Genomic DNA, 72,089 nt, shown 5'->3' on the forward strand with positions numbered 1-72,089 from the left:
GACTACTGGCTACTTACTGACATATTTGCTTCCCATGGACTCAGCCCTCTAAATTCTTACCTTGCTTTCACTGGCAAGTTCCAAGAAACCAGGTAAATCCATGCATCCATTGTTAAAGTGAAAAACCCACATTAATTTCATTCCAATGGAGTGATCTACATGTTGAAATTGTCAGTCCATCTCTCACAGGAGGATTCCACCTAGACAGCCTGTTGTGCTGGAGTGAAAAGTGAACACCAAAAGGGCTTTTTAAAATCCATTCTTGGGATGTGGGCGTCGTTAGCAAGGCGAGCATTTATTGTCCATCCCTAATGACGCTTCAGAAGGTGGTGGGTTGGAGCTGACCTCTCAACACAAATGAATTTTTCTTGGATTTAACCCCCGCATCTGCACACAAATCCATACACTCACCCCTGTTTAAAACTAACCCCCATCCCACCACCCCCCAATCTTTCAGGTCAATGGACATTCAACAGAACTGAAAGGTTTTAACTTTCAGGAAAGATTAACGGGGCTGGGATTCTTTTATCTCAAAAAGAGAAAGCTGAGGGGTGACCAAATAGATGTTTTTTTTTAAATTATGAAGGAATTCGATAGGGTGGATAGAGGATAGTTTCCACTTATGGGGGAGTCCAAAACTGAAGCCCTAAATGTTGAACAGAGAGTGTGGGAACTTGGAGCCACAAGCCAAATACCTGACAGTGTGGGTGGAAAGTGAGGCTGAACGTATATGGTGATCCGGGGAGAGGAACATCAGAAGGAGAGAATGAATCCTTGAAGGTAGCTCCTGGTTGAAGACGTCCAAGTAAAACCATTGTTTGGGAGAAGACTCCAAGGTGAGTTCTTCGAGAGTGGAGATTGGAAACCCTCGTGTGAATGACGGAGTTTCTGTTGGACCAGTTGGCTCACAGTGTGACGAGTGTCTGGGGGGAGTTGATGAGAGATCCATAGCATCTGCTTTGGGTGGTTCTGTCACTTGGTCTTCGAGTGTGGCGTGTCCAACCACAGGTTGCCTATTGGTTCACATGTATTGCATGCTTACCATACATCAACAGACTCTATGGCTCTATTCAGAAGACACCCTCCACGTTTCTAAACAAAAAACAAAAGCTAGGATCTAGGTTCCAACCAAGAATCTGACTTGTCCAGTAGCCACATCAGCTGGGATCATAAGAACACCCATGGGGCCTACCCACCTTTTTCTGCCACGTTCCTAGGCCATGGGAGTCTTCTCCTCTGTGGTCTATTCAGAATGTGAAAAGGGAGGGAAAGATATGTTTGGTAGTGGGATGATGCTGGTGGTGAAGGAAATGGCAAGAATGATCTGTTCAATGTCGGGTGGATGGTGAGGACAAGGGAAACTGTATAATCGTCTGGGTCAGGAAAGGGGTGAGGACAGAAGTGTGGGTAAAAGGATGGACACATGGAAGGTCCTGGCTACCACAGGAGAGTAGGGGTGAGGGAAGGGGGAATCATGGCTGAGGGCAAAGGAGGACATCTGAGAAGCCCTGGTGTGAAAAGCTCCATTGATGATGGCGCGATGGAGAAACTGCAAAAAGGAAGTGGGGTCTTTACAGGAAGCAGGATGTAAGGATGCATAAGGGCAGTAGCTGTGGGAGTGGGTGAGCTTGTAATAGTGGCTAGCTTACTCCCCAGATGTCCCAATGACTCTTACTGGGATTCAGTTGCACAGGCGGTAACAGTCTCTCCAGAATAGTAGCTGTTTCTCAAGCATGGCCTGAAGAGAGATCATCGTCAAGATGTCCCACTGAGGACAGTGACAGCAGAAAAGACTCTTTGGACTCAGAGTAAATGATCTGGCATCCTCTGAGAGCAGTGTGCATTGAGGGAAGCCAACACTGATATCAGCAGCCGTGTGCTGCCTTCCGAGTTACAGATTAGCAGCCTTCTGCTCTGCTTCTGGCAGTAACAGACACAGTCATCAATTCATTTACTGAGTGTTGAACCTTTGCAGACACCTTGGAGAGGTGGGGGAGGCTGAGATTAAAATCTGATCGCTCGAGCTGCTGTTCCCATCTGCTCCTGCAAGCTGACAGCTGCCCTGTTCTCTGAAGAGCTTGCCGGTCCACTTATTTTCTTCAAAGCAGTTAGGAAAACACTGCTTGACAAACACCTCTCACACCACTCCCAACCAATCAATGGGACCTGTCAGTCAATCCAACAACACACAGCAGCCAGACTGGAAACCAGGAGTGAAAATCCTGGGAATGCTGCAGCTCTGCAGCAGAGGCAGTCAGAATCTGTAAAGAGGATAGATGGGCAGATGAGCAGATGCACAGATGGATAGATGGGTGGATATAGATCAAGATAGAGATAGGTAGACCTATCTTCCCTCTCCCCATCTACCCATAAACCTACCCTTTCCTGCAGCCACCAATTCCCTGCCCTTCAGCAACATACTATTTCCTCACTCAGCAATATACCCCCTCACCACCGCCCTTCCTTCCCCACATTGTTGATGAACTCCAATCTTCAGTCTACCATCAGCTTGCCCCCACTAGGGAATGCACTGTGGAGTGAATGAAATGGTGAAGGTGACTTGCTTAGGCATTCAAGGAAGAGTCCAACATGTTTGTATTTTCTCAACTTCAGAAGGAGAGATAACATTACTCCTTCTGACTGACATATTCCACAGATTCTTGATCCCTATGCTTGTTATAGATGATTGTTTAGCTTTGACAGTGGCTAGAGGAGCAATTTCAGTGAGTGGGCAAAGGCTTTTATGCCCAACAACTTGTTCAATTCTATCCATCAATCTATCCCTTCCTAGCAGAACTGCGGGTATATCTACACCACATGGGCTGCATCGGTTCAAGAAGGTAGCTCACCACCACCTTCTCAAGGATAGCGAGGCCAACGAACACTGGCCTTGCCAGCGAAGCCCATATTCCAGGAACAAATTTTTTAAAACTCCAGCCCACCTCCTCGCCACTTCCCCGAACACTTCCTTGCATGGAAATGAATTGCATTGCTTCTTGAATCAAACAATGCTGTCCACTCCAACAGCCTTTGCTGTAACTTATTCCAAAAACTTATTACCTTTTAGGTCAAAATATATCACCTGACCTCCTGCCTTATTTTTCACTTCAAGATTTTCAAACTGTGTTGCCCCATACTTCTGTTATCTCAGTGGAAAATGTGGCCAGTTCAATCACAATGGTTCCCTTTATCTTCTGAAAAGCTTCAATTAGACCACCTCCTGTTGTCCATAGAAAGAAGCCAAAGATTCTTAACTTCTGCTGTTGGCTTATTCTTTGCAGTACACAGTATCTAGGCTGCATGATTACCTTCCCATTATAATACGTATTACATAACCCAGCTCTGCAGAATGCCACGTAACTTGACATCAGGTAAAAGTGGAGCTGGTTTTGAACGAGCAGCAATGATAACAGCCTGCAGCAAGAACAACACTCGCTGTGACAGGAGAGATTAGAGGCAACCTTATCGAAATGCATTACATCAAAAGGCTCCTCTTTCAGTTTGAAATGCTCCACCTATCTGCATGACAGGTGCCCATGTATATCATGTCACCTCAAGGCTTCATCGTACCAATCAGTCATAAAGTCAAAAAAGATAGCTATTAATGTATCAGACGATGGAACCAATTTTAAATATTTCTACATAACCACAAATGCTTCACCCAAAGTATAGGTATTGTAGCATTTTTATCTATTTCACATATAGATGATAAACTAAACATCAAGAAAAGGGCGAAAACTGAATTAGTTGGGCTTGAATTATCGCTGTGAGTTTATGGTGAATAAATGCATAATACATTCCTATAAATTCCTTCCAGTGCTATTATCTCATTGACTTGAAATGGGGCAAAACTGCTGTTAAGATGAGGGAAGGAGGAATTTCTCGTAAGGAAGTCAAGGTTGTTTTTCATTCCTGCTTCTCAGGGTGTTATGCTTCAGTTATAGAGGGCATTGGTGAGACCGCACCTCGAATACTGTGTGCAGTTTTCGTCTCCTTATTTAAGAAGGATGTAAATGCATTGGGGGTGGTTCAAAGGAGGTTTACGAAATTGATACATGGAATGAGTGGGTTGTCTTATGAGGAAAGGTTGGACAGACTGGGTTTGTTTCCACTGGAGTTCAGAAGATTGAGGGGTGATTTGATTGAAGTATGCAAGATCCTGAATGGCCTTGACCAGGTAGATATCAAATGGATGTTTTCCCCTGTGGATGACTGCAGAACTAGGGGGCACTGTTTTAAAATTAGGGGTCGCCCTTTTAGGACAGATGAGGAGAATTTTTTTCTCCAGGCGGGCTGTGCGACTTTGGAATCCTCTGCCTCAGAAGGTGGTGGAGGCAGGGTCATTGAATATTTTTAAGGCAGAGGTAGATAGAATCTTGTTATTCCAGGTAATCAAAAGTTATCGGGGTTAGATGGGAAGGTGGAATTTGAAAAAGAAGATCGGCCATGATCTTATTGAATGGCAGGGCAGGTTCAAGGGGACCGAATGGTCTACTCCTGTTCCTATTTCTTATGTTCTTATGTTCCCAGCATCTGCAGTTTCTTCTTGCAATCTCAGTCATTATTACTCAGTCACTCATTACAGTGAGCATTATCTCTGCCTTAGCTGTGTCAATGTTCTTTGAGCGTGACTATTACTCTTAATCTGCAAGATAAAGACGCTCTTGTTTATATTTTATATCCTAACTTTTTTCTGTTCCTATTGAGTGGAGGGTTGTCAGTGCTGAGAATGGAGAACTTAGATTGATTCAATAACGCAGTTCAAGCAGTTGCATCTAAGTCATGTCTTGAACATACCCACACCCCCAGCCCCGTCACATTTCTGAATTTCACAGGACTTCCCTCCACTCTATTAGCCTTTCCTGGCATGGGTCATTTCCACTTCCCACACTGACATCCTTGGATAAAACCACAAGTAGAGTTACAACTTGTACACAACAATACCTGCTTATTTTTTAACTAAATCCTTAGTTGAGACTTCACCATACTCAGAAGAACATTAAAAAGCAAGTATGGAACTGAAGGGCTTGAATTTCATGCTCCACCACTGCTGGGTTTTTAGGTGGGTGGGATGGGGAAGGGGGGAGCAGTGTGAAATTGCAGGGACAGGATTCCCTCCGGGTTCCCACTGGCAGCGATTTTATGTTGGGGCAGGAAAGGCCTTGGACGGGAAGCCTGCCCTTGCCCCAATTAATGGCCACTTAAGGGCCATTACATGCCCAGCCTCAATTTTTAGACTTGCAGGACCATTGCACCTCCATAGGAGAAAATAAAGCTAATTCTCAGGTGGGAAGGTGGAATGGGGGTGTGGGGTGGTGGGGGTGTTGGTGTGGCTTCTCCATTAGAAGCCTCCTTCTGACTGGGGGTGCCCTCCCCCTAAGGCCCGGTGACCTCCGGACCTCCTTCCCCACCATTGCCTCCGCCCTGAGATCTTGGTCACCTCCCTCACAAGCCCCCATGCCTTCCCTACCCTCCCCACCCTGGGACCTCTTACACTAACCTTCTCCTTTGGTTCCTGGGACTTAGCCTCAGGCTGGTTGGTGCAATTCCTCTTCTATCCACTGCAGCACTGTTGCTGCAGGGACTGGAGAGCTGGCAGCCAAACCTGTTCTCTTCACACACCATGCCCAATTGATCATAGATACTGCTGACCACATTCAATCCCCTGAGGAGAGTAAATGGTTAAGATCACTTTCAGTGAACTTTCTCTCCACTGCCCCCACCCACGCATTCAACCAACCTTCCCCACCATCTACCCCCCAGTGCCCCAACTCCAGAAGATCAATGTTTAGCATATTAATCCACGAAGGGTAGGCAGAGGGTTGATGTAGGTATGATGCCTTTTCCTAAGTTCAAATCTGGCTGGGACCAGGGGTGGGAACACAGTTTGAGTGATTTGAGGGTGAACATTCATTGGAAGCTGGAATAACATTCATAGATTAAGTCTTTACATCAGCTACAGTCTTTCTGCAATTGCATAGGGCTTTGGCGAGATCATCTTTGGAGTACTGTGTACAGTTTTGGCCTCCTTGACTAAGGAAGGATATTTTTATCTTTGGTGGGAGTTGCAACAAAGGTTCCCTAGTGTTTTGTGGTTTAGAGAGCTGTAGTATGAGCAATGTATCTATATTCTCTGGGGTTTAGAAGAATGAGAGGTGATCACATTAAAGCAAATAAAATTCTTAAAGGGCTTGACAGGTTAGCTGCTGAAAGGCTGTTTCCCTGGCTGGAGAGTTTAGAACTCAGGGCCAGGGTAAGAGGTCAGCTGTTTAGACCTGAGATGAGAAGAAATTTCTTCACTCAGAGGATTGTGAATCTTTGAAATCCTTGAACCCAAGGGAGCTGTGGGTGCTCCGTCATTGAGTATATTCAAGACTGCAATCGATAGATTTTTGTAAACCATGGAAATCAAGGGGTTTGTGGATAGGGAAGGAAGATGGAGTTGAGGTGAAAGATCAGATTAGTGAATAGTGCAGCAGGTTCAAGAGGTTGCATGGCCTACTCCTGTTCCTATTTGTTATGTTCTTCTTACCGCACTTCAATCACATTTCAAGGAGAATAATAAATAATTCCATTTGTATGGTGCCTTTGCTAGGAAATAGCTAAATGCACTATGCAGAGCAGTGACAGAAAATAAAGAAATAGATAAGGAAGCGGGGTAATGAACCAGAGAGAGAGCGATTAGGAGGGATAACCAAAATCTTACTGATAAGGCAGATTCTGAGATCCTTAAAGAAAAATGATGAGAGGCAGTAAGGATAGGGGTTCAGTAGAGTAGAGTTGAGGCTTCAAAAGCTGTCATCAATAATGAGGCAAAGGGAAGTGATGCACAAAGATTAAAGTTGGAGGACTAATGAATGCATGAGAGGGTATAAGAGGAGGTTGCAAAGATGGGAGAAACAAGACAATGGAAGAAGCCTGTGTCTGTAAAACAAGCATATGGCAATTGAATTTCTAGGCCAATGAATTGCTTTGAAGTGTAATGATCATTGTTGTGGTGGCCATTTTGTACATCGCAAGCCATGCACAGTTGACAATACAATGAATTTCTTTGAGGCATAATAAAATTGTAAGCATGGTCAAAGTGGTTCCTTATTCAATGCTCATTCATGGCTTAATGAAGATTTAGTCCCCTCTTGTTCTTTGTAGCAATAAAAACATTGTCGTTTCTTAAGTGTTTTGTTTTACTCGCACATGGTTCATGAGCTCAGAGCAAGTCAGGTTTAAGAAAGTCACTTTTACCTGATTTAATTAGTCATTCTGCCACAATCATTTTTTTTTTCATTGGTTTTTCATTTAGATAGAGCAAAATATAAAAATTCATTCCTGGATTCTCCCATTAGTGTAATTAAGTTATGAAATGTTTTTTTCTTCCTAAACAATTAATAAGGTTAAATACAATGAAATAAACACATACTCATGAAAATAATCTTAGTTTTCAGATTTCATTCCCGTCAGTTGCCACGTTTGCTTTTGAATTGTTTTCGGGCTGATGGAGATGAGGGATGCCAGCGCAGGGGGATGGAATATTTTCCTCTACGAGCACCCGATGTCAGTAACAAACAGGCAAGGGCCAGTTACATCATGGGTAGATGCAGAGTAAAACTCCTTCTACACTGTCCTAGTCAGGTGTCTGACTTCTACCCTCAGAAAAGCAATTGGGAGAATTTTTCCCACACTTCCTACACCAGCCAGTCTGAATGAGATTTCCAATTAAGTGCCAGTTTTGTGTCATGGCTTACCTACAAGAAACCTGATAAAGAATGGCCAATAGGATCCTTGAAAACAATCTAGACTGAATATTCCTGGCCTGTGGTGGTGAGTTTGGAGGCAGGGAATCTGGGAAAATATGGGGCAGTGTGTTAGGACATCTCTCCGATTCATTCCCACGGCTAGGCAAGTTTCCATGGATGGGACAGCAGGCAGATTGGCCGCCCGCACCATGGAGGCAGTCAAACAATTATGTTGGTTGTTAACCCAATTAGGCTTGATTTTATGGACACACCAGCATTTTGCTGCCATGGGAGATACCTCCCCCCACGACTGCCATGTATGAGATCAGATCCCTGTGATAGGCCAGAGGTTCCATCAGAGCCAGGAGGCTCCATGCCCCAATGAGGGGGCCATGACCAGGAATGGCCACACCCACGACACAAACAATCCACCCAGAGGGGTTTCCCATCTGCTCCGAGGGACCCAATTACATCATCCCTCCCCACATTCTAGATTATCCTATTTTTGCATCCCAGTTAATTGTTCCACTAGCTCCAGAAGCTGCCACCATGTTTGTTGCTTCGCCACCAGATATTCATTGTGTGACAAAACCCAATAGCTGGAATCAAAGTTCATCATAAGTCTGTCGCGTACTTATGGATCTGAGCCATCCTTTTCATTTTACTATCATCTATATTTAGCCTTTACAGTCATCCCTGTACTACTGTTTTGCAGTCACCCCTAATATCTCCAACTGCTAAATCTGTAATTATTCTTGTACCATCCCCATGCATTCACCCCCCCTACCACCTGCAATTAGCGATTTCTGTTCATTCTTGAATTCCTGTCAGTTTGGCTCCCTATTCACCGCTGTATCTTCTGTGCCTTCTCAATGGCAGACAACCCACTGAGAACTAAATATCGTTTGACAAGCCAGAGAAGTTTCCACTCATTGAATGATCAGCACGTTCTGAGCAGATTAATAATTCATTTGAAGCAAGATCAGATTTCATAATTGCAGTGGAAATTTCTGAAATAATTGTGCAATCAAAGCATTAATTATAATTGACTGAAACCTAGAATGGGCACCGTGAGGCGAGTCCCGCTTGACTGATCAACTAGCAAGTCAGAGACAGTCCATGATAGACCATTAACCCAACCTGGTACATTCAGTAAATCAGTGGCATTATCAAAGCAATTACTCAGCCCACCGATCTATCAGGCAACATATCAAATAAGCAACCTATCAGCTAGTGTATTGACCATTGGCTAATTGACTCGCCAATCAATTAACCTGTTTTCAACCAATCAGCTGTTGGTTGGATCCAATAATCCAGTATTGTGAATGTGGTTTAACCAAGAAACAAAGTTATTTTGTTCCTCTGTGTGTGTGGGGGGGGGGAAGGAATCCTCAGAGAAAGGAAATGCATTTTAAATCTTTGATAAGGATGGGAATCATATAGCTTTGGATTTCTCCTGATAGAGATTAGATTGATTTACTGTGGGATGAGGGAAAAATTTTGGGAGCAGACTTTCGGTAGGCAAGGGGGCAGAATGAGGGTCAAATCCCCACCCCTGGCCCCCCATAAATGCCCCCTTTCCCCACCACCGCACCCTTATCGTAAACGTATCGCTGAGAAAAGGGACAGAAAAGCTTCGTCTTGCACTCATCAGGCCACTCGCAAGAATACCAATATAAAGGGGAAAACAGCAATTTATACTGTATGTGAAGAGAGTGCTGATTGGTTGGCAAGTGGCGTTGCCATGAAGAATGCATGCAGTAGCAGCACAAGTGGTATTTGCAGCTAACAGGATTCTGCCATCAAGCCAAAAAGACGTTCTGTCTATCACACAAATGAGTAATATGGGGCAGAATCATCCTAGATTTGCACTAAGTGCAGCAGTGGGCGAGTAAAACGACGCCAGCCACGATGGTGGGCCTTTCACGCTGCATCGTCCCAAACCCGCCACGTTATTTATGCATTCCTGGGAAGCATGCCATTTCCATGGCGGGCAGACTCCCATTCATCTGCCACTCCATCACCTCGTCACTTCATCACGCCAGGCACCACATTTAAAGTGCAGCCGCACTCACTGCTTCCAGCCCAGGACTGCAGCAAGGAAGACATGGCCCCAAAAGGCAAGAAGACTGCAGCCCTCAAGTGTCTTTTTCAACATCGTGGAGGCCTGCTGTGATGTCTACCCCCCGCTCTGGCCACAGGAGAGGCAGCTACATTACCACTCCGGCTTGGTAGGCGATGGCAGTGGTGGTCAGTGCCAATGCTGCACAGAAGAGGTTGGCCATCCAATGCAGATAAAGGATGAATGATCTCATCTGTGCCACCAGGATATGGCAACAACCTCAGCACTCTGAACTCATACACTCAAGCCCATTACACATTCACTGGCATCTCACTCACTGCCAGCTCAAGGGACATCACCACCCATTCTCACACACATGTCTCCTCACACGACCATCTGGCCTCATCTCCTCTAGAGACTGCCTCCTCAGCTCTCACCATCTTGAGGCCACTTGCACAGATCAACATGGGCCCCCCCACACACACCCTGGGATACTCTCCTTCCCCAGTACAGCCCTCATCCTGCAGCCTCTTCCCTTGCCTAAGGCCACTTCTCCCCCCTCACCAAGCAAGCCTTAGCCCTGCAGCCTTTGAAAAGCCACTCACATATGGCTGGTCTGGTAGGTAGAGACCTGCCGTGAGCCCCCCACTAAAATTGATGTGGTGCTGCCTGTGAAGCCTGGCACTGATGACCGCGAGTGCTGACCGAAGCAAGGTAGGCAAACAAACCTTGAAGTCACAAGCGAAGTGCAGCCCACCAGGTGGATCTCTCTAATGCACACTCTATGAGTGTGGCTGCACTTTAAATGTGGTGCCTGGCGTGATGAAGTGGCGAGGGCAAACACGTCGGCGTGTTTTCCCGCCCACGTGGACAGATGATCCGGCGGTGCGGGGACAATTCCGGCAGTCAGGCCTAATAATGATATTACAATGAGGTTCCTGACGTCCAATGGTGGAGAACGCAGCACCCCATCGACGGGCTGAGCGGATAATCACGAACTGGTTTCACGCCATCGTGAAACCGATCGTGCCATATCGTCCGCTCACACCTCTGAACAGGCCCGATGCCGGAGGGCATGGAAAATCTCGGCCATGGCGTATGAATTTCAATGTTAGTGTGATGCTGGGTATATAGGCCGTATGTCCCAAAGACTGATAGATCATATCAAACAGCGTATCCCAGCTGCTGTTCGCAACAGGCAGGGTACAGACCGTACCCAACCAGCCCCATGCTCGCAAAACCAAACAGTGTCCAACACTAAATGTGATTCTGCGATTGGACAACATTTGCTAAATAATCATCCGTGTGCTAAGAATTGCGCTGACAACCAATTTAAGATTGTCAGTTGGGCTCGCAGTGTGGCCCATCTGCGTGCACTGGAAGCTACTTATATTAATACACGGGGCCCTGAACTTTGCGGACAGAAAGAACATGTCCATACATTGCACCTGCTTCAACTAAACAAAATAAGAAACAAGCATTCTCTGTCTCATTCTTCAGGGCAATGCCTTGACCAATGGGAGTCAAGCTGCCTGGTTTAAATTCCAAACAATGCTTGGTAGTTAACTGTCAGTCACCATCAGTGGTGTATTCTCCACGGCAACACCACTTGCCAACCAATCAGCACTCTCTTCACATACAGTACAAATAGTTGTCTCCCCACCCACCCCCCCCCCCCACCCTTACATTGGTATTCATGCAAGTGTCCTGATGAATGCAAGATGAAAAGCTTAGACGTGTCTTTGGTTTCAGCAATACTCCAATTCTGTACTGCTAAACGACAACAGAGTTATCATAAATTTAAGGCCCTGGGCCTCATTTAGACCCCAGAAACCAGATGCCAACAGCCAAAGATAGTGGATTCGGCCAGTTGTCAGGAGCCTAGGGTAGCAGAGACCCAGACTTCTTTTGTTAGTCCCAGAGGAACGCTCTTGGTCCTTACAAAGATCCTTTCAGGGTCTCTTCTTTCTGCTAACTGCATTCTACATGAGCAAAGCAGCTAGCACCAGCTCACCCTGGGGGTCATTGGGGTCCTAATAACATCATAGTCTTCCAAACCACATGGTTTAAGACAGCTCCCACGTGAGGCAGGCAGGCACTCCAGTCGCCTAAAAGTATAAAAAGACCCAGATAAGATGGCAGTGAGCAGGAATTGAGCAGGAACAGGATGGTAAGTTTTCAGAGGTAATTTTAATTGCCTGGCCACCCAACCCACGTTAATATCTCTAATTATAAGAGGAAATTGGTCAGTTATACGGTGTGAAAATTAATTGAGGAATATTAACTGTGAACTTTGAATCCCAAAATTTTACTACAAGGTGCACTCCAGCAACTCACCAAAACACCTTCGCCAGAGCACGTTCCAAACCTGTGGCCTCCACCACTTAAACGGACAAGGGCAGCGGATGCTTGGGACCGTCATCTGCAAGTTCCCCTCCAAGCTGCACACCATCCTGACTTGGAACTATATCGCCATTACTTCGCTGGATCATACACTTGTTGACATCTCCCCAGGCCTGGCCACCTCCTCAACCACTCAGAAACTGGGTGTGGGGTCAAATTCATAAGCAATCATCCAACGAAGTATCTTGTCACTATTTGTTCTGCAAACGGAGGATATGTATTCCGGAAACGCAGGAATGCGATGGGCTGAACCTGGACCCAGAATCTGCTGGAGGGCTATTGGTTGTCCCGGTTATGCAGCCTGCCAGATAAAGGCTGCATCACTGCACAGTCTCCATTGCAAAAGGCGCATTGTGTAGGCTGTAGCATGCAAGCCCCATCACATTCCAATGAATGTCAATAGAGAGCAGAAAAGCTGCGAGCTAATTACATAATTAGAATGATATGACTCAGAAGGAAACCATTTGGCCCATTGTGCCCATGCTGACTTTTTGAGACTGGTATCCAATTAGTCTCAATCCCCATGGCCCTGCAATTTTTTTCCCTTCAAGCATTTATCCAGTTCCCTTTTGAAATTACTCTTGAATCTGCTTTGCCCCCTCTTGCAGGCAGCATTTTCAACATCATAACAACTCATTGCACAAGAAAAATTAACATCCCCTCTGGTTCTTTTATATAATCCTTAAAACTGTGTTCTCTGGTTATCAACACTTCTGCCACTGGAAACAGTTTACCTTGATTTGGTCTCTCAATATCTTTCATGATCTTGAACAACCCCATCAAACCTTTATTTAGCCTTCTCTGCTAAAGCTGAATAAACTCAGCTATCAGTAGCTCTATGTCTCTGAAGCCCCACTTGCATGATGTTTTGATAGGGTATTTCCCCGGAACCTTCTTAAGGTCTTGAAATCCTTCCTAAAGTGTCCAGGATTGGACACAATACTGCTGGGGGCTAGCCAGTGAATTATAAAGTGAAACATAAAGTTAATTTTCCATTTTCTGCTTATTTCCCTGGATCATGATCAGGAACACAGCAGCCAATTCTAATATTTCCATTGCAACCCTGGCTGGGATCAGTTTACTAAGGCCAGGAATTAAACATCTGATTCCCCTTTCTTTCTTTGTCACTACACTAGTACACTTTACCTCTTGTTCAGGTCAGCACAAAATAGTTTTAGTGTTGGGTTGTACATGGGCGACACATACGAACATACTAACATATGAATTAGGAGCAGGCGTAGGCATTCGGGCCCTCAAGCCTGCTCTGCTATTCCATTAGATCATGGCTGATCTGATTGTAACCTCAACACCACATTCCTGCCTATCCCCAATAACCTTTCACCCCCTTGCCTATCAAGAATCTATCTACCTCTGTCTTAAAAATATTCAAAGACTCTGCTTCCACTGCTTATTTTGAGGAAGAGCGTTCCAAAGACTCACGACCTCTGAGAGAAAACATTTCTCCTCATCTGTGTTTTAAATAGGTGACTGCTTATTTTTAAACAGTGACCCCTAGTTCGAGATTCTCCCTCAAGAGGAAACATCCTCTACACATCCATCCTGTCAAGACTCCTCATGTTCTTATATGTTTCAATAAAGCTGCCTCTTACTCTTCTAAACTCCGGCGGATACAAGACTGGCCTGTCCAACCTTTCCTCATAAGACAACCCTCCATATCCAGGGGCAGAATTTTTAGGTCAGCAGGCGGGTACAATCAGTGGGTCCAGGATTGGCCGAGGAGCGGACCACCGACCGCGATCGGCCCCCTACCGCAACCTCATTCTGGCTGGCCAATTAACAGCCAGCCAGCGTGAAGCACACACTGAAACGTTCAGCGCTGCCGGGCTGGGGGGTGAGAGGAGGGCGAGCACGGGCACAGGCGAGCGCTGAATGAAAGCTCCCTGAAGGCGGAGAGCTACTTCAGGGAGCTGAAAACCTGAAAAATCAAAAATAAAGCTGAGGGATGAAGCTGAAATAAATTGTCACGCATCATAATAAAACACCTGAAAATTTAGCTGCAGAAAGTGCTGTGCACCGAAATTTATTTATATTTTATTTCATCACGGAAACCTCATCCCGCCCATGGATGAGGTTTTACGAAAATGCAAAGGCCGCCCGGCTGATTCACCCATCAGCCAACCCGTAAAGTTGGATGGGCAACGTAAAATTAAAGACAATTGCAACTTTAATTACCTTCATTGTCCTCTTCTGACTTTTGCGGGCGCCCACCGACTGAAATATCGCGTGAGCGCGGGATGACATCAGGGCGCTCGCCCTACATCATCTCACGCGACTACACCTCCAATTGGGTCGAGCACGGACCTGCCTGCCAACCTAAACATTCTACCCCAGGTATTAGTCTAATAAACCATCTCTGAACTGCTTCCAACATATTTACATCCTTCCTTAAATAAGGAGACCAATACTGTACACAGTACTGCAGATGTGGTCTCACCAGCGTCCTAATTAAGCGAAGCAAAACCTCCCCGCTTTTGTATTAATTCCCTTGGAATAAATGATAGCATTCCATTAGCTTTCCGAATTACTTGCTGTTTCTGCACACTAACCTTTTGCGATTCATGCATAGGACTAGATCATGATGCAGCATGTGTTTTTTCATTCAGCAAAGAAATAAATCCAAGTTCGCTTTTGAGCAGAAAGTTGTTGCGGTGGCATGTTACAGAAGTGCCATTCAATCGCTGGAATTGTTACTTTGATTTACCATCCATTACTCATTTACTGCTGACTCAAAAACAGAATTTGAGAGCAGCAGTTTAGGCCATGTTACAGACAACATTCACTTCTGGAATCGAAGAAACCTTGATATCAGTCCAATTTGGAGGATGATTTCCTTTCTATTAAGGTCAACCCATTTTGTTCGTTATGTTGTGGAGTACTGCATTCCGTTGTAGATACCACACCAAAGGGATATTGGCTTCGGAGGTTTACAATGCAGGGTTAGATACCGAGGATAATAGGGTTAAATTATCAGAACTTTTTGCATAGACTAAGTTTGTATTCTCTTGAATATAGACGATAACGGGGTGATTAAGTTGAAGATTGATTTTTTATAATTAAAGTTATCGATAGGGTAGATGGAGAGAAACTGTCTCCTCTGGTGGGGGGAAGTCAAGAAGAAGGAGCCATAATCTTAAAATCAGAGCTAGACCATTTAGGAACAATTTCAGGAAACACTTTTTCACACAAAGGGTACAGGAGATATGGGGCAGGATTTTCCCTCCATCGGAGGTTGAAGTGCAGGCGCGCAAGAGGTGTGCCTCCGATCGGCGCCCCAAATTGGGGTTGCGCCGCCATTTTACATGGGCGGGCCAACGTCCACACGGAAGTGCTATGCGCTCCCTGTACAGGCGGTTGGGGGTAGGGGGTGGCGGGGGAATCCCTAAACCTGAGAGTGCGCTCTTTCACGCAAGCGCACAATAGAGCACACTCATCTCCCTGAGGCTAAGTGCTGCCTCAGGGAGATCGTCTCCACAATAAAAAATATTAAAAATGGAGAAAAAATAATCCCTGCCATGTCCCCTCTTGTGACATTGTCACATGAGCTGGGACATGTCCATAACTTCTCTAAAAACTTTATTAAAATTTTTTAAAACCCACATGAAATGTCATCCCGCCCGTGGATGAGGTTTCATGTTTTTTTCTGAAGCCCGCCAGGGCTCCCAGCCTGCCCGCCAACCTTAACGTTGGACGGGCAGGTCCATTCATTACTGCAATGACTCTGTCAATGGCCCAATTGGCCATTGACAGGTTGGTGGGCACACAGCTGATTTTGCTGCGCCCCCGCCTTCCTGAAAATTTAAGTGAGGCGCAGTGACGGCGGGGGTTCCGCCCAACGTCTTCCCGCGTCATTTTACGCGTCGGCGAGCGGGCCCCACCCCCTGCTCACCAACGGCAAAATCCCGCCCATGGAATTCCAGCCTCACAAAGGCTGTTGATACCGGGAGTCAATCAAAACTGTGATTAATAATTTTGCTAGGCAAGGGTATAAAGGGTTATGGACCAAGGTTGGTAAATGCAGTTAAGGTACAATGCAGCCATGGTTTAAATCAATAGCTTGAGGGACTGAATGGCCTATCCTGTTCCTATAAATGAATCTATTGGGCTGAATTTCGGCTTCTGGTAGAGAGTCTCACATTTTAACCACTAACTAGGTAAAGAAATTTCTTCTGCATTTTTTTATTGAATTTATTAATGACTCTTATATTTATGACTCCTAGTTAGATCTCCCCCCACAAATAGAGATATCTGTTCTATGTTGACCCCATCAAGCCCTTTTATAATCTTAGAGACATCCATCAGGTCATCCTTCAGATTTTTCTCTTTACTGAAAAAACAGACCCAGCCTGTTCAATCTTTCTGGATAGATATAACCTCTCAGATAGTGATATTAAACAATACCTATAGATCAGGGCCAGGATTTTGAGTTCGGCAGTGTGCCTGGGAGAGGGCAGGAATCGGCCCCCAGCCGCGATTTCACCCACCGAGCGCCCCCCCCCCACCCCCCCACCCCCACACACAAAAGGTCGGGAAGGGGTTGGCAGGGGCGGGGTCCTGTTGGCCACTGGGTCCATTGGCGACCTGGCGGCCGGTTTAAACCCGGCACAGTCAGGCCCTGGAAGGCAGCAGGTGAGGAAGACATCTTCGGTGTTGTCAGCAGGAGGCTAAGAATCATGGATTCCAAGGTGGCTGCAGACGCCAGGCAGGAGGGCAGGTCGGGGTGGGCACTCGGCCCCCCCCGCCTGGTTTTCTGATGGTCCTCCTGGAGGAGGTGGCTGCCAGGAGGGACACCCTTGTCCCCAGGGATGGAAGGAGGAGGCCACCGCACCTCACAAAAAGAGCTTGGGAGGAGGTGGCACTGCTGGTCATCAGCCATGTTGTTGTGGGGCGCACCCGGGAGCAGTGCCGCAAGAGGTTTAATGACCTGCTTCGCTCAGAAAGGGTGAGTACCGTGTTGGCATGTTGAAGTGTTAAGGGTTGGCCGTGCCCCTTTGGAGCTCAAGAGTGTTAGAGTCCGAATGCCAATTGTCAACGATGCTGGGGCTGGCCAAGGGGGTGAGCTCTGGCTGCTTGGACTGAGCGCCTTGTGGCTCGGGGGTCACGACCCAGATGTGCCCTGCAAGGTGCCCCTCAAGTAGGGTTGGCCAGGCTGCAATGATGCTGCAAGTAGAGACAGCCCTTAACAACATTGAAAAGACATGGACCAGCGGAGGGCCCACTAGCCTCCTAATCCTAATCAGAAACTAGCAGGATGCCTTGGAGCTGGAGAGGCACCACGCACCTCGGTCAACCGGCCGCGGAGAGGCTGGGGTGTCAGAGGAAGGTAAGAGTGCAGTGCACAGAGGTGAAAGTTTCGGATGGTGCAGACATTCTTGTGTGGTCTCATCATTGATGAGAGCCTCAAAACTGGATTCCTCATTGATCATTGAAAGATGATGGTCTCACTAGAGTTCCTGGCATGCACGGTGACAGTGTGATGATTTAAAATAATGACATGTCGTTGTTCTCCCTTAGATTCACCATCACTCACCCAATCGCAGGACCCCGAAGACACACCCCTGACGCCAGAGGACCACCAGACTCCAGATGCACCTGCCTCGGTGGGCATTAGATCTTCAGCTAGAATGTTGGTGCACAGCAGGACAGGCACTTCACACTCGCTTGAGGTACAGGCAGAGGCAGAGAGTGCCCAGGGCACCGGAAATCGGAGGACTGCTGAAGACCAGGACAATGCTCAGTCGAAGGTAGTTGAGCCTCTGGAGTTATCCATTAGGCAGCAGATGCTGGATGTCCAGTGGACTGTGTGGGAGAATCTCATGGAGCTCCATGAGGGTCTGCATGCCATGGTCTCTTTTGTGGAGGAATCCATGCAGAGCACCAGCACTGCGTTGACCCTCATGGGTCGAGCACACAGCCCCCTCCATTAAGAGAGTGGCGACTTTCATGGAGAGACAGTTCCAGAACAGAATCAGGGGTTCCTGGAGTTGCGCTCGGACCTGCAAACCCTCACACAGGCAATGGCCTTAGGTGGTCAGTGTCAGTGTGGGAGATGGATGAGGCACCCAGTATCCCAGCTAGGTGCCCATCCATCAGTGGTGAGCAGGGAGGTCCAGAGTGACCTCACATTGGCTCACAAGCCGCCTGTCACCCCTGCGGGTTCCTCTCAGGATGCTCTGGATGATGGTAGTAGTCTCTGCCAGTGACAGTGGCATCTGATGAGGTTGCAGCAACTGGGGAGATGCCAGCCCTGGCTCTGGCCCCTCCCTCCCAGGCAAGGCCAGCACAGGCTCCACTAGCCAGAGGACGACTGCCAAGGTCATCAAGGCCAACAGGACAGCAGAGTCAGCAGGCTGTCTCCAATGCCAGTACAAACGTGAGGGGAGAACCAAGACGTAGCACTCACAAACATAAGTTTAAGGCAACATGAGTACAAGAGGAATAAAAACAAAAAAACTGCGGATGCTGGAAATCCAAAACAGTTCTGTTCTGTCGAAGGGTCATGAGGACTCGAAACGTCAACTCTTTTCTTCTCCGCCGATGCTGCCAGACCTGCTGAGTTTTTCCAGGTAATTCTGTTTTTGTTTTGAGTACAAGAGGGACTGGTCACAGGTGATCTTCTGTTGTGCAATGTTTTGTTTATTTTAACTGGTCTGGGGTTGAAGACCAGAGAAGGTTCTGTTAATTTGTTTTGACTGTCAATATGAGATAACTTTTCTTTTGTCATAATGGCCTGAGTATGCTTCACCTTATTTATTTAATGTAGTGCAGGGTATGCCAGCATGTAATGCTGGACATGGGTGGCTCGAAACTTTATTGCACAGGCACTGAGTGGACTTTGAGGTCAAAGAAAAGGGACATTTCAGATATCTGGGATGAAGGCGGTGACACTGGCATGAGGTCGTGGTGTTTATGTAGCAGCCTAGCTGAAGGAGCATTGGATCCAGGTGTCCCTGGTGTCCCTGTCTCCCTGGAGATTACAGAGGTCTACCTCCACGCCCTCAGCATTCTCCTCAACGTGCTCCTGTTCTGACTCACTACTGGATTTGTGGCCTGTGCAGCTGCGTCAACATCCTCTTCCTTGCCAGTGCCAGTGCCAGGAGAGCGCAGCATGCAACCACAATCAGTGACATCTGCTCTCAGTGGTATTGTAGTGCCTCTCCTGAATGGTCCAAGCATCGAGTATCCAGAAGACCTTCACTGCCCTTGTAGAGGCATGGCTCCTGTTATACCGCTGCTCTGCCTGTTCTTGGGTGGCAGAGGCGTCATAAGCCACCTTTTCGACAGATTGCTCTTGTCACCCAGCAGCCATCCATCCAGTCCGGCTGGAACACTGAAGAGTCTCGGCACCTGGGAGTATCTCAGGATATAAGCGTCATGGGAGCGGCCAGGGTACCTTGAACAGACTTGCAGAATCTGCATCCTGTGGTCACACTATCTGCACATTCATGGAGTAAAATCCCTTCCTATTAACAAAGACACCTGGCCCGCCCGCTGGCGCCTTGATGACCACATGTGTGCAGTCTACAGCACGCTGGATGCAGGGGACGTCAGTAATCAATACAAAGCCTCTGGCTCACTCAGCCTGGCTGGCCTCATCCATGTGGAAATGAATGAAAGTCAATACCCGTCTGAACAGAGCTTCTGTCACCACCTTGACACAACTATGGACAGCTGATTGGGACACTCCACAAAGGTCCCCCACTGACCCCTAGAAAGAGATGGAGGCATAGATGTTGAGATCCACTGTGACCTTCAGAGCCATTGGCATGGGGTGTCCAGCCACACAGTGGGAGGTGACGTCAGGCCCAATCATCTGACAGATGGAGGTTATTATCTCACTTGAGAGGGAGACCCTCCTTCAGCATTGCACCTCGGACATATTGAGATAGCTGCATCGCTGCCTGTAAACCCTGGCAGCAGCATAGCGGCATCTTCCACAGCCCCTTCCGCCTTGGACTGCCAGCTGGCCCTGTACCCCTTGTGCCTGCGCCTCTCCTCCCACAGGTCACTCCCCAGGAAGCTGCATTGGGACACCTGGACCCCTCTCCCTTCTGCCCCTCTCTTCCTCCTCAGAGGAGGTGCCACCAGCGGAGACCACAATCCCCATGACCAAGGTAAAGGAAGACTGTCTGATACCTGGAATTCTCTGGAGTCCTTGGAGACAACAAGGAGTCCTGAAAAGAAGCCTGGAAATGCGAACAATGAAGCCCCAAACAGAGATGATGTTGCCACATACCAATAAGTCACCAGCAGCAAACTATCTACCAAATTCCTCACTACTCACACCGGCAATGGTGCTGACCCTTTTAATCCCAACAGTGGATAAGGTTTTTGAAATTGTCGGCTGGCCAACTGCCCGTTTTGCCCAAGCGACGAGTACAAAATCGCACGGGCAATGAAAAATTGGCATCAATTGACTGAATTGCCTTAACTGGACCTCTTAATTAATGGCGGGCGAGGCTCCAGCACCTGTGCGTGCCCGCCGAGGACAAATGGCGCGTGTGTGCACGATGACGTCGGGGCGCTCACCCGACATCATCGCGCGACTTTACGCTTGAGCATGTCAGGTGCGCTCCTGCACGCTGAGCAAAAAAAACTCTGCCCCCAGGGGTCAAAAGCGTTTTGGGACTCATGCGTTCACATGGCTGCACATGCCTAATGCAGCCCCTTAAACCATGTGTCATGCAGCTGAATGTTGTGACATTTCTTTTGAAGCATGAAGACCTTTTTAAGTTATAGATGTGCCACAGCTGTAATGTGCGATGATGGGTAAGCATGGTCAGGAATGTTATGTTTTGGCATAGATCACCAGTAAATATGTAACAAATTTCTCAAAAATATTTGTGATCTACACCTGGTAAATGGAACTGGCCCTACCTTAACCTTACCTCGAATTTACCTTGACCTTATCTTGACTCTAGCTAAGCCTTGCCTTGACCTTAACTTGGCATTACCTCGGCATTACTTTGGCCTTGCCTCCATTTTGCCTTGAGCTCACCTTGATCGTACTTTGGCATCAGTTGGAGCATCCTCTTCCATTGGGCAGAATGCCCCATCACCAGAATTTTCAAACAAGCATCAATACATAGCTTGGCTGGTGTCAGATCCTTTTAGCACATCCAGACCCTCAGCATTACGATATGCTGCCCTCAAAGTGGCTGAGGTGGGGGAAGTGGCCGAGAGCTACTTTCTTCGGCAATGGGCCGGATGCAAAGAAGGCCTGGAAGTAGATGCAGTTCTTTTGTAACACCGGACTCTGCTCTATGGGCTGTCCCCAGGGTTGCATCAAGACAAACGTCTACTGCTCCTGGAGAACCGTCAACTCAGTGAGAGGGGCTCCTCAGCTCCCCAAAATTTGTTGGTCTTCAAGTGCAAAGAGCAGTTGTCGACCGAGTGTTGCAGACTGACACATTCCATGATCCAGGATTACATGCTGACGGATGCATTAAAGCTTGGGACAGTCACCGCTGTGAAGAAATTGGAACTTCCCTGATTTCCGAGAGGAAACTACAAGTTGCAACGTGACCCGGGGATTTTCGCATGTGCATGAATCTGGAGGGGGCTGCGCAACTCAGTCTGAAAACAAGTGCCCAGTGTGTCTGCATGAGAAACGGTGCAAAGACCCAAACACCGAAACCAGAGTGGGTGCCATAGCACAGAGGGAGTCCTGGGACAGGGGCCAGGGAGGGGGGCCAGGGAGAAGTCCAACAGAGGTAAAGGGAACATAGGGAGAAGGCATCCAGATGGGTGGTGGGGGTTTGGGGGGGGGTGGTGTGGGGGGGGAGATCCCAGAGAGAGGGAGAGGACCAGCAAAGGAGACCACCAGAAGAAGGTGACCACCAGTGGAGGGGTTTGGGGAGACCACCAGAATGAGAAACCATGGGGAGGGGAGCAAAGAAGGGGGCTGTAAGCAGTGAAAGTGCTGTGGTCTACAGGCTCCAAGTAGTAGTAGTGACAGCTTGGGAGAAGCCCTGGAGAGCTGAAAATACGTCCAAGGTTGGTGACTCTGTGCAGCAGGCCGTTGGGGTGCAGTGGTGTTCACCCCAACATGGCTGAAGGGCTGAAGTTGAGCCTGTGAGTTGGTGCAAGTCAGGGCAGCTTTGAGGGAATTCAGCAACTTCATCTTTGAAAGTGAAAAGTTTAGAATCCCTCATGAGGGAGACAGAGTTTTAAGGAGATTGTGCAACTCACAGTTGATACTGATATCTGGGTGGGTTGCTAAGAAATCCGTAGGATCTGCCTTGGTCAGATCTGCCTTTTATTGTGCAGTGTAGTGTGTTCATCCACAGTTTGCCTGGTAATTCACATGTACCTCATGTAGATTTTGAATGCTAGAATATAAGATACATTTTGTAAACTGTTTTACTTTTCTGATTGTTTTTAGTAAAGTTTATTTTGTTTGTTCAAGAACTGGGGAATCTTGTGGCTTTATTTGCTTAGCAAATAACTGGGATCTCAAACTTTGTGTAGTAATTATAGTTTTGATAAATGTAGGACTATAGCTGTTAGAGTAATCCCGTGCTGTAAGGTCACATGATATGTCTAAACCAATGAGCTAGCAGCATGGTGAACCTCTAGGAGATAGTTCTTCTTTCATTACAGAGTTAGATGCACACATGGGGTAGAATTTTATGGCTGCAGGATTTTATGTTCCCGCTGAAGTCAATGGGGTTTATAATGTCTCGCCGCATTTTACGGCCCCCTCCCCACCAAAACAGGACCGTAAGATTCTGCCCATGGAGTTGCTGCCCTTGTCTTGTAAATAAAGATAAATGTGTCCACGAAAAAAAGTTGCCTGGAAGATCAACTGTATAACAAACTGGCAATGAGGAGAAATCAGATCCAGTACTGCCCCTCACCCAGCGATTGTGAGTATCTGAGATAATTAAAAAGAAAGGAATATATACTCATCCGACATGCCAAAGTTTGGCAGATTTGATCCCTTTAAGCCGGCCACAGATGACTGGTCTTAATATATAGAACATCTTGCGTTCTTCTTCCAAGCCAATGAAATCATGGTGGAGGAAAAGAGGAGAGCAATTCTCCTGAGTATTTGTGCAAGCAAGACCTACAGTTTAATTCGAAGCTTGACAGCCCCCAGTGCCCCAGATTCAAAGAATTTCAGTGAATTAGTAGACCTCATTAAGGGACATTTCCAACCCAAGCATTCAGTCATAATGCAGAGGTTCAGGTTCAATTCATGGAATAGAGCCTCGGGAGAGACCATTGCTACCTACGTGACGAAGTTAGAGCAACTAACGGAATATTGCGATTTCGGTGAAACCCTGAGTGATATGCTCAGGGATCGTTTGGTATGTGGTGTGCAGCAGGATGCTATTCAGTGAAGGTTGCTGGCTGAAATGGAACTTGATTTTAAGAAAGCATTAGAAATAGCGTTTGTGATGGAAAGTGCTGAAGGGATTCACAAGTGATCCAGGGGTGCAAAATAGTGCCATTCTCCTAGGTGGGCGGGAACAGACAGCTGAAAGTGACACAAAAAGCCTGGAATCCTCCGCAAAGCAGTAAACAGCCCCCGGTAACCAAAAACTTAGAGGAGACAGCTTAGCAGCAAATTCGAAAACTAATTTTTATTGACGTGAAAACAATCATGCTCCTAACAATTGCCTAATCGTAAAGAGGCTTTGAAAGTAAAAGCCGTAGAATTTTCCAAGATGTGAGTAGATAATGAAGTCATGGTTAGCCTAACTATTGAACTGAAACTGAGATTGCATCTGAGAGAAGTCTGGCCAGCAGTGAAGTCACATATTAAAACATTGCAAAGCGAGATTTAAATAGGCTTCCAGGCGGCAATTGAAGTCCAATGAAGCATATAGTGTAGAAGAGCCAGAAACATCCAATTCTGACATTTAGATAAAAGCAAAGTACTGCGGATGCTGGAAACCTGAAACAGAAATAGAAAATGCTGTAAAAACTTAGCAGGTCTAACAGCATCTGTGGAGAGAAAAAAAGCAGAATTAACATTTTGAGTCCTTATGACTCTTCTTCAAAGCTCTGAAGAAGAGTCATAAGGACTCAAAACATTAACTCTTTTTTTCTCTCCACAGATGCTGTTAAACCTTCTGACATTTATCCATTATTCAACATGAAAGTTGGGAAGACAGAGCCAATTATTGTCACATTCAATGATGTGGAATCTGGATGGGTAGAGCTGAGAAACACTAAGGGGCAAAAAACATGAGTGGGGGTTGTATATAGACCTCCAAACTGTAGTGGTGATGTTGGGAATGGCATTAAACAGGAAATTAGACATGCATGTAATAAAGGAGCATCGGTAATTATGGGTGACTTTAATATGCATATAGGTTGGGCAAATCAAATTATTAACAATACCGTAGAGGAGGAATTCCTGGAGTGTATACGGGATATTTTTCTGAACCAATACATTGAGGAATCAACAAGAGAACAGGCCATCCTCGACTGGGTATTGTGTATTGAGAAAAGAGTAATTGGCAATCTAGATGTGCGAGGCCCCTTGTGGATGAGTAACCATAATATGATAGAATACTTCATCAAGATAGAGAGTGACGTAGTTGATTCTGAGACTTGGGTTCTGAATCTTAATACAGGAAACGATGACAGTATGAGGTGCGAGTTGGCTATGATGGATTGGGAAACATTACTTAAAGGGATGACGGTGGATAGGCAATGGCAAACATTCAAAGAGCGCATGGGTGAACTGCAACAATTGTTTATTCCTGTCTGGCACAAAAGTAAAACAGGAGAGGTGGCCAAACCATGGCTTACAAGGGAAATTAGAGATAGTATTAGATGCAAGGAAGAGGCATACAAATTGGCTAGAAAAAACAACAGACCTGAGGATTGGGAGCATTTTAGAATTCAGCAAAGGAGGACCAAGGGATTGATTTAGAAGGGGAAAATAGAGTATGAGAGTAAGCTTGCAGAGAATGTAAAAACTGACTCTAAAAGTTTCTATGGGTATGTGAAGAGAAAAAGATTGGTGAAGAAAAATGGAGGTCCCTTACAGTCAGAAACAGGGGGATTTATAATGGGTAACAAAGAAATGGCTGACCAACTAAGTACATTCTTTGGTTTTGTCTTCACAAAGGAGGACAGAAATAACATTCCAGAAATGTTAGGGAACACAGGGTTTAGTGAGAGGGAGGAACTGAAAGAAATCAGTATTAGTGCAGAAATAGTGTTGGGGAAATTGATGGGATTGACTGCCGATAAATCCCCAGGGCCTGAGAATCTACATCCCAGAGTACTTAAGGAAGTGGCCCTAGAAATAGTGCATGCATTGGTGGTCATCTTCCAAGATTTTATACACTCTGGAACAGTTCCTACAGATTCGAGGGTAGCTAATGTAACCCCACTATTTAAAAAGGGAGGCAGAGAGAAAACAGGGAATTATAGACCAGTCAGCCTGACATCGGTAGTGGGGAAATTTCTAGAGTTCATTATAAAAGATTTAATAGCTAAGCACTTGGAAAACAGTGGCAGAATCAGACAGAGTCAGCATGGATTAAGAAAGGGAAATCATGCTTAACAAATCTACTGGAATTTTTCGAGGATGTAACTAGTCGAGTTGATGAGGGGGAGCCAGTGGATGTGGATCATTTGGACTTTCAGAAGACTTTCAACAAAGTCCCACATAAGAGATCGGCGTGTAAAATTAAAGCACATGGAATTGGGGGTAGTCTATTGAGATGGATAGAAAACTGGCAGACAGGAAACAAAGAGTAGGAATAACTGGGTATTTTTCCGAATGGCAGGCAGTGACTAGTGGGATACCGCAGGGATCGGTGCTGGGAACCCAGTTATTCACAATATATATTAATGATTTAGATGAGGGAATTAAATGTAATGTCTCCAAATTTGCAAATGACACAAAACTGGATGGGAGGGTGAGCTGTGAGGAGGATGCAGAGATGCTTCAGTGTGATTTGGACAAACTGAGTGAGTGGGCAAATACATGGCAAATGCAGTATAATGTGGATAAATGTGAGGTTATCCATTTTGGTAGCATAAACAGGAAGGCAGATTATTATCTGAATGGCTATAAATTGAGAGAGGGGAATGTGCAACGAAACTTGGGTGTCCTTGCTGAAGGTAAGCATGCAAGTGCAGCAGGTAATAAAGAAGGCAAATGGTATGTTGGCCTTCAGAACCAGAGTATTCGAGTACAGGAACAGAAATGTCTTGCTGCAATTGTATAGGGCCTTGGTAAGACCACACCTGGAATATTGTGTGCAGTTTTAGTCTCTTTATCTGAGGAAGGATGTATTTGCTATAGAGGGAGTGCAGCAAAGGTTTACCCGACTGATTCCTGGGATGGCGGGACTGACATATGAGGAGAGATTGAGTCGGTTAGGATTATATTCGGTGGAGTTCAGAAGAATGAGGGGGGATCTTATAGAAACGTATAAAATTCTAACAGGACTAGACAGGGTAGATGTAGGAAGGATGTTCCCGATGGTGGGGGAGTCCAGAACCAGGGGTCACAGTCTGAGGATACAGGGTAGACCATTTAGGCCTGAAATGAGGAGAAATTTCTTCACCCAGAGATTGATGAGCCCATGGAATTCATTACCACAGAAAGTAGCTGAGACAAAAACATTGTATGTTTTCAAGAAGCAGTTAGATGTAGCTCTTGGGGCGAAAGGGATCAAAGGGTATGGGGAGAAAGCGGGAGCAGGCTATTGAGTTAGTTGATCAGCCATCTTTCCCCCTTTTTCCAATAATTTATAATTTTTTTAACATATTGTTCTTTTCCCTCCTATTTCCATTATTTTTAAATGTATTTCCAAGCATTGTTTTATCTCAACCTTTTAGCCTATTTCGATCCCTTCCCCCCACCCCACCCCCACTAGGGCTATCTGTACCTTGCTCGTCCTGCTTTCTACCCTTAATGGCATCATTAGCACATTCCTTAGCTAATATCACCATCGTCAACACCCCTTTGTCCTTTTGTCTATGACATCTTTGGTAATCTCTTCTTTGCCTCCACCTATCACTGGCCCTTTATCCATCTTTACCTGTCCCACCCCCTTCAACCAGCTTATATTTCACCTCATTTCTATATTTCTTAGTTCTGATGAAGAGTCTTACGGACTCGAAACGTTAACTGTGTTCCTCTCCGCAGATGCTGCCGGACCTGCTGAGTTTTTCCAGCTATTTTTGTTTTTGTTTCAGATTTCCAGCATCCGCAGTATTTTGCTTTTATGACCATAATGAATGGCGGAGCAGGCTTGAAGGGCCAAATGGACTACTCCTGCTCCTATTTTCTATGTTTCTAGTAAGTGAATGATAAACCATTAAAAATGGACGTAGGCATGGGTGTTTCTACCATTGTAATAGGACAACACACTTTCAGATATTTAAATAAAGTTGATCAACAATTAAATTTGGAACAACATCTGCCAAGTTGAAAATGTAGACAGGCGAAGAAATCCAGGTAAAAGGTATCACCAGAGCAACTGTTGATTATAGACACCAATCAGCCTAATTACCCGTGATGGTATTAGAAGGTAGAGGACCAAGCCCTCTAGGCTGAAATTGACTGAAGTAAATTAACCTTGATTGGCCAGTGAAATTTCAAAAGGAAGCTGGAAGAGTTTCTGAATTAGAAAAGTAACAAGGCAAGGTCCTTCAGAAAGAACTTGGAGAGTCTAATGATTGCAACAGGGTAAAAAAGGAAAGTGTAGCCATTCAGCAACCTGAAGAAATGAAGGCTGTCTGAAACAACAGCATGGAAGAACAGCAGAAGAAACTCAAGGAGACTTTGCTGAATGACAGAATTCAAGATGAAGCGAGTGAGTTTCCAAAAAACAGGAAGACTTGTTGAGAGACCTTCACACACATTACAAGGATCCCTCGGGTCAAAGTTTGTACCTCTGGAAAATTATGAAAAGAAACAGGAAGAATTTAACGTCACTCTGAACAAACTGAAGAAGCAGTTGGGCAGAGAAGACGCAGCAATGTTCAAGGTTCCAGGAGGAAGCCAACAGATACAAGGAGGGAGACAGAAAGAGCTGAAGAATCAGCTGAATGAAACTAAAGAGGCTTTGAAAGCTTTCCAAGTTGTGAGTAGATAATGAAGTCACGGGTAGCTTAACTATTGAACTGAGACTGAGATTACATCTGAGAGAAATCTGGTCGACAGTGAAATTAGAAAGAAGCTGAGACTAAGTCATGTGATAGAAAGAAGAAGACAAAAAGGAAGAAGGTTCGGAAACACAATAAAAGGTGTAAATGAAAAGTTAATAGGTGAATCGTTGGAAACTAAACTTTCTCATTTCCTATTTCACTGCAGAATAAACCCCCCACACTACAGTGTGAACAACTTATGAGGACAGAAATGGAGAAGCAAGGTCTTCATACAGTATTACGTATTAAAACGTACTGGAGAACTGCAAACAGGAGCATGAAATAAAAGGGACAGTAGCAACATGGTTACAAAATTGGCTGAAAATTAGAAAGCAGAGAGTAATGGTCAATGGATATTTTTCAGGCTGGAGGAAGGTTTGTAGGGGAGTTCCCCAGGGGTCAGTTTTGGGACCCTTGCTTTTCCTGATATATGTTAATGATCTAGGTCTTGGTGTGCAGGGAACAATTTCAAAATTTGCGAATGGTATGAAGCTTGGGAATATTGTGAACTAGGATAAGGATAGTGTAGAATTTCAAAAGGACTTAGACAAGTTGGTGGAGTGGGCAGATGGGTGGCAGATGAAGTTCAATGCAGAGAAGTGTGAAGTGTTGCATTTTGGCAGGAAGAACATGGACAGACAATATAAAATAAGGGGTGAAATTTTGAAGGGGATGCAGGTGCAGAAAGGCCTGGGAATATATGTGCATAGATCATTGAATGTGGCAGGACAGGTGGAGAGAGTGCTCAATAAAGCATATAGAATCCTGGGCTTTATTAATAGGGGCTTAGAGTACAAGAGCAAAGAGGTTATGCTGAATTGATATGAATAAGACACTCATTAGACCTCAGCTGGAGTATTGTGTATAGTCCTGGGCGCCACATTGTAGGAAGGATGTGAACACATTGGAGAGAGTGCAGAAATAGTTTATAAAAATGGTTCCAGGAATGAGAAACTTCAACTATGAGGATAGATTGGAGAGGTTGGGACTGTTCTCCTTGGAGAGGAGAAGGCTAAGAGGAGATCTGATAGAGATGTTAAAAATCATGAGGGGGCTGGACAGAGTAGATAGGGAGAAGCTGTTCCTGCTCGTAACAGGATCAAGAACAAGAGGGCACAGATTTAAAGTGATTTGCAAAAGAAGCAAATATGATGTGAGAAAAAACTTTTTCACACAACGAGTAGTTCAAGTCTGGAATGCATGGCCTGGAAATGTGGTAGAGGCAGGTTCAATCGAGGCATTCAAGAGGGCATTAGATGATTATTTGAATAGAAACAAAGTGCAGGGGTATGGGGGACAAGGCAGGGCAATGGCACTAGGTCATAACGCTCATTTGGAGAACCGGTGCAGACATGATGGGCCAAATGGCCTCCTTCTGTGTTGTTAAAGTTCTGTGATGTTCAGAATGACTTCAGAGATGGCAAATGGTACATTTATTATTTCTTGGAAGGAAATCAGCCTCCTCAAGGACTTCTGCAAACTTGTTTGCCTTGAAAGGGGTGAAAGAATGCCCCTTGAAGATCAAATAGAATTGGTGTCAAATCAAACGTGGGACCGGTTAGAAGGAGCTGATAAAATGGTGGCTGGTGGCACCTATAAACACTTGAAGGAAGAAATGAGCATATTATTGAACAGTGCCTATTTTGGTAGTATCCAGTCCCTCACAATGGGTTGCTGGATGATGATGCTGAAGATAAAATAAAAGGTGCAACTTACTCCCAAGGAAAAGATCCTGGATGCTGTTGACAAATATGAAGAGGTCATTCCTAACCTGGAATTTGCCAAGGACCTGCATAAAACCTTTGTTCACATTCAACCAAGGGCTGCTAAAAGCACAAAAGAAAACACTACGACAGGAGCAACACCTGCAGAATTACTGATGAGGCATTGTCTTCAAACAAGCCTGAGCCTGATACTTCCCAATTTGGAGGGGAAGGTGGAGAAAAGTCAAAGGAACCAAAAAGCAACTCATGATTTGCATAGTCGTGAGTGACAATTTACTGTTGGAGAAACAGTATATGTAAGTATTTTGGTGGAGGACCGAAATAGTTACCTGGCAAAGTTATCTCTGTGACCGGACCATTGTACCATGTGGAGGTAGAGGGCTGGTTCACCCATAAGTATGTGGATCATTTAAGAAGAAGGGAGATACCCCAACAAAATGGTGTTCCACCTGTGGTTCCTACTGGAGTGGTTCAGCCAAAGACAGACATGCCCAATGTCTCTGTCAGAGTGGAAGACACTGAAATGCCTGTGCTTAATGAGGTATCTGATCTTAATGCGATTGTGTTTCCTACAAAAGAATCTGAAGTCATGGAGCTGCGACATTTCACATGGATCCAGAAACCACCTGAAAGACTGAACTTGTAATTTCATGACAAAAACAAAAATACTTGGAAAAACTCAGCAAATCTGGCAACATCTGCGGAGAGGAACACAGTTAACGTTTCGAGTCCGAATGACCCTTCAACAGAACTAAGTGAAAATAGAAGAGAAATTAAATATAAGCTAGTTTAAGGGGGGTGGGACAAGAAGAGCTGGATAGAGGGCAAGTGATAGGTGGAGATAACCAAAAGATGTCACAGACAAAAGGACAAAGAGGTGTTGAAGGTGGTGATATTATCTGAGGAATGTACTAATTAAGGGTAGAAAGCAGGACAAACAAGGTATAGATAGCCCTAGTGGGGGTGGGGTGGGGTGAAGGAATCAAAAAAGGCTAAAAGGTAGAGATAAAACAATGGATGGAAATACATTTAAAAATAATGAATGTAGGTGGGAAAAGAAAAATCTATATAAATTATTGGAAAAAAAGTGGAGGGGAATCGGAAAGGGGTGGGGATGGAGGAGAGAGTTCATGATCTAAAATTGTTGAACTCAACATTCAGTCCAGAAGGCTGTAAAGTGCCTCGTTGGAAGATGAGGTGCTGTTCCTCCAGTTTGCGTTGAGCTTTACTGGAACAATGCAGCAAGCCAAGGACGGACATGTGAGCATAAGAGCAGGGTATGCATGACACCAACACCCATCCAGGACCCTCCAACCCTCCCTGTCCCTCTGTCCCCATCCCATCTTCCAATCCCAGCCCTGGCCGTGTATTCACCATACCCCCTGACCTTCCCCTCTCCGACGCCGAACCTTCAGTGCTCAGCAAAGGACTTAGTTTCATACCCTTACGCCCTCATCTCAATGAATTTCAGGCTCGGCACGATGCTGAACTCTTCTTCCGCCGCCTTCGTCTCCATGCTCACTTCTTTGGGCAGGAGGCCTCTCCCCGTTCAATGGATCCTTTTACCCATCTCCAATATTCTCCCTCCACCTGGTCCCCTCCCTCTGGATTCTTACCTTCTCTGCTCCTCTCACCCACTCTAACCTTTCTCTCTCTGAACTTGCTGCACTCCGTTCTCTCAGGTCCAACTCTGACATTGTCATCAAACACGCTGACAAGTGTGGTGCTGTTGTTGTCTGGCGCACTGACCTCTACCTCGCAGAGGCTGAGCATCAACTCGCAGACACTTCCTCCTACCTCCCCCGGACCATGACCCCACCACTGAACATCAAGCCATTGTTTCCAGGACTGTTACTGACCTTAACTCCTCTGGATATCTTCCTTCCACAGCGTCCAACCTGATAGTCTCCCAACCTCAGACAGCCCGCTTCTACCTCCTACCCAAAATCCACAAACAGGATTGTCCTTGCAGACCGATCGTGTCAGCCTGTTCCTGCCCCACGGAACTCATTTCTTGCTATCATGACTCCAATCTCTATCCCCTTGTCCAGTCCCTTCCCATCAACATCCATGATTCCTCTGACATCCTACATCATATCAACAATTTCCAGTTCCCTGGCCCCAACCGCCTCCTCTTCACCATGGACGTCCAATCCCTCTACACCTCCATCCCCCACCAGGATGGTCTGATGGCTCTCTGCTTCTTCCTTGAACAGAGGCCCGAACAATCCCCATCCAACACTACTCTTCTCCATCTGGCTGAATTTGTTCTCTCACTGAACAATTTCTCCTTAAACTCCTCTCACTTCATCGAAATAAAAGGTTTGGCTATGGGTACCCGCATGGGCCCCAGCTATGCCTGTCTCTTTGTGGGGTATGTGGAACATTCCTTGTTCCAGTCCTACTCCAGCCCCTTCCCACAACTCTTTCTCTGGTACATCAATGATCACTTCGGTGCTGCTTCATGCTCTCGTCAGGACCTGGAAAAATTTATTAATTTTGCTTCCAATTTCCACCCCTCCATCATTTTCACATGGTCCATCTCTGACACTTCCCTTCCCTTTCTTGACCTCTCTGTCTCAATTTCTGGTGATAGACTATCCAGCAATATCCATTACAAGCCTACCGACTCCCACAGCTACCTTGACTACAGCTCCCCACACCTCGCTTCCTGTAAGGACTCCATCCCATTCTCTCAGTTCCTTCGCCTCCGTCGCATCTGTTCTGATGATGCCACTTTCAAAAACAGTTCCTCTGACATGTCCTCCTTCTTCCTTAACCAAGGTTTTCCACCCACGGTGTTTGACAGGGCCCTCAACCGTGTCCGGCCCATCTCCCACGCATCCACCCTCACACCTTCTTCTCCCTTCTAGAAACATGATAGGGTCCCCCTTGTCCTCACTTATCACCCCACCAGCCTCCGCATTCAAAGGATCATCCTCCTCCATTTCCACCTACTCCAGCATGATGCCACCAAACACATCTTCCCTTCACCCCTCCCGGCGGCATTCAGCAGGGATCATTCCCTCCGGGACACCCTGGTCCACTCCTCCATCACTCCCTACACCTCAACCCCCTCCCATGGTACCTTCCAATGCAACCGCAGAAGGTGTAACACCTGTCCCTTTACTTCCCCTCTCCTCACCGTCCAAGGGCCCAAACACTCCTTTCAAGTGAAGCAGCATTTCACTTGCACTTCCCTCAATTTAGTCTAATGGATTCGTTGATCCCAATGCGGTTTCCTCTACATTGGAGAGACCAAACGCAGACTGGGTGACCGCTTTGCAGAACACCTTCGATCTGTCCGCAAGCATTACCAAGACTTGCCTATCACTTGCCATTTCAACACTCCACCCTGCACTCATGCCCACATATCAGTCCTTGGCTTGCTGCATTGTTCCAGTGAAGCTCAACGCAAACTGGAGGAACAGCACCTCATCTTCCAACGAGGCACTTTACAGCCTTCTGGACTGAATATTGAGTTCAACAATTTTAAATCACGAACTCTCTCCTCTATCCCCACCCACTTTCTGATTCCCCCCTCTTTTTTTTCCAATAATTTATACAGATTTTTCTTTTCCCACCTACTTCCATTATTTTTAAATGTATTTCCATCCATTATTTTATCTCTACCTTTTAGCCTTTTTTGATTCCTTCACCCCACCCCACCCCCACTAGGGCTATCTATACCTTGTTTGTCCTGCTTTCTACCCTTAATTAGTACATTCCTCAGATAATATCACCACCTTCAACACCTCTTTGTACTTTTGTCTGTGACATCTTTTGGTTATCTCCACCTATCACTGACTCTCTATCCAGCTCTACTTGTCCCACCCACCTCCCCCCCCCCCCCCCCCCCCCCCTTAAACTAGCTTACATTTCACTTCTCTTCTATTTCTACTTAGTTCTATTGAAAGGTCATTCGGACTCGAAATGTTAACTGTGTTCCTCTCCGCAGATGCTGCCAGACCTGCTGAGTTTTTCCAGGTATTTTTGTTTTTGTTTTGGATTTCCAGCATCTGTAGTTTTTTGCTTTTATTTTGTAATTTCATGCCCTGTGTAAATATTGTAATGTCATGAGATAAATATCCTTGTAAATACAAGATGTACAGAAAGGTTAAAGGGGGAGGAATGTAGTAATTATAGTCCTGATAAACACAGGACTGTTGCTTTAAGAATAATTCTGCGTTGTAAGATCACATGATCTGTGCAAACCAATGAGTTAGCTGCATGGGGAACCTCTAAGGAAGAGTTTTCTTTAGTTATAGAGTTTGATGCACACATGTAGTTGCTGCTGCTGTCTTGTAAATAAAGATAAATGTGTGCACCAAGAAAATGTGCCTGGAAGATCATCTCTATAACAGTCTACTTTAAACAAAAGTTACTTCTGCCTAGCCAGGTTGTCACATAAATTTGCGGATCTGGTCAAGGATCAGAACACCGCAAGGGCTTAATAGGGAAAGCCACAGTTTAACACCCTCCATCATAGTACATCGAGGGGTTCGAAACTGCGGAAAATCCCTTGGGCTGTATATACCTGAATATGTTGGGAGTGTAATGTATATGTAAAACTAGCCTGTAATTGTAAGTGTAGTGAAGTGCCCCAGAGTGCTATACTGAAAAAGGAATTGAACGATACTGCACTTTATGTAATGTCAAATTTGAACTACCGTGTAATGTATTTTTGCAAAATTTGGTGAATAAAGTATATTTTTTCTTCCGCATCTATTCCCAGGTTTTCTGTAGCTCACAGAGTGTTGTGTCCTTTTACCTCTCTTGCCAGCAATGTTGACCTGCATGTCCTCCCTGAAGGATGTCCTAGAGTAGCAAGATAGCAAGACTCCCCGCACCCACCTCAACCAGCAGCTCGCCCACCTTGCCAGTCATTAAATAACTGCAACACTCCATCATTAGCCCCCAGTAGCATTTTCTGCCTCTACATTAATTATGGTAACTACTGGTTAGCTACTTTCATGTTCTTTTGCCTAATAGAAAGGTTACAAAATGCTGAGAAAATAGCCTTTGTGAAGGCTATCACAAAATTTGCTCCCATTTGGGGCCACTGATCTCCAATAAATGAGCACATTTTTGAAGAAAAGCTGTCAAATATTTCACAAAACAGTGCTTACCAAAATTCCATGAGGTCAGCACAGTTAACGCAACTTCTAACAAGATACCGATCAGGATGGATCTGAGTTAAAGGTAAAATACTGCAGATGCTGGAAATCTGAAACAAAAACAAAAAATGCTGGAAAAACTCAGCAGGTCCAGCAGCATCTGTGGAGAGAAAGACAGAGTTAACATTTCGAGTCCATATGACTCTTCTTCAGAGCTAAAGAGAAGTAAAAATGTGGTGAAATATACACTGTTTAATGGAGTGGAACAGGTCAAGCTGGATAGAAGGCCAGTGATAGGTGGAGGCAAAGGCGAGATTGCAAAAGATGTCATAAACAAAAAGTCAAAGGGGTGTTAATGGTGGTGGTGCAGGTTGAAGGAAGTGCTAATGGTGACATTAAACCTAGAAAGCAGAATGTGATAATAGCCGGATCAGGGTAAACACCCTGGAAAGAACAACATGAACAGGTGACAGATGGTCCGAGTGGGGGTAGGGTGGGAGGAGGGGACGGTGGTGGGAAAAAAGATCGAAAATAGGATAAAAGGTGGGGATAAAACAATGAATAAAAATGGAAATACATTTTTTAAATAATAATAATAAAAATAAGTGGAAAAATAAATAAATTAAAAAATTTTAAATAAAAATGAACGTTGATAAAAGGAGATAAAAAAAAAGGGTGAGGATGGAGGAGAGAGTTCATGATCTGAAGTTGTTGAACTCAATATTCAGTCAGGAAGACTGTAAAGTGCCTAATCGGAAGGTGAGGTGCTGTTCCTCCAGTTTGCGTTGAGCTTCACTGAAACAATGCAGCAGGCCAAGGACGGACATGTGAGCATGAGAGCAGGGTGGTGTGTTGAAATGGCAAGCGACAGGAATGTCTGGATCATGCTTGCGGACTGACCGAAGGTTTTGTATCTGCATGTCTGATCAAAGGCTTGATCTTGACACGCTCACTTTCACTGGACTGGGCACTTACACTGAATAGTCACTGATCAAACTCAAATCCTTGTCTGACTTTGCAAATAGGCATCTCTTCTATCTCATGCCATAGGGTGATAGTGTTGGTGAAAGAAACCAAAAATCCTTCTAATTATTCAATCAGTAATTTTGTGGTTTTATGATCTCTGCCGCTCCCAGTTACTTTCTGTGTCAATGATGCATATCTGTCCATGTTAACTGTGTAAGATCTCTCACAGCAGCGTAGATTCATTATGGTGTGAGAGTGCAAAGTCATCCATGAACCATCCCTTCGCACACCATCCTACTAAATGCAAAGAAAACATCTTGCTCAAAGACTTTCTGGTCCTCTTGAAGATGCAATGTTGGAGTACAGTTTGTACAGCAAAGCAGGTCTTGGGACACACGATTAAACGTTGACCTTCCTGCATGGGCAGTAATCTGAAGGAGCAGGTGGCCCCACCATTTTAGAGCCTACCCAATTTTCATCCCACTCACTTAAATGGAATGAAAATCACAATAGACAAGTGACCTACTCTGTCTGATTACCATCCAAATGGTAAAGGTGAATATCTAACCAATGCCGACTGAAATATTCACACTCCCATCTCTCCCACTCCAATGACTTGAGCATGAAACCTATGCTGATGGTCCCGAGTGCAGTACTGAGAAAGGTGCTATTTTTCAGATCACAGAATCACAGAATCACAGTGCAGAAGAGGCCCTTCAGCCCATCGAGTCTGCACCGACACGTGAGAAACACCTGACCTACATAGCTAAACCCATTTACCAGCACTTGGCCCATAGCCTTGAATGTTATGACATGCCAAGTGCTCATCCAGATACTTTTTAAAGGATGTAAGGCAACCCGCCTCCACCACCCTCCCAGGCAGCGCATTCCAGACCGTCACCACCCTCTGGGTAAAAAGGTTTTTTGTCATATCCCCCAAACCTCCTGCCCCTCAGCTTGAACTTGTATCCCCTCATGACTGACCCTTCAACTAAGGATAACAGCTGCTCCCTATCCACCATGCCCATGCCCCTCTTAATCTTGTACACCTCGATAAGGTCTCACCTCGGTCTTCTTTGCTCCAACGAAAACAACACAAGTCTATCCAACCTCTCTTCATAACTTAAATGTTTCATCCCAGGCAACATCCTGGTGAATATCCTCTGCACCCCCTCCAGTGCAATTATATCCTTCCTATAATGTGGTGACCAGAACTGCACACAGTACTCCAGCTGTGGCCTCACCAAGGTTCTATACAACTCCAGCATGACCTCCCTAATTTTGTAATCTATGCCTCAATTGATAAAGGCAAGTGTCCCATATGCCTTTTTCACCACCCCACTAACATGCCCCTCTGCCTTCAGAGATCTATGCACACATACACCAAGGTCCAATTGTTCCTCAGAACTTCCTAATGTCATGCGGTTCATTGAATACTTTCTTATCAAATTACTCCTTCCAAAGTGTATCACCTCACAGTTTTCAGGGTTAAATTCCATCTGCCACTTATCTGCCCATTTGACCATCCTGTCTATATCTTCCTGTAGCCCAAGACACTCAACCTCACTGTTATCCACCCAGCTAATCTTTGTGTCATTCGCAAACTTACTAATCCTACCCCCCACATAGTCATCTATGTCATTTATTTAAATGACAAATTATAGGGGACCAAGCACAGATCCCTGTGGTACGCCACTGGACACTGGCTTCCAGTCACTAAAACATCCTTCTGTCATCATCCTCTGTCTCCTACAACTAAGCCAATTTTGAATCCACCTTATCAAATTACCCTGTATCCCATGTGCATTTGCCTTCTTTATAAATCTCCCATGTGGGGCCTTGTCAAAGGCTTTGCTGAAATCCATATAAATTACATCAACTGCACTACCCTCATCTACACAGCTGGTCAACTCCTCGAAAAATTCAATCAAATTTGTTAGGCATGACCTCCCTCTGACAAAGCCATGCTGACTATCCCTGATCAAACCTTGCCTCTCCAAGTGGAGACAGATTCTCTCCTTCAGAATTTTCTCCAATAGTTTCCCTACCACTGACATGAGACTCACTGGCCTGTAGTTCCCTGGCTTATCTCTACAACCCTTCTTAAATAGCGGAGCCACATTAACTGTTCTCCAGTCCTCTGGCACCTCACCCGTGGCCAGAGAGGAATTAAAAACTTGGGTCAGAGCCCCTGCAATCTCTTTCCTTGCCTCCCTCAGCAGTCTGGGACACAAATCATCCAGACCTGGAGATTTGTCCACTTTTAAGCCTGCCAGGACCTCCAATACTTTGTCACTCCCTATATCAATTTGCTCAAGAATCTTGCAGTCTCTCTTCCCGAGTTCCATACCTTCATCCTCATTCTCTTGGGTGAAGACAGATGTGAAGTATTCATTCAACACTCTACAGATGTCCTCTGGTTCCACCCATAGATTGCCCCCTTGGTCCCTACTGGGCCCTACTTGGTGCCTGGTTATCCTCTTCCCATTGATATACATATAGAATATCTTGGGATTTTCCCCTACTTTTACTAGCCAGAGCTTTCTCATATTCCCTCTTTGCTCTCCTAATTGCTTTCTTAAGCTCCACCCTGCACTTTCCGTACTCCATTAATGCCTCCGCTGATTTGCATTGACGCTGACCACCACTGTCACTGCCTCCCAAGCTGGGTTGGTGACTTTGCTGCCCATCCTGCAGCCAGAGCGGGGTTAGAGCACATCGCGCCGGGCCTCCACAGCATCCAGCAGTCACTCGAGGGACCCGTCATTGAAGAGCGGTGGGGAGGGGGGGGTGCTGCAGTCCTTTTTTAACCTTGCTGGCCATGTCTTCCGTGCAGCAGTGGTGTGCTGGAAGCAATGAGTGCTGAGCTGGCGGATGGACTTTAAACATGGCGCCCGTCATGATGCGGTGGTGGGGTGACGGCCGGCGGGTGCAAATGAGAACCTGCCCGCCATGGAAACGGCGTGTTTCCCGGGAGCGCATAAATAATGAGGCGGGTTTGGGACGATACGGCGTAAAAACCCACCATCGCGGCCGGCAGGTAAAATGTTGTTTTATCCACCCACTACCTCATTTAGTGCAAATCTGGGAAAAATCCACCCTCAGTGCAAAAGTTGCAGAGGGCACTGAATTCTTAAAATATATTCAGGAGAATTTTTGAACCAGTATGTAACCACCCCAGCAAGTGAAAGGGATGAATCTGCACAGATGGAGGGGTTATCAATAGAGAACATTTTAAAGGTAATGATTTTAATTCAATTGGACGTGGGGGTGGGGGGGCATGAAAAGTATTTTGATAAGTACAAAAACTGCAGGAAGGTAAAGAAAGAGTAAGGCTGATGAGTAACCTGTGATTGGACTTGAAAGACATGGGTATGATACTTAATGAATAATTTGTGTTAATTTTGACAAAAGAGAGGAACGATGCAGTTCCATCATTACACCCCCTGCTTTTGTATTCAGTACCTCGCCCAATAAAGGAAAGCATTCCTTATGCTTGCTTGACTACCTTGTCCACCTTTCCTGCCACTTTCAAGGACCTGTGGACATGCACTCCAACATCTCTCCCTTCCTCAACCTCTCTCGATAACTTCCCATTTATTGCTTTGTTTGCCCTCCCCAAATGCATTATCTCGCCATTTTCCAGATTGAATTCCATTTGCCACTTCTCTGCCCACTCAACCAGACCATTGATATAATTCTGGAGTCAACAGCTATCCTCTTCAGGATCAACTACACGGCCAATTTTTGTGTCATCTGCAAATTTCCTAATCATGCCTCCCACATTTAAGTCTAAATTATTAATATGTACAACAAACAGCAAGGCCTCAAAACTGAGCCCTATGGAACACCACTGGAAACCACTTTCTATTCGCGAAACATCCATCAACCATTACCCTTTGTTTCCTGTTGCTGAGCCAATTTTGGCGCCAAGTCACCACCTTTCTCTTTATCCCATGAGATCTCACTTTCCTGACCGGTCTGCCATGTGGGACCTTGTCATACGTCTTACTAAAATCCATTACACTACCCTCATCAATCCTCCTTGTTACTTCCTAAAGAAATTCTATTAAGCTAGTAGGACACGATCTTCCCCTAACAAAACCGTGCTGACTATCCCTGATCAATCTGTGCCTTTCTAGGTGACGGTTTATCTTGTCTCTCAGAATTATTGTCAATAATTTGCCCACCACCAAAGTCAGACTGAACGGACTATAACTTTCTGGCTTATCCCTCGCACCCTTTTTAAATAATGGTACAATGTTTGCAGACCTCCAATTCTCTGGGACCTCGCCTGTATCTAGTGAGAATTAGAAAATGGTCCTCAGAACATTTGCTCTTTCCTCCCTGGCTTCCTTTAAAAGCCTGGGATACAATCCATCCAGCCCTGGTGATTTATCCACCTTCAAGGATGTCCGTCCCTCCTGTACATCCTCTCTCACTATGCTTATTGAATCTGATGTTTCACACTCCTCCTCTTTAACTAGAATGTCTGCTTCATCCATCTCCTTAGTGAAGACAGAGACAAAGTACTCATTGAGAACCCTGCCCACATCTTCTGCATCAACCAACATCTACATCTCTGATTGACCCTATATTTTCCTTAGTTATTCTCTTGCTCTTAACATACTAATAAAACTTCCTAGGATTTTCTTTGATTCTACCTGCCAATATTTTTTCGTATCTTCTCTTTGCTTTCCTGATTTCCATTTTTACTTCACCCTTGTACTATCTATACTCCTCTAGGCTTTCTACAGCATTAAGTCTTTTGAGACTGTCAGAAGCTTTCTTTTTCTGCTTTATCTTGGCCTGTATGCTTCTGGGTAACCAGGGACCTCTAGATTTGGCAATACCACCCTTTTTCCTTGTGGGTACATGTCTACACTGTGCCCGTAGAATCTCACCTTTGAATGCCTCCCACTGATTTGACACAGTTTGTCCTTCTAATAGTTGTATTCAGTGCACTCTCTCCAGCTCACCTCTCAGCTTTGTAAAATTTGTCTTCCCCCAATTTAGAACTTTTACTCCTGTTGTATCTTTGCCCTTTTCCATAATGATGCTAAATCTAAATAAATTATAATCACTATCTCCAAAATGGTCCCCAACTGCTACTTCATCCACTTGCCCAGCTTCATTTCCTAAGACTAAATCTAGAATTGCACCCCCTCTCGTTGGGCTTGTTACGTGCTCGTTAAAAAAGTTCTCTTGAATGCAGATCAAGAATTTTGCGCTCTCTGTGCCCTTCACGCTGTTCGTATCCCATTTGATATTGGGGTAGTTGAAATCCCCAACGATTACTACCCTATTGTTTTTGCACTCTGAAATTTGTCTACATTTTTGCTCTTCTAACACTCTTCCAATATTTGGGGGTCTATACTTCACTCCTAGTAGTGTGGCTGCACCTGTTTTATTTCTGAGCTCAGCCCATATGGCCTCATTTGATGCTTCATTTAGTATATGATCCCTCCTCACAGCTGTAATTGATGTTTTGACCAATAATGCTATACACCCGCCTTTTTATCCCCCTCCCTATTCTGCCTGAAAACGCTACATCCAGGGATGTTGAGCTGCTATTTTTACCCCTCCTTAAGCCAGGTTTCTGTCATAGCAATGATATCATATGTCTATCTGCGCCCTCAGCTCATTGGCTTTATTTGCTAGGTTCCCTGCATTTACATATCACAAAATTGTTATGGTGTAGAAGGAGGTCATTTGGCCCATCATGTCTGCACCAGCTCTATGAGCATTTTAATTTAGTGCCAATCTCCTGCCTTTTCCCCGTAACCCTGCACATTGTTTCTCTTTAAATAATCATCCAATGCCCTCTTGAATGCTTCAATTGAACCTGCCTTGACCACACTTCCAGGCAGTGCATTCCAAACCCAACTACTCGCTGTGTGAAAACATTTTTTCTCAATTCGCATTTGTTTTGCAAAACACTTGAAAACTGTGCAATCTGGTTCTCGATCTGTTTATGAACAGGAACAGTTCCTCCCTATATACTCTGTCCAGACCCCTCATTATTTTGAAAACTTCAATCAAGTCTCTTCTCAGCATCCTTCTCTCCAAGGAAAACAGTACTAACTTCTCCAATATTTCCTCATAACTGAAGTGTTTCATCCCTGGAATCATTCTCATAAACCTATTCTGCACTCTCTCCAATGCATTCACATCCTTCCTACAGTGTTGCGCCCGGAACTGTACACAATACTCCAGCTGAGGTCTAACTAGTGCCTTATATAAGTTCATCATAACCTCCCTGTTCTTATACTCTTTGCCCCTATTAATGAAGCCTAGAATATTGTATGAGCTCTCTCTACCTGTCCTGCCACCTTTAATGACTTATGTACACATACACCCATATTCACTCCTGCATCCTTTAGAATATTATCCTTTATTTTACACTGTCTCTCCATGTTCTTTGTACCAAAGTGTATCACCTCACACTTCTCCTCATTGAACTTCATCTGCCACCAATGTGTCAATGTCCTTTTGAAGTTCTATAGTGTCCTCCTCACAATTTACAATTCTCCCAAGTTCTGTGTCATCCACAAACTTTGAAATTGTCCCATGCACACCAAGATCTAGATCATTTATGTATATATACCAGGAAGAGCAAGGGTCCCAATAGCGACCCCTGGGGAACTCCACTACAAACCTTCTTCCAGTCCAGAAAATATCCATTAACCATTATTCTCTGTTTCCTAGCCCTCAGCCAATTTTGTATCCACGTTTCTACTGCCCCTTTTACTCCATGACCTATAACATTCCTCACAAATCTGTTGTGTGGCACTGTATCAAATGCCTTTTGGAAGTCCCTGTACACCACATCAATGGCCTTGTCCTTGTCAACCATCTATTTCACCTCTTCAAAAAACTCCAGCAAATTAGTTAGACATGATTTCCCTTTAACAAATCCATGCTGATTCTTCCAAATCAATCCAAATTTTTCAATGTGACAATATATACCTTTTAACACTACCAAATTCCTGTGCTGTACACATTTTAACCCTATCTTTCAGACTCACTCACTAATTCCCCATCTCCCATTCCCCGCTCTGAATTTGCCCTCAGATTCCCACCCCCCCGCTAATCTAGTTTAACCAACCCCAACCCCCACCCTGCCCCGGCCCACAACAGCACGAGCAAATCTCCCTGCCACGATAGCTGATTTCATGCCGTATCATCCCAAACCCATCACATTATTTATGCATTTCCGGAAAACACGCCATTTCCATTCTCTCATTCGCCCGCCTGTCATCACCCGGGCACTGCATCACGCCGGGCGCCATATTTACGGTCGAGCCGCAAACACACATCTCAGTGCTTCCAAGCCACCACCTCTGCATGGAAGAAATGGCCCTGAAGACTGCAGCCCCCTGATTCAGCCACGCGTACCTCGACCGCCATTGGATGCCCTTTGGGATGTCCTCTACCCCCGCTCTGGCTGCAGGATGGGCAGCAACAGCACTAACCCAGCCTGGGAGGCAGTGGCAGCAGTGGTCAGCGCCAACATCCTGCAAAAGAGGACAGCCACCCAGTGCCGCAATGAGTGATCTCCTCCATTCTACCACCTCTCAACTCACACACTCACAAACCCATCACACATCCACAGGGCCCTAACTCACTACCGGTTCAAGAGGGTCATTACTATTCACCCTTTCACACACACCGTCATTCTCCTCGTCCCATCCGTGGGACCACTCACCACCCACACGGTCTAGGCATACTTATCATCTGGCTTGCCAGGCAGCCTGCTTACACTTTCTTCATCTCTATTCATCCAGGACACAACGAAAAGGAGAGGTGCAGACCAGTGACAGAACGCCTGAAATGAAGGTCCTCTGAAAACAGATCCATCCAGCTGGCCGGCAATGACCTGGACCATTCCTGTGCTGACGATGAGGTCAGTGGTGCTCAACCAAGTGAGGGTCCTGCAGTGCAACATCCATCAGACAACCATGCTATAAGTGATGTGTCCTGTTTCACAGGCCACTGCCACGCACTAATTATCTCCCCTTGCTTTCGCAGGCACATCTGCCAAACAGCCGACAGAGTCCACAACCCAGGGCTTCCAATCAAGCCCCAAAGTAACCTCTGAAGAGGAATCTGAAGGCACCTTTCCTGAAGTCCCATCACAGCACTCATCCACACCCTCCACCAGCGCAGAGACACACACTTCGGTGGGACCTAGCTCTAGAGTAGCCCCGGAATCACAATCTGGTGAGCACATTGCACCGTCTGGATCCACAGAAAGATAGACTTTCCAGGTCCCCGGCACTCGGTGGACTGCTGGAGGCCAGAACTTTGCTGAGGGCGAGTCAGATGACAAGCCTCTGGATTCAGTCATGTCACAGTTGCTGGAACTGCAAAGGCAAGCTCAGGAACATCAGGAAGGGATGTCCGCTTGTGATAATCTGAGATGCAATACACCTTTAAGAGAATATGAGCAGATTGACCACCTGACTTTATTACGCAATGGCTGTGTAGCACGGGCTACAATGTTAATCAGTAATTTAGAATAGGATCTAGTTTGAGAAGCACACATGGTGTTAGTGCTCTGTGATTTGTGTAAATCTGCAGCGTGTACTTCATCTTATATTGGTCTCTGCATCAGCAGTATGTTGTTTTGCCAACTCACCTACCAGTAGATATATGTGCAGCCATGTTTTCAAGCAAAGCAACCCAACAGAAGGAACATAAGACCACTGCACTCCTCAGATTGCAAGGTATGATGGAAGAGTCCATCTGCCTTCAGTCTGAGGTGATAGCGCCAGCATGTCAATGCACCGAGGTCAACACCGGTGGGAAATACCAAGGCCGCCATGAAGACCTTGGTCCAGGACTTCACTGCTGCCCAGGCTTAACTCCATCACTGATACCATAGTTGGCCTCCAACAGCGTATACGTGAGAGGGGTGCAGGGCAGCTCGATCTCACTCCAACTACCCCTGCTCCTCAAGGAGTTAGCCTGGGGCCCCCGGGTACCCATAGGGAGGAGGATCAGCAGGTGCACACTCCAGAGCCATCCATCCAGGTGACTCCAAGAGTGTCCAGTCCATCCGACTCCCCTCTTCCTGTGACCTCAGCAGTTCTAGCTCCACGAGGAGGGCGCCACTGCCACACAACAGGACCCCAAAAGCAGGTCGGGACCCAGCAAGTAACGGCCCTCCAGAGGACACCCGCCAAAGTCACCATAGACAGGGTACAGCAGTCAGCAGGCTGCCTCGATCTCCCTGTGGATGTCCGGGGAGCACCAAGACATAGCGGCAGGGTTAGGAGAATTAGTCACACCACCTGGGCATGGGTGTTAATTACTTGCACATACTGTTCACTATTGTTGATAAACTCCAAAGAATGTTTCCCTGCCCATGGCTCCTTGTTCTGATAAGCAGTGCTCTTGTCACTCAGATGGTGAAACCTTTCTGCACAAGATAAAGGCAGGCGTCTCAGTCCAGGGCTCTTCCCTGTGTCTGTGCAGCCTTCAGACCACAGTGATGGTCCAGCACCACACTCCCTGGATACATTACTGATGCCTGCACCTTGTTGGTGCTGGTCATTGCTGCCAGAATATAGTGGGCAGGTGCCACAGAGTTCTCTCATTCTCTCAGTGTGCTCTCAGCACCTTCAAGGTGGGGCTGGCCCCCATCTCTTCAGCATCTGTGACCATTGACACTGTGCTCTGGCTCCTGAAGGGGTCAGGGGCTGAAGGTGGACAAAGGATCAGAAACCTCTAAAGTTTCATGGCTGCCTCTCTATGATATGACCCTCATCACAGAGTGCAAGCGAGCTGCCCTCAGCCAGACAGGAATCAGGCATTCTCAGAGACTGTGTGAAGATCTATGGAGTGTCCTCACTACATGTTGTCATCATCCTCCTATGATCGAGCGACTATTAGAGCCTCCACTGCTTCTCCATGACGGGAGCATTCTCACAGAGGGTATTCACACTGCCATAAGCCAGACTGGAGCCAAACTTTCACAGATGCAATGTGAGGAACAATAGGGTCACCTCACTGTATGTTGTCATCATCCTCCACAAACCTAGCAGCTATGAGGGCCTTCTGAGCGCATCAGCCTTGTCTAGCCAGTGCAAGGGCCTCATTCCCGTCATTGCCACCTCCAAGGTCTTCCTCACACTCACCCCTGTCGGCGTCCTCTTCATAGGAGGAGACCTCTGGCTCCTCCATCTCCTCCTCAGCCAGCTCCTCTCCCTGTTGGAGCACCAGATTGTAAAGGGCGCAGTAGACGACGACGATGCGTGACACCCTCTCTGGACTATATTGCAGAGCTCCACCAGACCAGTTCAGGCACCGGAACCTCACCTTCAGCATCCCGATGGTCTGCTCCACCAAGTTGCGAGCTGCTGAATGAGCTTTGTTATACCATCACTCTGCTGCAGTCTGAGGCCATCGCACAGGTGTCATCAGCCACGGCCTCCGCAGGTAGCCCTTGTCCGTGAGGAGCCATCCCTGCAGCTTCTGGGAGCCTGGAAGTCTCCAGGGATCTGCGAGCAACTCAGGATGTAGGCATCGTGCACACTCACTGGAAACTGTGCACACACCTGCAGGATGTGTTTCTGATGGTCACATACCAGCTGCACATTCATCGAATGGATCCCTTTGTGGTTGATGTAGTTGACCGTGTGTTGCGAAGGAGATCTGAGCGCCACATGGGTGCAGTCGATGGCACCCTGCACCTGTGGGAAACCCGAAATCTGGATGAATCCAAGAATTGCAATTTCAGCATCCCAGTTTAAAGGTAGAAACATAGAAACTAGGAGCAGAAGTAGACCATTCGGCCCTTCGAGCCTGCTCCACCATTCATTATGATCATGGCTGATCATCCAACTCAATAGCCTGCTCCCGCTTTCTCCCCATACCCTCTGACCCCTTTCACCCTAAGAGCTATATCTAACTCCTTCTTGAAAACATACAATGTTTTGGTCTCAACTACTTTCTGTGGTAACGAATTCCACAGGCCCACCACACTCTGGGTAAAGAAATTTCTCCTCATCTCGGTCCTAAATGGTCTACCCCGTATCCTCAGACTGTGACCCCTGGTTCTGGACTCCCCCACCATCGGGAACATCCTTCCTGCATCTACTCTGTCTAGTCCTGTTAGAATTTTATACGTTTCTATAAGATCCCCCCTCATTCTTTTGAACTCTAGTGAATATAATCCTAATCAACTCAATCTCTCCTCATATGTCAGTCCCGCCATCCCAGGAATCAGTCGAGTAAACCTTTGCTGCATTCCCTCTATAGCAAGTACATCCTTCCTCAGATAAGGAGACCAAAACTGCACACAATATTCCAGGTGTGGTCTCACCAAGGCCCTATACAGTTGCAGCAAGACATACCTGCTCCTGTACTCGAATCCTCTGGCTATGAAGGCCAACATACCATTTGCCTTCTTTACTGCCTGCTGCACCTACATGCTTACCTTCAGTGACTGGTATACAAGGACACCCAGGTCTCGTTGCACATTCCCCCTCTCAATTTATAGCCATTCAAACAATAATCTGCCTTCCTGTTTTTGCTACCAAAATGGATAACCTCACATTTATCCACATTATACTGCATCTGCCATGCATTTGCCCACTCACTCAGTTTGTCCAAATCACACTGAAGCATCTCTGCATCCTCCTCACAGCTCACCCTCCCACCCAGCTTTGTGTCATTTGCAAATTTGGAGATAATACATTCAATTCCCTCATCTAAATCATTGATATATATTGTGAATAACTGGGGTCCCAGCACCGATCCCTGCGATACCCCACTAGTCACTGCCTGCCATTCAGAAAAAGACCCATTTATTCCTACTCTTTGTTTCCTGTCTGCCAGCCAGTTTTCTATCCATCTCAATACACTACCCCCAATCCCATGCGCTTTCATTTTACACGCTAATCTCTTATGTGGGACTTTGTCGAAAGCCTTCTGAAAGTCCAAATAAACCACATCCACTGGCTCCCCCTCATCAACTCGACTAGTTACATCCTCGAAAAATTCCAGTAGATTTGTCAGGCATGATTTCCCTTTCATAAATCCAAGCTGACTCTGTCCGGTTCTGCCACAGTTTTCCAAGTGCTCAGCTATTAAATCTTTTATAATGGACTCTAGAATTTTCCCCACTACTGATGTCAAGCTGACTGGTCTATAATTCCCTGTTTTCTCTCTACCTCCCTTTTTAAATAGTGCGGTTACATTAGCTACCCTCCAATCTGTAGGAACTGTTCCAGAGTCTATAGAATCTCGGAAGATGACCACCAATGCATCCATTATTTCTAGGGCCACTTCCTTAAGTACTCTGGGATGTAGATTATCAGGCCTTGGGGATTTATTGGCCGAGGCTTGGAAAAGTCTCTCCCTTAGATCAAGCCAACAGTGCAGCCATGCTGCACGCTAATCCCTGGCAATCCAAGAAGTGGCCAACACTCTCCAGGAAGCCTTAAGGGGCTCTTGCATCCTGGCTCTCCTGGTCCCGGGCGGAATGCATGAAGTTGTGTGCTCCTGCACAGATGGCATCCATGACCTCATGGATGCATTTGTGGGTGGAGGCTTGTGAGATCCCACAGAGGTCAGCTGTGAGGCCCTGAAAGGAGCCACTGATGTAGAAATTGAGTGCTGCAGTCACTTTCACAGCCACTGGCAGTGGATGCCCTCCATGTCCCCATGGTTCCAAGTCCTGCAGTAGCTGGCAGATGTGACCAACCAGTTTCCTAGACATATGCAGTCTTCGACGACACTAGTTCTCCATCATCTGGTGGAATGAAAGGCGGCGCCTATAGACCCTGTGTGTTGCTAGGCGCTGGCCTGTGATGGCTCTTCGTGGCTCTTGGGTGGCATGTGCAGGAGCCCCAGCCATCCCTTCTTCCTGAGGTTGCTGTTCCTGCCTCTGCACAGCTAGGAGCCTCAATCGCTCTCTCCTCTGTCTTCTCCATGCTCTGTAGGCCATCAGACGTACAGCTAATTCACCAGGTACCATGATCCTGAGGTACTCCTCCTGCTGGTTGGAAGAGAGAGAGACACATGGTTAGCGTGGGTGAAACAGAACATGTCCTGGTTAAGTGTGGCGTCCCCTTAACGCTTCCTGGAGAGTGTTGGCCACTGCTCAGATGGCCAGGGATTAGTGCGCTGCATGGCTGCACTGTTGGCTTGATCTATGGGGGAGACGTTTCCAAACCGGGATGCTGACATTGCAAGGGGCTGTGAGCACTTCCACCAGTGACTGCTCCATGGCCAGCTTTAGCGAGGAGATTGTACAACGTGTGCTGTCGGCCAACTGTTCTGCAGTCCACTAAAATGGCCTTGACTTTGCAGTCTGTGCTGAAGGGGCAGAGGAAAGCTCTGGAGGCATTTTGATGCCCCTGCATTGCTTGAATGGGCAGATAAGCTGGAAGCCTGACTCCAATCATATCAATGTGGCTGCGCCTGAACTTTCCAAGTTGCAGAGGAATGGTCACTTTATACAGGTTCCCTGAATGTGTGGTCACTTCCCTCGCCCACCCTACCCCCCACCCCGAGTGCTTGTGCACCATACTCAACAGCAGGGCTGCCCTTGCCACAGCCCCCCGTCACGAGTCACCTCAACGGCAGAGCTGTCCTTAACCCCGATGCCCCTGAAGCTTGAAGTCCAACAGGTGACCCTGGTGAGTGCTGCACTACGTTGCTGTGTACTCACCTCCGAGCTCCCCTCAAAGTGCAGGCCGCCAAGCTCACGCCTTTCATGTGCTGTTGTGAAACACGTCAATGTGCTTTCCCGCCAACATGGACGGACGATCCAGTGGGAGGGGGTGATTCCGGCAGGCTGGCCTGATAATGATATGCTGATGTATTACAATGAGGTTCCCAATGTCCGATGGCCCACCATCAGCGGGGCTGAGCGGACAATCACAAACTGGTTTCATGCTGTCGTAAAACCAATCGCGCCATGTTGTCTGCTCACGCTACTGATCATGCCCGATGCCAGAAAGCACGGAAAATTGTGCCCAAGACCTCAAACTTCTGATGCCCTCCCTCCTACACCAGCTTTCCAGCCACATGTTTAATCATTCAATTCTTCTATATCTATATTCACTTGCACGTGGGACTGGCAGTAATCCTGGGATTACTGCTTTAGAGGTCCTCCTATTCAATCTCCTTCCTAGGTCCCTATAATCTGCTTTCAGGACCTCATCTCTTTTCCTACCTCTAGCTGACCAACCTCCCCAAGATGAATGTCCTGCAGCCGTTCCATGACATCCTTGACCCTAGCATCAGGGAGGCCACATATAATCCTGGAATCACATCTAAGGTCACAGAAACTTCGGTCTGTTCCCCTAACTAACGAATCCCCTATTACCATCTTCTCGTGCCAGCTCACTGCAAGAACAACTCACCAAGTGCCACTCCCCTACCTTTTCCTCAAAGCCCTGCAATCTTTTCCTTTTCAGGTAATGATCCAATTCTCTTTTGAAAACCATGATTGAATCTGCCTGGACCAGACTCTCAGGCAGTGCATTCCAGATCCAAACCACACATTGTTTTTCCTCATGTGTCCATTTGCTTTCTTTGTGGATCACCTTAAATCTGTGTCCTCTGGTTCATCCACCAATGGGAACAGTTTCTCCTTTTCTACTCCATCCAGAGCTCTCATGACTTTGAATACCGCTATCAAATCCCCTCTCAACTTTCTGTTCTCCATGGAAAATAGCCCCCAGCTTCTCCGATCTATCCATGTAACTGAAGATGCCACTTTCAAGGAACCAGCAGAGCTGAATGGCCTCTTTCTATGCTATATGATTCTGCAATTACATCAGCCAAAGTCCCTGAGGCAGAGTTTCAAGGCTGCTGCCTCAGGTGATATTACCTTGGCCACCAATTTATCAGGACTGGTGGTATATCTGAGCATAGGGTCTGTCATTACTGAAGTACAAGGGTCTGGAAGCATGGGTGTCAGCCTTGGAATGAGTGAGCAGCCCCTCAAGCCTGCTCCACGATTCAATAAGATCATAGCTGATTTGACTGTAACCTCAACATTCCCACCTACATCTGATAAAATTTCACCCCCTTCCTTATCAAGAACTTATCTACCTCTGCCTTAAAAATATTCAAAGACTCTGCTTCCATTACCTTTTGAGGAAGAAAGTTTCAAAGACTCACAACCTTCTGAGAGAAAATATTTCTCATCTCTGTCTAATGATTCATTATGATTCATACACTAAGACACCCAGATCCCTCTGAATCTCAGAGTTCTGCAATCTCTCACCATTTAGATAAGATGCTTCTTATTTGTTCATCCTGCCAAAATGTACAATTTCATATTTGCCCAATTTATCCTCCATTTGCCAGATCTTTGCCCACTCACTTTACCTATCTAGACTCCTTACATCCTCTTTACAATTTACTTTCCGACCTATCTTTCTGTCATCAGCAAATTTATTAATTATGTCTTCGGTCCCTTCATCCAAATCATTTATATAAATTGTAAAAAGTTGAGGCACAGATCCCTGTGGCACACCACTCATTACATCCTGCCAACCAGAAAAAGATCCATTTATGTTTATCCTCTGTTTCCTGTTAGCTAACCAATCTTCTATCCTTGCCAATATGTTGCCCCCTATTCCATGAGCTTTTATTTTCTGCAATAACCTTTAATGTGGCACATTATCAAACGCCTTCTGGAAATCTAAGTGCAGTACATCCACTGGTTCCCCTTTACCCACAGCATATGTGACTCCTTCAAAGAATTCCAATAAATTAGTTAAACATGATTTTCCTTTCACAAAACCATGTTGACTCTGCCTGATTGCCATGAATTTTTCTGTGCCCTGCCATATCATCTTTAATAATAGCTTCTAACATTTTCCCTATGACAGATGTTACGCTAACTGGCCTGTCGATTCCTCCTTTCTGTCTCCCTCCTTTTTTTAAATTTGCTTTTTCCCAATCTCATGAAACCTTCCCAGAATCTAGGTAATTTTGGAAAATTAAAACCAACATATCATCTATCTCACTAGCCACTTCTTTTAAGACCCTAGGATGAAATCTATCAGGACCTGAGAATTGTCAGCCTGCAGCTCCAACAATTTGCTAACTACCACTTCCCTGGTGATTGCAATTTTCCTGAGTTCCAGAATTCACATATAATTGAACCTGCACAGAAGAACACAATGAGGCTGACAGCTCAGAATGACAGACGGTATTATAACACTTGTCCTCAAAGTTCGCGCAGGTATAATGGCTGCCAGAGGAGCCAGAAGGATTCTACCCTGTCAACGAAGGAAGCGGGGGAAAAGTGACAGACTAAATGGATGAGAAGCGGTTCAGACGAAGCTTTACTGAAAGCATTTTCCGGGTTGGCATCGACTCCTCATATCCGTTGAGCTGACATGAAAGATTTTCTGGGAAATCAGGATGCGGTGAAGGGCTGTGTGCCAGAGATGATGGTTTAAATAGATGCACAGACAATGACAGGTACCATTGCCAGTAATCAGCGCCATGGTTTTCTCTAAATCAGACTGGATGCTGGCCCACAACAAAAAGCACAGTTAGCTAAAGTGACATTTTCTCAATGACATATTCACCCAGAGCCTAGTTATGTGGTGACTTATTTTGACGTGTCAGACCACAGCCACAACATTCATATTTCACATAAATGTTTCTTCCAAAACCTGCATGCATGCTGTGGAGATTGGGGAAGTCCCTTCTCCATCGCTATTTTATTTTTCACCTGCAACCACTGCAGTCACAAAAAAAAATTCATCACCTGCCATCTTGAAAGAGTGATACATATTTTCTAAATATAGCAACCCTTGAAAGACTTTCCACTCATGCTTCTAGAACACAAAAATATAAGAAATAGCAGCCAGAGTAGGCCATTTGGTCCTTCAAGCCTACTCCATCATTTAGTAACATCATGGCATATTTTCTCCCTCAACTTCCCTTTCCTGCATTATCTCTGTATTCCTTAATTCCATTGTGACTCAAATTTATTAACATCTTTCTTGAGTATAGTATACTCAGCGACAGAGCGTCGGCAGATCTCTGGGATTGAGCATTCCAAAGATTCGCAATACTCTGAGTGAAGAAATTTCTCCGCCTCTTAGTCTAAATTGACAACCCCTTATCCTGAGACTGTGACCCCCTGGTTCTAGAGTCACCACCAGGAGAAACAGCATCTACTCTGTCAAACCTCTTGAAAATAAATTATGCTTTAATGAGATTAACCTCTCATTTAACTAAACTGCAGGAAATATAGGATTAACCTACTCAACTTTGCCTCAGAGAACAAGGCCCTGTATAATTGTAATAAGACTTCTTTGGTCTTATACTCCAATTCCTTTGTAACAAAAGCTAACACATCATTTGCCTCCCTAATTGCTTGCTGTATTTCCATGTTAATTTTCTATGATTCATGTACAAGGACACCCAGATCCTTCTGAATGCAAACCTTTATTTAAGAAGGGTTGTAGAGAGAAGCCAGGGAACTACAGGCCAGTGAGTCTCACGTCAGTGGTAGGGAACTATTGGAGAAAATTCTGAAGGAGGGAATCTATCTCCACTTGTAAAGGCAAGATTTGATCCAGGATAGTCAGCATGGCTTTGTCAGAGGGAGGTCATGCCTAACAAATTTGATTGAATTTTTCGAGGAGTTGACCAGGTGTGTAGATGAGGGTAGTGCAGTTGATGTAATTTATATGGATTTCAGCAAAGCCTTTGACAAGGCCCCACATGGGAGATTTATAAAGAAGGCAAATGCACATGGGATACAGGGTAATTTGATAAGGTGGATTCAAAATTGGCTTAGTTGGAGGTGACAGAGGATGTTTTAGTGACTGGAAGCCAGTGTCCAGTGGCGTACCACAGGGATCTGTGCTGGGTTCCCTATAATTTGTCATTTATATAGATGACTATGTGGGGCGGTAGGGTTAGTAAGTTTGTGGATGACACAAAGATTGGCCGGGTGGTTAACAGTGAGGTTGAGTGTCTTGGGCTACAGGAAGATATAGACAGAATGGTCAAATGGGCAAATAAGTGGCAGATGGAATTTAACCCTGAAAAGTGTGAGGTGATACACATTGGAAGGTGTAATTTGACAGGAAAATATTCAATGAACGGCATGACACTAGGAAGTTCTGAGGAACAAAGGGACCTTGGTGTGTGTGCCCATAGATCTCTGAAGGCAGAGGGGCATGTTAGTGGGGTGGTGAAAAAGGCATATGGGACACTTGTCTTTATCCAGCGAGGCATAGATTACAAAAGTAGGGAGGTCATATTGGAGTTGTGCAGAACCTTAGTGAGGCCACAGCTGGAGTACTGTGTGCAGTTCTGGTCACCATATTATAGGAAAGATGTGATTGCACTGGAGGGGGTGCAGAGGATATTCACCAGGATGTTGCCTGGGATGAAACATTTAAGTTATAAACAGAGGTTGGATAGACTTGTGTTGTTTTCACTGGAGCAGAGAAGACTGAGGGGCGACCAGATCAAGGTGTACAAGATTATGAGGGGCATGGACAGGGTGGATAGGGAGCAGCTGTTCCCCTTAGTTGAAGGGTCAGTCATAAGGGGACAAAAGTTCAAGGTAAGGGGCAGGAGGTTTGGGGGGATGTAAGGAAAAACATTTTTACCCAGAGGGTGGTGATGGTCTGGAATGAGCTGCCTGGGAGGGTGGTGGAGGCGGGTTGCCTCACATCCTTTAAAAAGTACCTGGATGAGCACTTGGCACATCATAACGTTCAAGGCTATGGGTCAAGTGCTGGTAAATGGGATTAGGTAGGTAGGTCAGGTGTTTCTCACGTGTTGGTGCAGACTCGATGGGCCGAAGGGCCTGTTCTGCACTGTGTGATTCTGTGATTCAGTGATTTCCCAGACTCTCACCATTCAAAAAATATTCTTTTTTGTTTAATTTTTCATACCAAAGTGGATAACTTCATGCTTCGCCATATTAAATTCCATCTGCCATGTCCTTGTCACTCGCACAATCTGTCTATATCCCTCTGCAGCCTCTGTTCATCCTCTTCCCTCGGTCCCCTCATCCAAGATATTAATATAAATTGTAAATAGCTGAGACCCAAGTACTGATCCTTGTGGTACCCAACTGGTTGAAGCCTTTTAATCTAAAAGTGTCCCATTTAGTCCTATTCTCTGCTTTCTGTCCATTAACCAATCCTCAATCTATTCTAATAAATTACCCCTAATCCCACAAGTCCGACTTTTGTGATAACCTCTTGTGTGGCACCCTCTCAAGTGCTTTTTGAAAATCCAAATGCACTACATCTACTCCCCTTTATCCATCCTACTAGTTGCATCCTCAAAAAACTCTAACAAATTTGTCAAACACAATTTCCCTTTCAAAAAATCTGCATTTACTCTGCTTAGTCATCTTGTGGTGTTCTAAGTGCTTTATTAAGATGTCCTTGATAATAGATTCCAGCATTTTGTCTACTGCTGACATTAGGCTGACTGGTTATAGTTCCCCATTTTCTCTCTTCATCCTTTCTTAAACAATGTGATTATGTTTGCTACCTTCCAATCCTTGAGAACTGTCCTAGAGTCTAAGGAATCCTGGAAGATCAAAACCAATGCATCCTCACTCTGCAGTTCCCTTTTTTTAAAACCCTAGGGTGCAGGTTGTCAGGTCCAGGGGATTTGTTGCCACTTAGTCCATTTAATTTTTCCGGGACTATCTCTACATTTTGGAGTTGATTTTCCAGGCAATTTTTCTTGGTGGAAACATTGAACTTTATTTATAAGACAGCAGCAGCAACTACATGAGTGCATCTAACTCTATAACTAAAGGAGAACTCTCCACAAGAGGTTCCCCATGCTGCTAACTGATTGGTTTACAGAGATCATGTGATCATCCAACAGAATTATTTTTAACGGTACAGTCCTACGTTTATCAAAATTATAATTACTACATTCCTGCCCCTTTAACTTTTCTGTACATTTTATATATATAAGGATGTTTATCTCACGATATTACAATATTTACACTGGTTATGAAGTTACAAGTTCAGTCTTTCAGGTGGTTCCTTGATCCATGTGGAACATCGCAGCTCCATGACTTCCAATTCTTTGGCAGGAACCATATTCTCTGAACTCGCATTAATGTCAGGTACCTCGTTAGGCACAGGCAGTTCAGTGTCTTCCATTTCAACAGAGACATTGGGCATGCCTGTCCTTCATTGAGAAACTTCAACAGGAACCACAGGTTCAGCACTGGTTGCAGGTGGAGCACCATTTTGTTGGGGTATCTCCCTTCTTCTTAAATGATCCACATGCTTACGGGTGAACCGGTCCTCCACCTCCACGTGGTGCGACAATGGTCTGGTCACAGAGTTTACTTTACCAGGTAACCACTTTGGTCCTCTACCGAAATTTCTTACATGTACTGCTTCTCCAACAGTAAGTTGTCACTCACAACTGTGCAAATCATGAGTCCCTTTTTGGTTCCCTTGACTTTTCTGCACCTTCCTCTCCAAATTGGGAAGAATCAGGCTTAGTCTTGCTCAAAGACGATGCCTCATCAGTAGCTATGCAGGTGTTGTTCCTGTTGTAGTGTGGGGGGATTATTCTGGAGCAAAATAAGGAACGAACAAGTCTAGTTTCCAACAATTCACCTATTAACTTTGTCATTCCCGCCTTACAAGTTTGTACTGCTCTTTCTGACAGTCTGTTAGATGACGGATGTTATGGTGCAATCTTCATGTGATTGATACCTTTGAGGCTGACAAAGCATTGAAACTCAGCACTCGTAAATGCAGTACCATTATCTGAAACGATTATCCCTGGCAATCCATGGATGGCGAAGCTTTGGCGTAGTTTTTCTATAGCAGCACCTGACGTTGGCGACTTTACCTCATAAATGTCAACGACTTGGAATGAGGATCTGTAATCAGTAGAAACATGGCTCCAAGGAAAGGACTGATGTAATCTAAGTGCAACCTCACCCAGGGTCTACCAGGCCACTCCGAAGGGTGCAATGGGGCTCCACCAGCAACTTTTGTAGAAAGTTCTCCATCATCTCTGAAAAATGGCACAGGCCAAGGAAACACCGAAGGGCAGTCATGTGTATTGATATAACTCTTTAAGGCTATTTATGATCACAAATTCTCACGAGGCATCAACCAACTCCAGTTGCTGATACGAGTGACTCATGTCAAGCTTTATGTTGTCCCTCCTGCTAGTTTGGCACAGAGGTCTTCAATCTTGGGAATAGGTTACCTGTCCAGTTTGGCTGTTTTGTTAACCGTTTGTTTATTAGTCCCCACAGATCTGGACGGTCTGGTCTGGTTTAAGGGCAGGGACTATTGGTGCTGCCCATTCTGAGAACTGAACCACTTTTATGACACCCAGCCTCTCTAGTTGGTTCAACTCAATGTCAACCTTCTTTCTCAGGGCGTGTGGCACTAGTCTTGCTTTCAAGAAGCGAGGGGTTGTTTCTGTGTTCACATAAGTCTTGGCCGGTAGGTGTTGGATTTTTCCCAGTTCATCGTTGAAGACGGTGTCATTTTTTTAGCAGCTCTGGCAGTCCCCTTGCTTGTAACTGGAAGATTTCAGACCAGTTTAATTTAATCTCTTTCAACCAATCATGACCTAGGAGGCTTGATTCTTCACCTTCTACCACCATCACTAGTAGTTATGCTGATTGGTATGTGTAATGAACAGCTACCCTGATGATACCTTTTACCTGGATTTCTTCACCTGTCTACGTTTTCAACTTGGGGGATATTTGTTCCAAATTTAATTGTTGGTCACATTTATTTTAGTATCAGAAAGTGTGTTCTCCTATTACAATCGTAGAAGCCCCCATGTCTAGTTCCATTTTTAATGGTTTACCATTCACTCGTCATAAAACTTGAGAAAGTATTGTGAACTGTGAGAAGGATAGTGAGAGACTTCGAGAGGATATAGACAGGCTGGTGGAATGGGAGGACACATGGCAGATGAAATTCAATGCAGAGAAGTGTGAAGTGATTCATTTTGGTAGGAAGAACAAAGACTGTCAGTATAAACTAAAGGATACAATTCTAAAGGAGGTGCAGGTGCAGTGGGACCTGGATGCATATGCACACAATCATTGAAGGTGGCAGGGCAGGTTGAGAGAGCAATTAGTAAAGCATACAGGTTCCTGAGCTTTATAAATAGAGGGATAGAATACAAAAGCAAGAAGGTTATGGTGAACTTCTAAAAAACATTCGTAAGGACTTTTCTGTTCAATTTGAGCACTGCACAGTAGGAAGGATGTGAACACATTGGAGAGGATAGAGAAAGAATTTACAAGAATAGTTCCAGGCTGAGAAACATCAGTTCTGTTGATAGATTTGCGAAGCTGGAGCTGTTCTCCTTACAGAAGAGAAAGTTGAGAAGAGATTTGATAGACGTGTCCAAAATCATGCAGGATCTGCACAGGGTCGACAGGGAGAAACCATTCCCATTGTTGAAAAGGTCAAAAACTAGAGGACACCAATTTAAGGTGATTGGCAAAAGAACCAGAGGCCACATTTTTTTAATTCATTCATGGGATGTATGCATCACTGGCTGGGCCGGCATTTATTGCCCACCCCTAATTGCCCTTGAGAAGGTGGTGGTGAGCTGCCTTCATGAACTGATGCAGTCCACGTGATGTAGGAATACCCATAGTGCTGTAAGGGAGAGAGTTCCAGGATTTTGACCTAGCGACAGTGAAGGAACAGCAATATATTTCCAAGTCAAGATGGTGAGTTACTTGGAGGGGAACCTCCAGGTGGTGGTGACCCCATCTATCTGCTGCCTTTGTCCTTCTAGATGGTAGTGGTCCTGGGTTTGGAAGGTGCTGCCTAAGGAGGCTTGGTGAGTTCCTGCAGTGCATCGTATAGATGGTACACACTGCTGCTACTGTGTGTTGGTGGCAGGGGGAGTGAATGTTTGTGTATGTGGTGCCAATCAAGCAGGCTGCTTTGTCCTGGATGGTGTCAAGCTTCTTGGGTGTTGTTGGAGCTGCATTTATCCAGGCAAGTGGAGAGTATTCCATCACAACGTTGATTTGTTCCTTGTAGATGGTAGACAGGCTTTGGGGAGTGAGGATGTGAGTTACTTGTCACAGGATTCCTAACCTCTGACCTGCTCTTGTAGCCACAGTATTTATGTGGTACTTCAACCAGTTGGCCACTTTTCATGTGTGACAGGCTATTTGATCATTCAACGTCTTGATAATATTGACTGCCCACCAACCTAGAACCATCGTGGAGAGCAAAGATAAACCCCCAGCTTTTCTCCACAACCAACTGTCTCCTCAAACCTCTCTCCTCTACCCATCCACTCTGACCTCACCTCCAACAACAATGGAGACGAATTCTTGAGCTTATTTGTCACTAAGATTGAGACAAACTGTTTGATTGCCTTTTCCCCTTCCCCTTGCTCAGAAAGCCAAACCTCCTGCTGGGGTCTTCCCTATATTAGCCTATAAGTCCAGTTCAGTTTCTAGTCAATGGTAACCCCCCAGGATGTTGATATCCTCCATGATGTGGTATGGCACTACCACCGTGCTAAATGGGATAGATTTTGAACAGACCTAGCAACCCAAGACCAGGCATCCATGAGACGCTTCGGTCATCAGCAGCAGCAGAATTGTACAAAACTACAATCTGTAACATCATGGCCCAGCATATCCCCCACTCTCCCCTTACCACCAAGCCAGGGGATCAAGCCTAGTTCAATGAATAGTGCAGGAGGGCTTGCCAGGATCAGCGTGCCTAAAAATGACAGGTCAAGCTGGTGAAGCTACAACACACATCTTCTTGAATGCCATGGGACGAGGAAAAAATCTTTTTCTTATGCAGCGAGCGGTTAGAATTTGGAATGCACTGCCTGAGAATGTGGTGAAAGCAGATTCAATCATTGCTTTCAAAAGGAATTGGTTAATTATCTGAAGAGAATAAAATTACAGGGCTACGGGCAACGGGAGAGGCCAGCTGAGTTGAACTCAAAGAGTGCTAGCAAGGAAAGGATGGGCCAAATGACTCCTTCACTGCTGTAACTATTCTATGATTTAAAGATTTTTGTAAATTGGTTCAGGATAGGAGACAGGCAACAGGGGTTTAGATGAACTTTATAGAAAGTGGGGATAGGAGAAGGTGAGAGGGCTATGGATGGTTCCTTCGGGGGTTCCAGAGCTGATGGCTTGTGAGATGGGAATTGAAGCCACTGTTGGAGGTGCTTTGGCTAGTTATGAGTGGAGCCAAGTAACAGCAGTCCCAATGAGCTGAGTGTGAGAGAGGTGTTGGAAGAGGATGCTGCTATCAGAGGAATAATGCAATGTGCTTGCATTTAAAGAGGATGTCATTATTCAATCTGGTTAGGGTCACCTCAGCATGGTGACAGGGGCAAAAACCTCAGCGAAGTGACACAAACAGGGAGTTGCAGGAAGGAAGGGAACAGGTTACAGAGGCAAGAACAAGTTCAAAGGCTTTATAGAAAAAAAGGAGTTTGGAGACATTGCAGTAGTTTGCATAGAAATTGAGGGTGGACTTTGAAGGAGGGATGACAACAGCAGATTGGAAAGTGACAGGATACAGTACCTGAGGAGAGAGGCTTTTTACATTGTCAGCTATAGGGCCATGAGGGAAGATGGGTGCTCAGCAGTTTAACTGGATTGGGGTTAAGGGAGCAGGAAGTCAGTCATATAGATAAGATGAGTTTGAAGACAGATTTCAGGAGCTGGAAGATAAATTAGAGGGCTGATATAGGGAGGACCACAGCAAGAGGTTTGGCTTTCTAAGGGGATGGGGAAAGGCAACTAAATAGTTTGTCTCAATCTTAGTGACAAATAAGCTCATGAACTCTTCCCCATTGTTGTTGGAGGTGAGACCAGCGGGGGATGGAAAGAGAGGCTTAAGGAGACAGTTGGTTGTGGAGAAAAGCTGGGGGTTTATCTTTGCTCTCCAGGATGGTTCTAGGGTGGTGGACAGTCAGCATTATCAAGATATTAAGTGATCAAATAGCCTGTCACACATGAAAAGCGGCCAACTGGTTAAAGTGCCGGCCAGGTCTGGCAACAATGAACCTTCGCAAGATTCAGAATCTGCAGGAAATTGGAACAGCCTCAGTTTAATTTTGTAATACGCAGAAGTGAAGCTACAATGTTCTGGGATTGTTTTATTCTGTCTGGCTGCTAAAGTAGGTTATCCACATTCCATGCTGTGTACAACAAATTGGAATGAACTCCATAATTTACGAACAAAAGCTACTGACATAGATCATCGACCACTCACAGTTCATATACAGATTTGATCACAGTGATGATCATAATGATCACAGGTAAAGCTCCATGCCTAGAATATGAATTAATAAAATTGCCTCTGCCGTCTCAGGCTGTGCGTCTTGTAAGAAGCATTTATGCAGAAATAAAATGAACACCAACAGGGCTGAAACACTGCTTAGAGAGATCAGTGATGAAGTGCTTGATGAAAGTTAATGCTTACATGGTGTATTTGCATGGCAGGGAGCTTAAACATCCAGTCTTCCCACCACTGGTGTACCATGGCTGCAGTATGTGCTGTATAGGATGCATTGCGGCAACTTGCCAAGATTTCTTCGGCAGTGCCACCCTAATCCATGACCTCCACCATCTGGAAGGACAAGGGCATCAGGTGCATGGGAACACCATCGCTCCAGATTCCCCTCCAAGTCGCACATAAAGCAAAGTGACTTGGACAAATTCGCCATTCCGTCAAAATTGCTGGATCAAAATCCTGCATCAACAGCATGGTGAGAGCACCTAAACCAATTGGGCTGCAGTAATTCAAGAGGGAGACAGCCAGTGTCCTTATTAGTCCCATTCACCCATCACTCCTGTGCTCACTGACCAACACTAGTTTCTGGTCAAGAAATGCCTGAGTTTAAAATTCTCACTCTAGTTTTCAAATCCTTCTGTGGCCTCATCCCTCCCTATCTCTTCTCCAACCCTGCAACCCTCCAAGGTATCCATATCCATCTAGTGCTAGCTTCCTGGACATTCCCGATTTTAATTGCTCCATCATTGATGACTGCAACTTCAGCTCCTGAGGTCCCAAACTCTGGAATTCCCTCTCTCAGCATCTCTGCCTCTCTACTCGCCTCTCCTACTTTAAGATGCTCCTTAAGACCTCCCTTTTTCATCAAGCCTTGTCTGGTCATCTGCCCTAATATTGCCTTAAGTGGCTCAGTGTCAAATTTTACTTCTTCATGCTCCTTTGATGTGCCTTGGGATGTTTTATTATGTTCAAGGTGCTGTACAAATACAAATTTGTATTGTTGCTGTTGATAGGTCACTACTTCCTTCTCCAGGGCTACCATGAATGGGCTATAAATACTGGTCTTGCCAACAATGCCCACATCCTGATAATGAATAAATGCTATATGATAGAGAAGAAAACAGACAGCTAGAGGCATGTAAGAATTTTGCTTTAAGAGTGCTATATATGACAGCCAAGTGCTCATGATCAAGGGAAAGTGGGGCTGATCGATTGGTGAGCTATGCTGTTAAGGAACATTGAGGCACTTATTGGAAAACTGAAAGTGTCACTGATATGTCTGGAGTGTGAGACAACCAATTGTGGACTTAAACCTTCAAAACGACTATAAAAGCAGCGAAGATGAAGCAGTTCAATAAAATGAATGAAAATGGAATGCCAGAAGAAGTACCCTTACAGGAAACAGAAGCTGATTCAGGGTGGTTTTCTGAAAAATTTCTTGGGACTAACTTTTTAAAATCCCATATATACTTGAGCAGAAAGGATTTGCTAGCCTATGGGCAAAGGGCAGGGGTGTGGGAATAATTGGATAGTTCATTCAAAGAAGCAGCACTGATGGACTGAATGGTCTCCTTCTGTGCTGTAGAATTCTATGATTGTCATGTTTTTCAACAACAACAACTTGCATTTATGTAGCACCAATGGCAGGGAGCAAATGGTGTAGAGGGCCATAATTAGAGAACCGCAGATAGAGAAACATTTAATAAAATTATGGTTTAAAAAGGTGCTCCACTGCTGATTTCCATAGAATGTAGACGTTTAGCAGAAGGAGGCCGTTCATCCCATTATGTCCATGCAGGCTCTTTTCTAAAGCTAACCAAAAAGAATCCTGCTGTCCTATTCACTCCTTAAAGTCTTGTCTCTTTCTCTGCTTCAAATACCTATCCAATCTTTCCTTAAAAGAAGCATTAGTCCAGGCCTCAAATGTTCCCTATAGAAGTGCATTCCACCTTCCTACTCATTCTTAGACAGTCCCTTGGGATCGAGGGTGATTTGCTTTCACACCTAAGGGTTCTGAGATGGCTGATAGGTCCAATGCACGATCTGCAGACTCTGCCACATGTGGGGCAGGTTGTGCTTGAAGGGTTGGGTAGATGGGTTGTTTGGAGGTTTGAGCGCTCATTCCAACCCCCCGGCTTCACCTCTGCATGTTCCCATTCTCAGCCAGGGAGAGACAGTGACCACAGCGGGTCTCAGTTAGAGGCCGAACAGAGTCGGAAAGCTTCAGGTAATGGAAGAAAAATTTAAAACTTCGGGTAAACCACATAAAAGCTTAGAGAAGTTATGGATACTAAATTTTTGCTACCCGACATGTTTGGGCACATGGAAGAACCGAATCAAACCCAAAACTTGGCACTTTGGAGAAATATATCTTTGAGGTCCTGAATTGCTTCAGGGTTGGTCAGTAAGTCTGAAGTTGAACAGGTCCACACATTACTATATTCCATACGAACAGTAGAAGATGATGCTATTGCAAGGCATATTACCAGTGAGACCTCTGATCAATTTGAAGAAGTCTTAAGGGCCTTCGAGAACTATTTCAACCTGAGGAGCAATAAGATTCTGGAAAGGGCCAAATTCAAGAAAAGGGTCCAGAAACCAGGTAAACCAGTAGATGCTTTTATTAAAATCTTTAAAGGCTAGTTGAAAGATACACATTTGGAGACCTAAAAACAGAATTAATCGAAGACTGCATTGTAGTCAATGTTACCAATGAATCCCTATTAGACTTATTGCAATCTAAGAAAGACTTCACCTTAGAAAAAGCAATATAGGTGGTGATACAAACAGAGATCCTTAAGCAGAACAAGGCAATACCATATGGTGAAGAAAGATTTTGCTTCAGGAAACCTCCAGTGACCATACAGTTCCTTAAGCCCAGCAATGTAAAAGAAGCATCAGGAAAGAAAGTACAAGTTGGGGGGAAAGTACAAAGTGCCATAAACCCTGCCAACACTGTGGTGCTAAAAAGACCCATAGGCTCGAACAGTGTCCTGCAAACACTGCAGAATATTTTCTCTGCAGAAGAATTGGCCATTTCGGGAAGATGTGCTGAAGTAAAACTCCCAACTTCATAGGTTCCAAAGAAAAAGTCTTCACACATAAAGTTTTCATGAAGTTGAAGAATTTTCAACAGAATAGGAACATAAGTATTCCCTGGGTGAGATCAATGACCCCCATCATGCATTCTGGATTGCGGATATATATGTCAATAGACTTATCACCAATTTTAAATTAGATATGGGACTGAGTGTAACCCTTGTATCAGACAATGAACTGTGGTTAACAATATAATGCCTGCAGCCAATGGAAACCAAAGCTATACGGTCCAGGAGGGATTGAACTACAAGTCAAGGGAAAGTTATAGGCAACATTCCAGTACAAGGGAAAGAAGGTATTGGAAACATTGTGTGTTCTACAGATTCAGGAATTCTCTCTTTTAAGTGAAAGAGCCTGTATAGACCTCAATCTTGTCAGGAAAGTGGAAGAAGTCAATCAGCAAAAATCTAAAACTGACTTCAGAAACGGAAACCCTGAAACTATACAACAGCAGTGGATATCTGGATGGCGACTTCAGCGCTGATTTTTTTGCTGCCCTTCACAGAGATTGATAGTCCAACTGATTTGCAGAAGATCATCAAGGGGGAGATGGTGGGGCGTGGGTGGTGGGAAGTCCACTTACTCACAATGAATGCACAGTGAAAAAAATTAGGCCAGAGAAAACATAAGAATGGGAGTAAGCACTCATCACTCTGTAGTATTGCTTCAAAAATGGAAGATGAAAATCTGGTGACAGAATACTCTGTTCAAATGCCACATTCATCCAACAGTGATGACCTTCTAGAAAGTGCATCTACACCTATACGAACATACGAATTCAGGCAAGCTCACAAGCATAGGGTGCATCCAGAGTGCACATACATACAAATGTGCATCCATGAATACGTACATACATACGAACATACAATTTAGGAGAAGGGGTAGGCCACTTGGCCCCTCGGGCCTGCTTCAATAAGATCAGAATTCTTCTGATTGTAACCTCAACTCCACATTCCCGCCTACCCCCCAATAACTTCTCACTCCCTTGCTTATCAATAATCTGTCTACCTCTGCCTTAAAAATATTCAAAGGCTCTGCTTCCACCACCTTCTGAGGAAGAGAGTTCCAAAGACTCACGACCCTCTGAGAAGATATTTCTCCTCATTTCTGTCTTAAATGTGCAATCCCTTATTTTTAAACAGTGACCCCTAGTTCTAGATTCTCCCACAGGAGAAAACATCCTTTCCACATCCACCCCATCAACACCCATCAGGATCTTAAAGGTTTCAATCAGGTCACCGACTTTTCTTCTAAACTCCAGCAGATACAAGCCTAGTCTGCCCAACCTTTACTCATAAGCTAACCCGCTCATTCCTGGTATTAGTCTAGTAAACCTTCTCTGAGCTGTTCATAAAGCATTTACATCCTTCCTTAAATAAGGAGACCAGTACTTCACATGTGATCTCACCATTACCCTGTACAACTGAAGCATAACCTCCCTACTTCTGTTTTCAATTGCCCTTGCAATAAATGATAACATTCTATTTGCTTTGCTAATTACTTGCTGTACCTGCAATCCAGACGTTCAGGCTAATCCCCCGGGGACATGGGTTCAAATCTGGCAGCTGGTGTAATTTAAATTCAATTAATAAATATGGAATATAAAGCTAGTCTCGGCAATAGTGACCACAAAACCATCGTTGATTGTCTTAAAGACCCTTCTGGTTCACTAATGTCCTTTGGGGAAGGAAATCTGCCATCCTTACCCAGTCAGGCCAACATGTAACTCCAGACCTACAGCAATGTGGTTCACTCTTAACTGCCCGCTGAAATGTTCAGCTCAAGGGCAATTAGGGATGGGCAAAAAATGCAGGCCATACCAACGACACCCACATTCCATGAAAGAATAAAGAAAAAAACTGGCTGAACTTGCAAGCTCTGCTGGTCCTCCCTTTATGCATTGTAAAGGGCATTGCCCATGATCACTCACTTGAAGGGTTGTAGGTGAACTCAAATGCACTGTAAGGACTCTGTCAGCCAATACCCTGACATAGACACACATCTGGAAAGTACTAGTACTCTGTAGAGCCTTAATTTTATTGACTGACTGCGCCCACCTTCCCCCACCATACCCAGGACACCAGGCATTTCCCACTCACTCCTCAATGCCCCCGACCCCACTCCACACCACCACCACCACCCACCCTTAAACTACTGTCCTGAGCCTCCATTCTCCAGCTCCCCTCTCTTGTGCCATGGAGTTAAAAAAGGAGAACCGCTGATCTTATACACAACTATAAAAAGCCAACTGGTGCACACCACATTTAAACAAATGTGAACTTTATCTTGAAGGACATAATTTTTTTTAAATCTTTTACACCGATGAGTGCTAATGGCATGCAAATGTATTACAAGCATGAACCATCCACAGGCCGACGTGTGGCCCAACACACTGAAAACACACCACTGACTTTATCCCTGCATCACAACCCACCATTGGGAAATATTTTTTCTACAATAATTTCAAGAATCCTTGGAGGCACTCCCGCTATTTCTGGATTTGAGTGTAAGTGGGCTCGTCAGAAGCTGTGGTTCAGTTGCATCCCACATAGCAGCAAATTTCTCAGCGTTCATCGCTTATTGAGGAAGGAAAGTCCAGGCCCATGAGTAGCACATCGATGAATTTCTAGCATGTGTGCTTGTCAGACAAGACTCCAGCTGAGGTCTCGATGTTGGAACCATACCCAAATATGCCTCCGTGTCAGGCAAGCAGAGACATCATCTTGTCATTTTGAAGGAGCACATGTGATAGGTACTTGCCCAAATTTCACCTATTCTGATTGTCCATTGAAAATATCATGTCTGTAAGCTGTAAGTTGCAGCTTGAGTATGCGTCCTCTTCGAGTATAGAAATGTGTGGTAAACAATGACAGAGCTATGGGTTGCTGTGAGGGACTTGGCATGGGCTAGCAGTAAATGTGAAACAGGTTGACAAGTAACACTCTGCGGTATGTGCATTTGGGTCAAGCACCCGGTAAGTGGTATTGTTGGGTAGTCTTAACTTGACAACTTCCTTAAGGTATGCAAAATCTCATGTATTTGTTCCCAGACTGTCCAAGCTTTGTACAGTGTTGACCCTCCTGCCAGGCACACTATATTACTATGAAGGGTGCCTGGAGTGGCAAACAGGTCAACCCACCTCACAACTGTGGTGTAGCCAACATGGATGCAGTCCAGGTGATCAGTCAATCCATCACTTGCCCATATATTTTAATTTCCTGCCAAAGCATTTATGGTTTTTTTTTGTTGGATGCTTGTTTTTGCACTATACAGTCTTTGGAGAGGCTGAACAAGAACTTTGTTCCTGTAAGAAATCAGGTTTCCTTAAGTATCCTATTTATTTACAGCATACATTAATGACAGGCAGCTTGATAAACTTTTCATCATCATACCATTAAACTTGCGTTAGCTATTCAAATATTCTACAAGCTAAACAGTCAAGTTCAGAGTGAGCTATTTTCAGATTTATGTTGGAGGGAACCAGCTGAGAGAGAAACTGTAAGTTACATGAGTGATTTTGTGACAACGTTTCGGCAAAACAGTGGAACCACTATGAAATACAACTCATTCTTTCCTTTTTTGTTTGGTATAATCTCTTTTTTAAGATATCCAAAAGTTCCAGAAATATGAAACCATCAATCTGGTCATTAAAGTGAAATAGGTGAGTAGCAGTTGACTAGTAATAGAAGGAGCATTATCGTGAACAGGGAGGGACAGTTCAGAGCCCAAGTGCCTGTAAACCCATGCGCCACTGGTAAAAATTCTCCTTAATATTAATACACACTAAAAAAAATTGATTATATGCTTCTTTTTTAGCCTTCCTGCAAAAATGGACTATTTCACATTTGCCCGCATTATACTCCACTTGCCAGATCTTTTCCCACTCACTTAATCTATCCATATACCTTTGTAGACTCCTTCTGTCCTCTTCACAACTTACGTTCTTACATACTATCATTGTGTCGTCAGCAAATTTAGCAACCATACCTTCGGTCTTTTCATCCAAGTCAATTATACGAACTGTAAAAAGCTGAGGCCCCAGCACTGATCCCCGTGGAACATCACTCATTACATCCTACCAACCAGAAAAAGACTCATTTATGCCTACTCTCTGTCCCCAGTTATCTAGCCAATCATCTATCCATGCCAATATGTTACCCCCTACACCATGAGCTTTTATTTTCTGCAATAGCCTTTGATAAGGCGTATTATCAAATGCCTTCTGGAAATCTAAGTACAGTATATCCACCAGTTACCCTTTATCCATTGCACATGTGACTCCTTCAAAGAATTCCAATAAATTTCCCTTTCACAAAACCATGTTGACTCTGCCTGATTGCCTTGAATTTTTCTAAGTGCCCTGCCATGCCATTTTTACAAATAGCTTCTGACATTTTCCCTATGACAGATGTTAAGCTAAATGGCCTATAGTTTCTTCCTTCCTGTCTCTCTGTCATTTTGAATGAAGGAGTTACATTTGTATTTTCCAATCTAATGGAACCTTCCCCAAATCTAGGGAGTTTTAAAAAATTAAAACCAATGCATCAATTATCTCACTAGCCTCTTCTTTTAAGAACCTAGCATGAAATCCATCAGGACCCAAGGTTTGTCAGCCCATAACTCCAACAATTTGCTCAGTACCACTTCCTGGTGATTGTAATTTTCCTGAGTTCCTCCCTCCCTTTCATTTCCTGATTTACAGCTATTTTGGGATATTACTTGTATCCTCTAAGGTGAAGTCTGATGCAAAATAACTGCCACCTCCTTATTTTCCATTAGTACTTCCCCAGACTCACTTCCTATAGGACCAAAACTGACTTTGTTAACTCTGTTCTTATTTAACTATCTATAGAAACTCTTCCTATTCATTTTAATATAAATTTCTAGCTAGCTTTTTCTTGCTCTCTAATTTTTCCCTCTTTATTAATCTTTTTGTCATTCTTTGCTGTTCTTTATATTCTGTCCAACCTTCTGACCTGCTACCCACCTTTGCGCAATTATATCCATTTGTTTTAAGTTTGATACTGTCTTTAACTTTTTTAGATAACCATGGATGGTGGGTCCTACCCTTGGAATTTTTCTTTCTTATTTAATGTATCTATTCTGTGTAATCTGAAATATCCCTATAAATATCTGCCACTGAATCTCTATGGACCTATCCCTTACTCTCATTTGCCAGTTCATTGCTTTCATGCCCTGATAATTGCCATTATTTAAGTTTAAAATACCAGTATTGGACCCACTCATCTCTCCCTCAAACTGAATGTAAAATTTAATCATATTATGATCACTGCCACCCAGTATTGACTTCACTATGAGGTTATCAACTAATCCTATTTTGTTGCACAATATCAGATCTAGTAGGCTCCAGAATGTAGTGTTCTAAGAAACTATCCTGAAAACATTCTATGACCTCTTCATTGAAGATATCTTTGCCCATGGAGCCTGTGCTGGCCCCGCCTGGGAGGGAGCTGCCAGTTCCACAGTTGGCATCTCCCCAGTCATCGCAACCACCCCAGATACTACGGTCACTGGGAGAGGGGCAGAGGAGCTGCCACCCTCATCCGGAGTGCCCTGAGAGGTGCCCACAGAGACAACAGGCAGCTGCTGCACCAATGTGAGGTTGCTTCGGACCTCCCTGCTCACAGTGGATGAATGTGCAATGAGCTGGGAAGCTTGATGCCCACACCATCTCCCACGTTCGCAGTGACCAGCTGAGGTCATTGCCAATGTGAGGGCTTGCTGGTCACAGCGCATCCCCAGGAAGTCCTGGCGGGTCTCCTGGAGTAGGGTCTCCACAAGAGTCACCACTCTCTCTCCATGGAGGACGTTTGGCACTCAGACATGTGGCTCATTGCTTCAGCGAGCGTCCGCGTGGACTCCTTCACCAAGGACACCATTCCAAGCATAGCCTCACATATCTCCCCCAGATGTTCCCGCACACCCGACCGCATTTCCTGCACCTGCTGCATCGTGGACAACTCCAGAGGCACATCATCAGGCACCGACTGGGCATGTGCCTGGTCCCCTGCAGTCCCCCAACTGCTGGCGCCATGGACACTCTCTGTCTCTGCCAGCTCCTCCGCTGTGTCCTGGGACACTAGCCAATGTTCTAATTCCCACCAAGGTGCTAGTATCTGCGCTGGTGCCTACCTCACAAAAATGATGTGATGCTGGTGAGACTTCAGGCCCCTCAGGTGTGAGAGGGGGCATCTTGCTGCTCCTCCTCCTGGCCCTGCTCCAATGATGCTGAAAGGAAGAACAAGGACAGTGGTTCAGTTAGCATGCAGACAATGACAAAGTTCATCCCTGTCCCCCTTGCTCATTATGCGCTCAAACTTCCATAACCAATGGCTCAAAAATGTTGCAACAATAACTAATTTAACAATCATCAGTGCTATGGCTGTTGGGAGGACAATGCGGAGCTCACTGTTGGCCTTAAATACCTGGCCGTGGCACCCCAGCCACACCGACACCAGTAGACCTAAGTGCAGGGTGCCTCTCCAGTTCAAGGGCCTCCTGCTCGAAGCGGCTCAGTATGGAGAGCTGTGCCTGGCCCCCTCCAGTCCTCACATGCTCGACCATGTTATGAGCATTCTTCTCTTGAAAAAGAGAGAAGAGCATTGATTAGGGCAAATTGCACATGGACTCTGCTCACACACGCCACACCCCAACTAAAGTGGGACATATCAGGCCTCCAGTGCCTCCTCACCCCGCTGCTGCTGATCACTCAGACAAAGATGCTAGGCCTGCTCCCCACCGCCCCCTTGGACACATGCTGCCTACATCACATTAGGAACCACACGGTATTTCCTCCCACAGCAAGGAGGCGCAAGCACGTGGAGCGCAGAGGGCAGCAGATGGTTCGTTGCCACACCATCTTGAAGCTCCACTTCCACCACCTCATCAACCTGGCTCAGACATGCCCTGGAGTTCTAACACAGCACCTGAGTGCAGCTCCTCCTGGTTGCCCCAAAACAGTCATGTGGGACTCAGATCAACACACGCTGTGAGGGAAAACTCATCTCCTCATGATCCACTCGGGCTGACCTCAGGCTGACCACTATCTGCTTGTCCGCCAAGAAAAGGAAAAATGCCCTCAATGATTCAATTCAGTCACGATACTAAGACTTGTGGGGAGGGGGAAGCGGGGGCGGGTGGGGGGCGTGGGGGGAGGGTGGGCCGCAGAGGGTAAGGCTACCTGCTGGGTTAAATACCCATTGCCAACATGGTACCCACCCTGCCAGAGTGCGGCAAATCATTGAAGTGCTTGCGACACTGGATCCAGATGTTCCACACCACTTCACAGGAGCTCACCAGCTCCACCACCTCCTCCCAGGCACGTTTCATTATGTTGGGGGGGAGTCCTCCTCCTCCTGTCCTGGGGGACCAACACCTCCCACCGTGCTGCCACCTCATCTGGGAGGGCAGCAAGGCAGTCATCCGAAAAGGTTAGGGAGGTGGGGGGGTGGGGGGGGGCGCATTGGCCCCCCCGCTGGCCTACGCTGCAGCCTGGCCTGCTCACCTGAACCCCTCTGCTGCGGCTTGGAACTGGCCATTGCGAGCAGCCTGCAAGAGGC

This window comes from Carcharodon carcharias, chromosome 18 (assembly GCF_017639515.1).
Source record: "Carcharodon carcharias isolate sCarCar2 chromosome 18, sCarCar2.pri, whole genome shotgun sequence".
Lineage (NCBI taxonomy): Eukaryota > Metazoa > Chordata > Chondrichthyes > Lamniformes > Lamnidae > Carcharodon > Carcharodon carcharias.